This window comes from Oryx dammah, unplaced genomic scaffold, assembly GCF_014754425.2.
Source record: "Oryx dammah isolate SB20612 unplaced genomic scaffold, SCBI_Odam_1.1 HiC_scaffold_5, whole genome shotgun sequence".
NCBI classification, from domain to species: Eukaryota; Metazoa; Chordata; class Mammalia; order Artiodactyla; family Bovidae; genus Oryx; species Oryx dammah.
The window spans coordinates 76,715,593-76,787,681 of record NW_024070189.1 but is presented as its reverse complement, the minus strand read 5'-3'; the positions used below and the strand labels follow the sequence as shown (position 1 = coordinate 76,787,681).

The following is a 72,089-nucleotide window of genomic DNA, read 5'->3' as shown; positions in this document are numbered from 1 at the left end:
TGCAGCTGCATTCTACACAGTTATAGATGCTAAGAGAAATGGACAGCAAAAACCCTCGGCTCCCCACAAGGCATCACACCTGGTTCCCCAAAAGTCCTTTGGAACACAGAGCATCTAGGTCACATTTCATTTATCATCATGTTGCTCAAAAGAAAAAATGGCACCCAGTCCATTTTACATAATCATAAGAGAAAGGATGGATACTGCATGAAAAAGAAATGGTAATTATAGAAAGAAAGCAGGTTGCTTCTACTTATTTCAATGAAGTTGACCACTCTGCCTCACAAAAGCAACTCCTACACCAGATTTCCATGACACAGTCCTTCCACAACTCAGTATCCTTTAAAAACTGAGTCTATCAAAATAAAGGCAAGCATCAAGCTCTATCCATTAAAAACTAAAATTTAATAAGTGGATGAAGAAAATGAATACAAGTTATATATTCTGAAGATCTATTACAGAATTTCTATGATGTGATCTTGGTCTTTTAAAATATAATAAGTTCACACCACTTGAAATCCAAATTTTCAATGAGCCTGATATCTTTCACACTGATTGTACCACAAAAAGTGACATTTCCTTAGCAAAGAGCACATTTAGCACACACAACGAATTTCTAACCTATTAGTCTCTAAGCTCTAATTTTTCTTTTTTGGCACTGATAGGTAGAATAGGAAAAAGGAGTCCAGAATGGTGGTGGCTAAAAGACAAAGAGGGGAAAAGCCCACAAAAATTGAACAAAGGGATGTTTGAGGACCGGAGTAGGACCTCGGGTAAAACAAACAGCCTCCTTGCTAGCCCAATTTACAGAGGGCAGGCTCATGGGGAAGAGAAAAAACATGTAAAAAGAGGAGCCAAAATTGAGCTGGGGGCCTCTCTTCTCTTCGTGTCTTTTGGGTCGGCATGCCCTCACGCCTCGAAGATGTTTTTTCCTTTATTTTTTAAATAAAACTAAGTTGTAACACAGAGTCATAACATTGGTCCATCCAAGGTCTGTCACGCTGGTCCTTCTGAGGGTTGTAACGCTGGTCTGTCCATCGCTTCAAATTTTTGTTGCAACGAGACAGAACCGAGGAAATTACAAACTCCCCCAACAGCATCACAACATATCCTGAATCCATTCACCTCCTTTGCAACCCTCCTACCAGAATTCCAGTCTCACCATTTTTCATTAGAGCTGTCAAAGTAAGTCCCTAAACTATCTACCTTCTTCCAGTCTTACTCTCCTTCAAATCACCTTCCAAAGTAAGATTAGTGTGGTGTTCCAGAAAGCGAAACTGTTCATAAACTTCTCGTTAACCACCAGATATGATGCAAGTGATTCGTCATGACATCTATGGTCCTTTACCATTCTAGCTTTGCCAACTTTTCAACCTCTCATCCTACTCCTCAGCCTGTACTCTGCACTGAAATTATCCAAAATCACTTCTACTTTCTTGAAAAAACGAGGTAGTCTAAAACCTCATAAACTGACTCCTTTCTCCTCACTTTTTCAGCTTCTCCCTACCCACAGACATAAACACTGAACTGTTTCCACTGAGCAATGCCCTGTGGGACTCTCCAGATACTATTCAATACATTCTGTTTGTTCTCCTAATTCATTTCGTTAATAAACCCTGCAACAAGTCTTTGATTTTCACCCTTCTTTTGCTTCTCTACCCTCTTTCTCCAAACCAGAACCTGCCTTGTTCCCCAATTCTGTCCAAGTTACAGCATGATTTAGGTAAAAGAGACAGCAAGATTCCCCAAAGAAAACTTTTATTGACAGTTTCAATAATTCCCACCCCTTTCCACCATTATCATAAGCTATAGAAACTCAAAGTCTCAAATTAGGTATCATCTTCTTTGAGAAGTTTTCCTTAATATCTCCCATGGAGCAAAACCTTGATTCTCGCTGCTTCCAAAGCACGGCTTTTATACTTTTATAATTTAGGTATGTTTTTTCTTGTCTGTCTTTGCTAGACTGCAAACACCAAGAGGGCAAAAACCCTCTTTTATGTTTGATGCCTAGGCAAGGAGTGAAATAAAAGTGGTGTTTTCAAGTATTTCTGGGATTAACTTGAAAAAAAATTATGATCACCTTTACTCACCATTCTCTTTCTTATTCTCTTCACCTCAAGTCTGGTGCTATGAGTGACTTTGGTTCCAACATAAAGAACTATATTTAAATAAAAAATGAAAAAATATATATTCAAGAAACCTCTCTGGACTCAGAGGAAGTCAAAGATGGGTCAATATTTGTTTTATAAATAACATTAAAGGTATTACTTCACTACTTTCTATCATTATAAAAATACATTAGTATATACAAAGTTTCCCACTCTGTCTCATATGACAGAAGCTCTCCAAAACATGGGAATTAACAATATGAAAATATACAAAGCATTACCTGTAATGACACACAGCTAACTAGCCTTGGGTGATGAAGCCTTAGAGTATTTTCACAAAAGCTGGTGGCTGTTGTTGCATGTACACACCTCTCCTCCTTAAAATATATACACTGGCAATGTGAGAAACTAATATTTACACAGTTGGCAGTTTTTAAATTGCTAGACTCCAGCTGAAGAATGTTTTTCATCTGTGGCCTCTATATTAGAGCCTGATTCTCCACCAAAAGGAAAACAGTTAAGAAAGAAACATATTATAGCAGTAGATACTATGGAAACTGAAAGTGTTAAAGGCCTATTAATAATAACTTTACCACTTTGTTTCTAGTCAATCTATATTCCAAACAGAGTAACATAAAACTTATTAACCTGCTGTCAAATAAAGGGTTTAACTTTGAATTCAAACATTGGTTTGAAATTTTGTATAATTAAGACTTTTAAATTTCCAAAAGCCAAGCTAGTAGACTAAAATATTCAAGTTTCCTTAGGTTAAATGATCTCTCCTTTTTATTCACTGATGTGCTTTTTCCATTCTAAGCAAAACTGTTACCTACTTCTTGAACTCTTGGGAAATGGGAGCTGTATACACTCAAATTGACAATAATGGGTTTTGATCTCCTGACAAAACAGGCCAACTGAAAATGTGCTCTGGAAGCAAAACACTCCCACATGTGAGGATCACCTTTATCGGGGTTAGAGAGGTAGGCTGGACCCAGACAGACGGAAGCATTTCTTTTCACTATATATTCCCGATTTTCTTCTGCTCTGATAAACCTGCTCATGCTATTATTTCTACTAGTTCCACTTCTGTGATTCCTGGGTTCTTAAGTCTCATCAGTTCTACAAAAAGCATCACAAATGACACATTAATGGGTATGCCACTTCAACACCCTGGAGTACAAATGTTTCACACTTCCACAGGATTTGTATCTAAATTTATCAAATATGATCAAAGTACTCATAGTGAAAATTATACTTAAAGTACCTCAGGAGAGCTCCATTTTCAGATTATCTTTCAAAAATCTTCTCCTGCTCAGAAAGATTGCTACTTTTGAGCTGAACAAGAGTAAAGAGATTCCTAGAACCCCATCCCAATATATGTCACTACTCACATGTGATTACTCAGCATTCAAAATGAGGCAAGTGCCAAAGGCTGAAATGAAAATTTTCTTCAATATATTTGACTCAATGAAATAAACTATTAAAATTAATTGTACCACCTCCAGTTTCTGGCCTAGGATATAAGGAGCCTAGAAGTCACCAATCAGTGCCAATAACAGGTAAAAATCTGAAATATTAAAATATCAATAAATCTTCTTAGACTTGTCAGAGATGTGAGGTCACAGAACAAACCACTAGCCCTCACTTTGGAGAGACAAACAACAAATAGAAAGAATCCTAATCTACTTGAAGGAAAGCCCTGAGCAGTAACATTTGCAGGAATCAGCACCAGGTAGGAATATGCTGGATGGTCAGCATGGATAAGGACAGAGTTAAAAGTTTCAGGAGGGCTAGTCATGGGGAGATGCCCACAGTTTTGTGAGTTTGACCCTCAGAACTCAACCAAGTTCTCACAATGAATATCTGAGAAAAATTCAACAAAATGTGCAAGGCATGCTAAAAGGTGAAAACACAGTTTGAAGAGACTGAAAAAGCATATGAACCAAAGTCAAGTAAGGCAGGGATGCTGGAATTAACAAACCAGAAACTTTAAAAATGTATTATCAATGCACTCAGCATTTTAGTGGGAAAACTAGTTAACGTTCTAGATACATGATGTAACCGGAGAGACGGGAATTCTAAGATTCAGAAATGTTGGAGATCAAAAACACAATAGAGCCATGAAGGATACTTTTGAGGTGCTCTGTAACAGCATGGGCATGCCTGAAGAGAGAATCTCTGAACTTCTGGATATAACAACAGAAACTTCCAAAACTGTAAAGCACATTAATCACAGGTTTTTGTGTTTTTTTTTTTTTTTTAATATAGTTTCCTGGTTTAGAATAGCTATTATCAAAAAACACAAGAGATAAAAAATGCTGGAAAGGATGTAGAGAAAAGGGAGTCCTTGTGTACTATTGGTGAGAATGTAAATTGGTATAGCCAGTATGGAAAACATTAAAGAGGTTTCCAAACAAATTAAAAATAGAATTACTATATGATCCAGCAATCCTATTTCTGGATCAAAGGAAATGAAATCACTATCTCAAAGAGATAGTTAACTCCCAAACACCCCCATGTTTGTTGCAATATTATTCAAAATAGTCAAAACACGGCTATCAAGTTAGAATGGATAGAATAATACATATACACCATTTATTATTCAGGTATAAAAAAGGAAATTCTGCCATTTGCAATAACATGAATGGAACTTTAGGACATTATTCTAGGTGAAAGAAGTCAGACAAAAATAAGTACTGTATAATATCATTTTATATGTGGAATCCAAAATTGTCAAGTCCATAGAAACAAGGAGTAGTTTGATGATTACCAGAGACTGGAAGATAGGGGAAAATGTGGAGATTTTGATCAAAACATACAAATTTCCAATTATAAGATGAATAAGTTCTGAGGATCTAACATACAGCATGGTGACTACAGTTAAAAATATTTCATTATATATTTGAAAGTTGCCAAGAAAGTAGATCTTAAATTTTCTCCCCCAACACAAGCAAAGATAATTATGCTAGGTGAGGAAGTTTAATTACCCCATGGAATGTAGCTCACCAGGCTCCTCTGTCCATGGTGATTCCCCAGGCAAGAATACTGGATTCGGCTGCCATGCCTTCATCCAGGGGATCTTCCCAACCCAGGGATCAAACCCAGGTCTCTTGCATTGCAGGCAGATTCTTTACCATCTGAGCCACCAGGGAAGCGCAATAAAAGATTACTGATTATATAAAGTAAAACTCAAATGGATGAAAACACCAAGGGGAAAAAATTCCAAAGATTCAAAGGTGATCCAGGTATTAAACCTCTTACACATGAATTTTAAAATAATAGTGATCAGTATATTTTAAAAGATTAGAAGACTGAAATTTAGTACACAGACTATGTTTACTTTAAATAAGAACCTCATGGAAAATTTTTTTTAAATAAAATATTATACTTAAATATAATATATTGAAAAAATTGCTAATAGGAGATTAAGTACAATAGAAGAGAGGTGACAGAGAAGACAGGTAAATAATAAATATTCAGACGGATGGAGAGTACTGAAGGATGGAAAATACATGATGTAGCTGATATGGGCTAATAAAAATGATTAGTTGAAGATCCAGTAAGAAAGAAGTTGGGGGCGAGTGAGGAAAAAAGAAATAGAGGTATAGGTACAAAAAAGTTTTAAATAATAAGATATTTAAGTCACAAATGTAAAACTCTCAAGAAACAAGAAGGCTTTCTTCTCTCTCATTATTCTTTGAAATTCTGCATTCAGTTGGTTATATCTTTCCGTTTCTCCTTTGCTTTTCGCTTCTGTTCTTTTCTCAGCTATTTGCAAGGCCTCCTCAGACAACCATTTTGCCTTCTTGCATTTCTTTTTCTTGGGAATGATGTTGGTCACTGCCTTCTGCACAGTGTTATGAACCTCCATCCATAGTTCTTCAGGCACTCTGTCAAATGAACCTCTTGCATCTATTTGCTACTTCCAGTAGAAACAAAGCAGGGTAAATATAAAGCAAGCAACACCTAGACACAACACAGTAAAACTTTTGAAATCCAAATACCAAGAGAGAATCTTAAAAACAACCAGAAAAAAACTTACATCCTACTGTCAAAGGTGCAACAAATAAGACTGACAAATAAGACTCCAGTTTTTCAACAGAAACAATGGAAGCCAGAGACAATTAAAAGACATTTTTTTTGTGTTGAAAAGAAAAAATTGTCAGTTTAGAAATATATATTTAGCAACATTAAGTGGTGAAATAAAGACATTTTCAGGCAAAAAAAAAATTAGACTTACCACTAACAGATTAAAACTAAAAGAAATACTTAAAAGAGATTTTTAAGCAGAAAGAACCTACTTCAGCAAAAAAACAAAACAAAAAAGTGCAGAAAGTAATGAACAGTATACAAAGCACACCCTTGTCTAAAATGATGAAGGTAATGATGATGATATTGGTTTGGGAGTTTAAAGTGTATAATTATAATTCATGTCAAGAATAATACAAAAGAGTGGCTAAAAGGAGACAAAATGTCGTTCTGTATAGGAAGTGGTAAAAGTACTAATTTGTCTTAGATTCTATTAAGCCAAGATTTCAAACTGTAATCTCCCGGGTAATCATTAAAGATGAGTTTATTTTACAAAATTAAAAGGCTAATAAAGGACAAAATGAAATGATTAAAAACAACTTAAACTCTGTATTGACCCAAAGGTAAAGGAAAAAACAAAACAAAACAAAAAACAGAGCATCAAGGAATTCAAGGGGAAATTTTAGATGGTAGATCTAACCCAAATATAAGAGCACTTTATTCACTCAAGGCCAAAGATTTCCAATTATTTGGCAGTCAGTTCAGTTCAGTTCGGTTCAGTCATGTCCGACTCTTTGTGACCCATGAATCGCAGCACACCAGGCCTCCCTGTCCATCACCAACTCCCAGAGTTCACTCAGATTCACGTACATCAAGTCGGTGATGCCATCCAACCATCTCATCCTCTGTCGTCCCCTTCTCCTCCTACCCCCAATCCCTCCCAGCATCAGAGTCTTTTCCAATGAGTCAACTCTTCGCATGAGGTGGCCAAAGTACCGGAGTTTCAGCTTTAGCATCATTCCTTCCAAGGAAATCCCAGGGCTGATCTCCTTCCCTGCTAAAGTTGAACATAAGGATATTCTATGAACTAGTAATTATTCTCATAGTCACAGTCACACATATCCCACAGAAATGTAAATGCACCTTTGTCAAAAGACACACAAACAAGGAAGCTTTATTATTTGCAATAATAATAGCATTATTTGCAAATAATCCAAATATTCATCAACAATGAAATAAACTGTGTATAAAAATCTATTAAATTAATTACTCTGCTGCAGATAAAATAAACAAACTACTGCTAGAGGAATCACATAGCAAAATTTCATAAATAAAGTGCTAATTTAAACAAGCCAGACACAAAAGAGTACATAATGTACAACTACACTTGCTTCAGGAAAAAGTCAAAACAAAGACATTTAAAATGGATAGTGGTTAATTTGAAGAGGATGTAGCAGGACTAATGGGGAAAGGTATCAAGAAGTTTCTGGTGTGCTGGTAATGTTCTTTGTTGATCTGGATGGTGACCATGTGGGATCTCTTTATGAAAATATAAATGACTTCTATTCTTTTCTGCATGATGTTATACTTGAATATACGAATTCATCTTTCAATGTAAATAGGTCATGAGAGGCTCTAAATGTAAAGCAAATTTCAATCTGTGGAATTTTAGAAATTAAACAAAATGAACTTAAAACTTTTAGCCAGTTTGTAAACTTCCTTATTCCTAAAATAGCATTGTCTTGCATGTTATCAAAACAAACAAAATTACTCAGGTCTAGATTTCCAATATTGATGTTTTCTAACAAAATGGTTGTGTATCTTTCTTTTAATCTATTTCTTTAGCAACTATTCATTACATTTTCTGTGGGAAACTTCAGTGGCTTCACAGAAAACAAATGTGTAAATAGCATAATAACACTCCATGTTATATGAAATAAAGTGAAGATTGAAAATTGAAAATTTTTCAATTTTGAAAAATTGAAAATTGAAAATTTCAATTTTGATTCAAATGAAGATTTTAAATTATGATATTTTTTAAATTGAAGAAAGTAGGGAAAACCACTAGACCATTCAGGTATGACCTAAATCAAATCCCTTATGACTATACAGCAGAAGTGACAAATAGATTCAATGGATTAGATCTCATAGACAGAGTGCCTGAAGAACTATGGACAGAGGTTCATTATATTGTACAGGAGGCAGGGATCAAGACCATCCCCAAGAAAAAGAAATGCAAAATGGTTGTCTGAGGACGCCTTACAAAGGCCTTCTCTTCTAGCTGTGAATAGAAAAGAAGTGAAAGGCAAAGGAGAAAAGGAAAGATATACCATTGAATGCAGTTTCAAAGAATAGCAAGGAGAGATAAGAAAGCCTTTCCTAGTGATCAATGCAACTAAATAAAAGAAAACAATAGAATGGGAAAGACGAGAGATCTCTTCAAGATAATTAGTGATACCAAGGAAAATTTTCATGCAAATATGGGCACAATAAAGGAAAGAAATTGTATGGATCTAATAGAAGCAGAAGATATTAAGAAGAGGCAAGAATACACAGAACAACCATACAAAAAAGATCATGACCCAGATAACCACGATGGTATGAACACCAACCTAAAGCCAGACATCCTGGAATGCGAAGTCAAGTGGACGTTAGAAAGCATCACTACAAACAAAGCTAGTAGAAGTGATGGAATCCAGTTAAGCTATTTCAAACCCTAAAAGATACGCTGTAAAAGTGCTACACTCAATAATCCAGAAAAGTCAGCAGTGGCCACAGGACTGGAAAAGGTCAGTTTTCATTCCAATCCCAAAGAAGAGTTACGCCAAAGAATGTTCAAACTACCACAAAATTTCACTCATCTCACATGCTAGCAAAGTAATGCTCAAAATTTTCCAAGCCAGGCTTTAACAGTACATGAACCATGAGCTTTTAGATGTTCAAGCTGTATTTAGAAAAGGCAGAGGAACCAGAGGTCAAATTGACAACATCTGTTGGATCATCAAAAAGCCAGAGAGTTCCAGAAAAACACTTACTTCTGCTTCATTGATTACACCAAAGCCTTTGACTCCGAAGATCACAACAAACTGTTGGAAATTCTTTAAGACATGGGAATACCAGACCATTACCTGCCTCCTGAGAAATCTGTATGCAGGTCAAGAAGCAACAGTTAGAACCAGACATGGAACAACAGACTGATTCCAAATAGGGAAAGGAGCACATCAAGGCTGTATATTGTCACCCTGCTTATTTAACTTATATGCAGAGTATATCATGCAAAATGCTGGGCTGGATGAATCACAAGCTGGAATCAAGACTGCCAGGAGAAATAGCAATAAACTCAGATATGTAGATGACACTACTCTTAGGGCAGAAATTGAAGAAGAACTAAAGAGCCTCTCAATGAAAGTGAAAGAGGAGAGTGAACAACTTGGCTTTATGTTCAACATTCAGAAAACTAAGATCATGGCATCTGGTCCCATAACTTCATGGCAAATAGATGGAGAGACAGTGGAAACAGTGACAGACTTTATTTTGGGGGGCTCCAAAATCACTGCAGATGGAGACTGCAGCCAAGAAATTAAAAGATGCTTACTCCTTGGAAGAAAAGCTATGACCAACCTAGACAGCATATTAAAAAGCAGACATTACTTGGCCGACAAAGGTCCATCCAATCAAAGCTATGGTTTTTCTAGTAGTCATGTACAGATGTAAAGAATTGATGGTTTTGAACTGTGGTATTGGAAAAGACTCTTGGGAGTCCCTTGAACTTCAAGGAGATCAAACTAATCAATCCTAAAGGAAATCAGTCCTGAATATTCACTTGAAGGACTGATGCTAAAGCAGAAACTCCAACACTTTGGAAACCTGATGTGAAGAACTGACTCATTGGAAAAGACCCTGATGTTGGGAAAGATTGAATGCAGGAGGAGAAGGGGACAACAGAGGATGAGATGGTTGAATGGGATCACTGCCTTGAAAGACATGAGTTTGAGTAACCTCCAGGAGTTGGTGATGGAATGGGATGCCTGCCATGTTGCAGTCCATGGGGTTGCAAAGTGTTGGACATGACTGTGCGACTGAACTAAACTGGACTTATATGAAATGGACGTGAGAGGAAAATGTGCTTCCAGGTTTTCTGTTCTGCTCTTTTCTGATGCTGTATCAAGCATTTCTTCCAAGGATGATACCTCCTGTCCATTTAAGAAATTATATTCAAACTGGTTAGCAAATTTTATGTTAGTTGTTATTGAGTTACAGAATCACTTTTGGAGGTATAAAAAAATTGTAAAATTCAAAATTATTTTGTTTTTTAAATGAATTTATTGAAATAAATCTATTATGTCTTCCTGCTAATAACATTTGAGGAGAAATAAAACAGAAAGCATATGGTGAAGAGTTCACATGTCAGGAAAACAATCCATAACATTCTTCATGAACTGCTTAGCCAGACTTCATCGGCAGTACACATTTGAGTTCAAGACTAACACCTGGATGACTATTTAATAGCATCCTGAAGGGTCTCCTGAGATGGGACAGAAGAAGTCAGGTTGCGTTTCCACTGCACCATCTTTCACAGCATATGTTAAATCCAAAATATCTTAGGGAAACATTAAGCCACTTGTTCTACAATTGGAAAAGGGAAAAGGTGTATGCTCCATCTCATGACAATACCCTCCCCAAAGCTCAAGTTCAACTTATAACCCTTGCTAAGTGTTAAAGTACAGCTACATCATCTTTCAAATCCCCTAAATCACATAATGTGTCTTTTTATGGAGTGGGAAAAGCACTATGGGTCTGTGGAAGAGAAAATGTGCTGGATTGAGATGTGAAATCTATCTGAAATTGATTTGAAACTCTCAGCAAATGATTCCTGAAGTGAATGAAATCTGAAAAGGCATATTTATGAAAATTTGAGGATTCATTTAGAAAAGAGATTCTGTTATACTTAGAAAAGCACATGCCCTCACATTCTACACTATACTCTGCAGTAGCTTTTACATTTCATATCTAAACTTACTATCTTGTTTTCAATAAGTCAATTGAACAACATTATTTGAGGGCTAGTCTTCTGGCTGTTATCAATTAAGGAGCTGACAAAATTTGTGGATGTTATAAAATAATAAAGGCACTAAAGCACTCTAATATCATAGTCAATATAGAACATTACAAGGAAATCTTTGTTAATGTAAATTATAGGCAGGATAAAGAGTATACCCAAAGATCAAAAAATAAAAATCTATCTGTAGTATTTGGGAGATAGTGATGCAAAAGCCTATTGGAAGTGAAAGCTATATGCTTCAGAACTAAGTTATAAAGTATAATGAAACATTAGAGTGCAAGGTATGGCAAAACTTGAATGTCAGAATAAGCATTATGAACTGACTCTGCACTCATTTCTTTGGACAAGGTTGGCTTCAAAGTGTTAAACAGACTAAAAAGAGTTGAAAGAAGCCAAAAAATGTATGAGCCAGCTGGAACATTTGTTGAGTTGATTCAGGCGTGTGGTCTAGAATACTATTAATAAAAATGAAGAAAAAGAGACCTGTGGAAAATTTAAGACAAAATGCTTAGCAGCTGAAAGGAAAGACAGGGATCAGAACCAAATTTACTAACCATGCATAATATAGTCTTCATTTGTGCTCAATATTATGAATATAGTTAATAATACCACAAAGGTGATTTTTACTAGATATGACTAACTAAAAGCACTTAACTAAAAAGACGAGTTGTGCATATTCATGTCTCTATGCATGGACATTTCAAATTACACAGATCAAGGAAATCTTAAGGTGGACAGGAAAGTAGAGAAAAGCTTAATGTCTTCATTTCAGTTCTTTCATTGAGATAAATGATTTTTAAAGGCACATACTGAAATTTTAGAATGTTCTGATGACATAATAATAAACAATAATAAATAATATTTGTGCTGTCCTTACCATATACCAATAACTATGTTAAGCATTTGAATAAATAATTTCATCTATTCCTCAAAAAATCCCTTTGGGGGAATATCTATACTTAACTTCATATTACAGGAAGCAAAATTGATACTGAGAGAATCAAGAAAACTTCCATGGTTATAGAGTTGCTAAGAAGGAAAACCTGAAGAGACAGACATAGGTCTATCTGTTGACAAACTCTGCCCTTAAATATAGGCATTGTCCTAAAGCAATCTTTTGTCAACCTTTCACAGCACTCTTTGTATTGTATCATACTATGCTAAATTGCTTCAGTAATGCCCGACTCTTTGAAACGTCCAGGACTGTACCTGCCAGGCTCCTCTGCCCATGATATTCTCCAGGCGAGAATACTGGAGTGGGTTGTCATGCACTCCTAGGGGTGATCTTCCAAATTCAGGGGCTGAATTGTGTCTCTTATGTCTCCTGCACTGGCAGATGGGCTCTTTACCGCTAGCACCACCATGGAACATTTCAAAAACCATATGACAGGAGCTAAGATAACTGAATATTTAACTTTGGTCTGTTACTACCGGCTCTGTGACTTTGGGCAAGTCAATTAATTCATCTTTATGATTCACAATTTCTCTTTATAAAAAAATGAGAAGACTGGGGGACTCAGATTCCTTTAAAAATAACATTATAAGATTAAATAATGTGTAATGCAGCAGTGTTGGAGAAGACTCTTGAGTGCTGGAGAAGACTCTTGAGAGCCCCTTGGACTGCAAGGAGATCAAACCAGTCCATCCTAAAGGAAGTCAGTCCTGAATATTCATTGGAAGGACTCATGCTGAAGCTGAAACTCCAATACTTTGGCCACCTGATACAAAGAACTGACTTATTGGAAAAGACCCTGATGCTGGGAAAGATTGAAGACAGGAGGAGAAGGGGATGATGGAGGATGAGATGGTGGGATGGCATCACTGACTCAATGGACATGAGTGTGAGTAAGGTTCAGGAACTGGTGATGGACAGGGAGGCCTGGCGTGCTGCAGTCCATGGGGTTGCAAACAGTCAGAAATGACTCAGTGACTGAACTGATATGATTAGATGATATTTATCATATAATTAAGTTTTCAGAACTGCAAGGATTTATAATTTTTACTTATTCTGATTTTAGGATTTGATCAATTATAATTCCTCATTTCCATTTATAGTCAGAGAGTTGGGATGCTTGTTGCTTGTTAGCAGCCTAAATTAAAATTACTCAGATTTGTAGCTGTTGATAAATACTTATTTGCATTTAGAGCACTTTATTTTGCCCTGCTCATTCTGTCTGTTGTATATCTTATTCTTGATAGCACTATACAGAAGAGCTTAGCATCTTTACTCTCAGCATTAATACTCAATCATGAGCTTTCATTGAAGCTTCTACTATTACAACAGTAAATCCATTTCGTACATAAACACATTTAGAAAGAACATATTTAGCATGGATTACACTTGCACTCTACAATTAAGATTCAATCCCTTCCAGAAAATTATAACTATGAGAAAACTGCATGGTGAGATTGGACAAAGTTAAATTATGGTTTTTAATTTTAAAATCACAGATATGGATACATACACACATATAAAAGATATTTTTGCCACTCCACATCTGGTAGTAATCTGAGTCACAACTTGAACTTGCTTGAATTTGGCAGCAACTGTTTCTTAAAATGTTATGCATAAGCTCTCTGGATATATTCTAAAAGATAATATCAAATACACTTAGGTAATTAACGTGTAAATAAATTACTGGGCTTCCTTGGTGGCTCATTGATAAAGAATTTGCCTGCCAATGCATGAGAAGCAGTTTGATCTCTGGGTAGGAAGACACCCTGGAGAAGGAAATGGCAACCCACTCCAATATTCTTGCCTGGAAAAATCCCATGGACAGAGAAGCCTGGCGGCTATAGTCCATGGGGTCACAAAAAAACTAGGACAAAACTTAGCTACTAAATAACAACAACAAATAACTTACTAAGATTAAAGCAAATTTCATGACATTTAGTAATTATAATAAAAGAACTGGACTTCCCAGGTGGCTAGTGGTAAAGAATCTACCTGACAATGTAGGAAACATAAGAGATTCAGGAAGATTCCCCTGGAGGAGGAAATGGCAACCAACTCCAGTATTCTTGCCTGGAGAATCCAATGGACAGAGGAGCCTGGTGGGCTATGGTCCATAGGGTCACAAAGAGCTGGACACGGCTGAAGTGATTTAGCACATAAAAGAACTAATATATTTTCAGTTCAGTTCAGTTACTCAGTAGTGTACGACTCTTTGAGACCCCATGGACTGCAATACACCAGCCCTCCCTGTCCATCACCAAATCCCGGAGTTTACTCAAATTCATGTCCATCACGTTGGTGATGCCATCCAACCATCTCATCCTCTGTTGTCCCCTTCTTCTCCTGCCCTCAATCTTTCCCAGAATCAAGGTCTTTTCCAAGGATTCAGTACTTCGTATCAGGTGGCCAAAGTACTGGAGTTTCAGCTTCAGCATGAGTCCTTCCAATGAATATTCAGGACTGATGTCCTTTAGGATGGACTGTTTGGATCTCCTTGCAGTCCAAGGGACCCTCAAGAGTCTACTCTAACACCACAGTTCAAAAGCATCAATTCCTCACTGGTCAGCTTTCTTTACAGTCCAACTCTCACATCCATACATGACTACTGGAAAAACCATAGCTTTGACTAGATGGACCTCTGTTGGCAAAATAATGTCTCTGCTTTTTAATATGCTGTCTAGGTTGGTCAAAACTTTTCTTCCAAAAACAAGCATCTTTTAATTGCCTGGAGCAGTCACCATCTGCAGTGATTTTGGAGCCCAAAAAACTTAAGTCTGCCACTGTTTCCACAGTCTCCCCATCTATTTGCCATGAAGTGATGGGACTGGATGCCATGATCTTCATGTTCTGAATGTTGAGCTTTAAGCCAACTTTTTCACTCCCCTCTTTCACTTTCATCAAGAGTCTCTTTAGTTCTTCTTCACTTTCTGTCATAAGGGTGGTGTCATCTGCATATCTGAGGTTATTGATATTTCTCCCAGCAATCTTGATTCCAGCTTGTACTTCATCCAGCCCAGTGTTTCTCATGATGTACTCTGCTTATAAGTTAAATAAGTAGGGTGACAATATACAGCCTTGACGTACTCCTTTTCCTATTTGGAACCAGTCTGTTGTTCTGTGTCCATTCTAATGGTTGCTTCCTGACCTGCATACAGGTTTCTCAAGAGGCAGGTCAGGTGGTCTGGTATGACCATACATTTAAGAATTTTCCTCAGTTTGTTGTGATCCACACAGTCAAAGGCTTTGGTATAGTCAATAAAGTAGAAATAGATGTTTTTTTGGAACTCTCTTGCTTTTTCTGTGATCCAGTAGATTTTGGCAACTTGATATCTGGTGCCTCTGCCTTTTCTAAATCCAGATTGAACATCTAGAAGTACAAAGTTCACATACTGTTGAAGCCTGGCTTGGAGAATTTTAAGCATCACTTTACTAGCGTGTGGGATGAGTGCAACTGTGCAGTAGTTTGAGCATTCTTTGGCATTGCCTTTCTTTGGGATTGGAATGAAAAGTGACCTTTTCCAGTCCTGTGGCCACTGCTGAGTTTTCCAAATTTGCTGGCATACTGAGTACAGCACTTTCACTGCATCATCTTTCAGCATTTAAAATAGCTCAACTGGAATTCCATCACCTCCACTAGCTTTGTTCATAGTGATGCTTCCTAAGGCCCACTTGACTTCACATTCCAGGATGTCTGGCTTTAGGTGAGTGATCACACCATCATGATTATCTGAGTTGTGAAGATCTTTTTTGTACAGTTCTTCCGTGTATTCTTGCCACCTCTTCTTAATATCGTCTGCTTCTGTTAGGTCCATACCATTTCTGTCCTTTATCGAGCCCATCTTTGCATGAAATGTTCCCTTGGTATCTCTAATTTTCTTGAAGAGATCTCTAGTCTTTCCCATTCTGTTCTTTTTTTTTTTTAATTAATTTATTTATTTATTTTTAATTTTTACTTTACAATTCTGTATTGGTTTTGGCATAGATTGACATGAATCCACCACAGGTGTACATGCGTTCTCTATTTCTTTGCATTGATCACTGAGGAAGGCTTTCTTATCTCTCCTTGCTGTTCTTTGGAACTCTTCATTTAAATGGGTATATCTTTCCTTTTCTCCTTTGCTTTTCACTTCTCTTCTTTTCACAGCTATTTGTAAGGCATCCCCAGACAGCCATTTTGCCTTTTTTGCATTTCTTTTTCTGAGGGATGGTCTTGATCCCTGTCTCCTGTACAATATCATGAACCTCCATCCATAGTTCAATCAGGCACTCTGTCTATAAGATCTAGTCCCTTAAATCTATATCACTTCCACTGTATAGTCATTCGGGATTTGATTTAGGTCATACCTGAATGGTCTAGTGGTTTTCTCCACTTTCTTCAATTTCAGTCTGTAATTGGCTATAAGAAGTTCAAGATCTGAGCTACGGTCAACTCCTGGTCTTGTTTTGGCTGACTGTATACAGCATCTCCATCTTTGGCTGCAAAAGATCCTAGTTAGCTAAAAATACCAATTTAAATAGTTGGAACAACGTATGTCTCTTTACCTAAGCTTAGGCATGAGATGGAAGACAGAGGTTTTCTGGTGTCTCCTGAGTTTTCATTTCATTGTGCATATCAGCAGAAGCGCTCACTGGATTATATGTAATGTGAATGTACAAAAGTATATATTATATAACATGTGCTCAGATAGTAGCTTAATACTTATATTAAATATATATAATACTTAATACAGTGTCAACCAACATAGAAATCAGCAGAGTAATAGTGTTCTGTTGCCAAGATGCCTATTGAAATTTATAAGGAAATCCAGGAAACATGTGAGTGAGAATAGGTCTGTAGAGAGTATTTTGACCTGGAAGGATCAAGAGATGCTTTCAGGTTTCCAATGAGGTAAAAACTTGATGTAATGACACTAAGATATTGACCTCTTTTAGCATTCTCAAGTAAAAGTGGAAAGCAGATGCCCATAATAATTTACACATCTTAATAAAGAGACTCATGTTGGTTTCTAATGTATTCACAAATTATAATAAGGATGAATTTATATACTTAAAAAAGTAAAATCTAGACCTTTACACAGACTTTTCATTTTGTCAGTATAAAGGTATTTTTGTTGAGAAAAACAAAACTCTTTAACAGTTTACTAGCTAGACCTGTAATTTTTAAATATTTAGATTTTGAAATGTGGGCCTCTGTTTGTATTCTTGTAAAACAGAACTTACAAATTACGGGGGCAGGCACGTTTTTCTCGTGCCATTTTTCAATCGAAAGCTACTCAGAGGAAGGAAAAATGTATGTGTTTTACACATGTATTTAAACTGAACTAAAGAGCCTCTTGAGGAAAGTGAAAGAGGAGAGTGAAAAAGTTGGCTTACAACTCGACATTCAGAAAACTAAGATCATGGCATCTGGTCCCATCACTTCATGGCAAATAGATGGGAAAACAGCAGAAACAGTGACATACTTTTTCTGGGGGGCTTAAAAATCACTGCAGATGGTGATTGCAGTCATGAAATTAAAAGACTCTTGCTCCTTGAAAGAAAATTTATGACCAACCTAGACAGCATATTAAAAAATAGAGATATTACTTTGCCAACAAAGGTCCATCAAGTCAAGGCTATTGCTTTTCCAGTAGTCATGTATGGATGTGAGAGCTGGACTATAAAGAAACTGAGCACCAAAGAATTGATATTTTTGAATTGTGGTGTTGGAGAAGACTCTTGAGAGTCCCTTGGACTGCAAGGAGATCCAACCAGTCCATCCTAAAGGATACCTAAAAGGTGTTCTTTGGAAGGACAGATGTTGAAGCTGAAACTTCAATACTTTGGCCACCTGATGTGAAGAACTGACTCATTTGAAAAGACCCTGATGCTGGGAAAGATTGAACATGAGAGCAGAAGGGGATGACACATGATGAGATATGGCATAACTGACTCAATGGATATGAGTTTGAGTAAACTCCGGAAATTGGTGATGGACAGGGAGGTCTGGCATACTGCAGGGCGAGTCCATGGGGTCTCAAAGAGTCAGACAAGACTGAATGAGTGAATTGAACTGAACTGAAGAATATTTTTGACCCACCACCATTACTAGAACACAACTCAGGAACACAAAGTCAGTAACAGATATAATAATAAAGACAGCAGAAATCAGTATTTGATCTTTACTTTCATTTAACTATTTTTAGAATTTGTTCACATTCATTGGCATTCACCTATGAATGCAGAAGGAATATTTTAAATTTAAATATATATTTCTTCAAAAGAGAATTTATATAAATGAAACCTTATATTGGCAAGTGAGCCTATTCAACATAGACTTCTAAAATGAGATACTAATGCTTCTGCTAAATCGCTTCAGTCGTGTCCGGCTCTGTGTGACCCCATAGATGGCAGCCCATCAGGCTGCCCTGTCCCTGGGATTCTCCAGGCAAGAACATACTAATGCTATGTAAAAATAATTTTACATCTACAAATAGTGTTTAGAGATGCAGTTGTTATAACTGTGTAGTACTTTTACAGTAATTATGGTGCTGGTAACTTATTAGGAAGCTGAAGGCACACTAAAAAACTTTATAATGCTGTGAAAAAGCGAGTGATAGATCCCCTTGATATATGATTAAATGTCTATAAAAATAAAGTATAAAACTTCTACTTCTTTAAAATCAGAACAGACCCTTTTGCCAGAATAGTGATGCTTTTCTAAGCCACATGTAGACATAGTATCTGCCCCACATACTGGTTCACGTTTTGTAAGACACTGAAAATTGCTGATGGGAAGGATTTCAGTACACCAGCACCCATGTCCACCAGAGAACAATTCAAAAGTAGTAGTGATCAAGCAATATTAGATATTCTACAATTTTGCTCATAGAAATACTTACTAAACTCATAACTTGAGAAAAATTAAATCAATTTGTATAATTCAGCTATTAATAGATATAATGATATTTGGTTGCTTCTAATTATCACTTACTTGAAAAGTAGTAATTTGGCTCAGAATTAAATAACATGATGAATCTCAAATATTAGTTCAAGTATTTGCCTAATCACAGATTCCTTTGTGGAACACAAACATTACTGTAGGATTTGGGCCATAAAAGGATGGAATTTTTTTTAATGGCTACTTCATAAATAATGCTTTTTTCTTTCAAGTGTTTTGGTCAGACTGGAAGCTGGATTGTTTTGCTATGTGGTACCTTCATAATAGCATAAGGTCATGAAAACACAGTATGCCTGGCACACTAAACAGTAACTTTCTGTTTGTGCATTTAGAGAGAGATCTCTACAGTCACTCCTTGTGAAAAATAGTTTGGAAGATATTAATAAATAATGGATACTTGCTTTGGAACAAATGACTTTCCAGCAATACATTTATATGAAACTCTATAAAATGAAAGTGGCCAATTTCTAATTACATCCACATAGCAATTGGAAAGAACTATAAGTAAAGCCACATAGAGGTACATACTTCTTAATGAAATAGTGAAAAGCAACGTGAAGTCCAATGTAAACATCCCATACTTGTGGAGAATATGATTCAATTTAACTTTTAATACCTTGAAGGTGTTTGTTCTCTTCTCCACCAGTTTCGTAAAGGCTGCAAAAAGATGAGTGCTGTGCTCGAATAACGGCTTCACTGGTGGCTCGATGGTAAAGAATCTGCCTGTCAGTGCAGGAGACATTAGAGACTCGGGTTCATTCCCTGGCTCTGGAAGATCCCCTGGAGGAGGGCATGGCTACCCACTCCAGTATTCTTGCCTGGGAAATCCCGTGGACAGAGGAGCCTGGAGGGCTGTAGTCTCTAGAGTTACAAGAATCGGACATGACTTAGTGACTAAACAACAAACGCTCATGTAAGTGTGCACACAGCTCATTTTGTCTTCCCTAAGTTCATTCTTACATTTCTGTAAGTGGCTCGTAGTGTCTTTATTCTTGGTATATTTTAATTAAGGGAATAACAGATGGTTAGTTTTATGTGCGCCATTGTTGCTGGTTATAGCACTGCATTGCACTTCATCTTAAAAAAAAAAAAAAGAATATACTTGGATCCTTGGATGTAAGTGAACAAATATTTAAACACAGAACAAAAGAAACCTTGATTTGAATTCATTTTTTTGATGTAACAGAAATAAAGCAGACAAGTATTACATAGAAGTGATAGTTCTGGCGACCCTCAAGATTCTGCCTGAAGAGAGGCTGTGGGTCTGGCAGGAGGGATGTAGCTGCACAGTGAAAGGCTCGGTTAGATTAACTGTCCTGCCACAGACAACCTGCCAGACCCAGGAATACAGTGAAACCAGGACAGGATGCTGACTGTGAAGCCACAGTCAACCCTGTGAGACTTTCCATGAGAGGAAAATATTGGCAAGAATGACAGAAACTGTTCAAAAATAACTAGTGATAACAGAAAAAGAAAACCCAGTGAGCTGAAAAAATTGTAGTATGGTTGAATGGTAGGTAGTATTTGCATGGGGTGTGGCGCACATATGTGTGTTTGGGGCTGTGTCTATGTTTACGGGCATGCTGTGTGAGTTAGCCTGTCAGATGTATGTCTTCTGTGAATTTTCTACTCTACTATTATACATATATTGGGAATATGTGGCCATTCTGCTTTTGGTCTTTTGGTAATACCAAATTAGCCTTAATGTTTAAGCACATATCTTTGAAGTTATTCTTTATGACTGTATGCTACCTGGAAATGAATTTCTTTCAGAAAGTATTTAGAAAGAAGATAAAAATTTTATTTCATAATGTCTGATATTTTCTCTATTATAGCCAATAAGATCATGCATGCTCTCTTCAAATATATAGGATACTTTTTTCCCTTCAGCTGGTTCCATTTCAAGAGGAAAAATACACTAAAACTACTGTGTCTAGGATTTTCTTTTTTAGATCTGGCATTTTCCTAGAAGAGAAATAAGTCTTATTTAACTAAACTTCGTGCAATTAAAATATTTTCACAGAGAGACCTGAACCAATGCACTTCCAGAGTCAAACTAAAAGGGAAAGAGAAATGGAACTTTGTGTGGTTATGTAATTTGAAAGATGGAAATTAGATCAGAGTAGCCTAATAAAAAAAGGTTGGAAAGGCATTCTGGGAAGAACTGGAGACAGACCATGTGTCTGGGCACTGTGTAGAAATTGAGCTAAGATAAGGAAATGTCTGGGGATGGCAGAGGCAAAAGGGATACACAGAAAGTAAAATGATTCATACAATTTTTAAGTTGATACATATATTTTTCCCCAATTTCCTCTGTGAAATGAGTAACACCTACACTTCACTCTGATGATTTTAGAGTGAACTCACTGGGGAAAACTTAAATTGGTCCTAAATTTGAAATATGAGTTTGTAGAGGATGAAAGGCAGAAGGACAAGCAAATAGCAAATATCTAGAATACATATGTTCTGCAATGTTTTTTTCCAGTTTTATTGAGGTATAATTGACTTAAAATAGTAAGTTTAAGGTGTACAATGAGATTATTTCATATATATAAGCATGTGTGAATTTACTTTGTGTGTGCGTGTGTGTGTGTGTGTGTGTGTATGTATATATATCAGAATGTTACCACAATAAGGTTAGTTAGCATATCCTTCAGCTTGTAAGATTTTGTGGTTGCAATTGTTATGGTGAGAAAATTTAAGTTTTACTCTCATAGCAACTGTCAAACATATTACCAGAAAACTACTAGAGCTCATCAATGAATTTGGTAAACTTGCAGGATACAAAATTAATACACAGAAATCTCTTGGATTCCTATACACTGAAAGGTCAGATCAAAAAATTAAGGAAACAGTCCCATTTACCACCACATCAAAAATAATAAAATACCTAGGAAACTAAGGCAAAAGACTTGTACTCAGAAAACTCCTGTGGTGTGTTACGTGTATGTGTGTGTGCACTCAGGTACGCACCACTCTTTGCAACCCCATGGCCTGTAGCCTGCCAGGCTCCTCTGTCCATGGAATTTCCCAGGCAAGAATACCAGAGCAGGTTGCATTTCCTATGCCAGTGGTTCTTCCTGACCCAGGGACCAAACCCACATCTCCTGTGTCTCCTGCACTGGCAGGCTGATTCTTCACCACTGAGCCATCTGGGAAGCCCACTCAGAAAACCATGATATTAATGAAAGAAATCAAAGATGACACAAACTGATGGAGAGATATACCATATTCTTGGATTGGAAGACTCAATAACATGAAAATGATTATACCAACCAATGCAATCTACAGATTCAATACAATTCCTATCAAATTACTAAGGACATTTTTCACAGAAATAGAATAAAAATTTTACAATTTGTAAGGAAATAAAAAAGGCTTCAAATAGCCAAACCAACCAGGTTCAATATCAGATCAGAGGAGATTAGAAATAGATATAGAATGAAATCATTTGTAGCATGGAGACTGGATAAATAACTTTTGGTATAGTCATATGATACAATATATTTATACTATGGAAATAATAAAGCATAAATAAATAAATCATACCCACTCATAAAAGTGGGTGAATCTTAGGAAAAGAATGATGAGAGAAAAAGCAAGTTAGACGATACAATACAATTCCATTTTTGTGAACTTCAATACCACACAAACCGAATAATATTCTGTTTAGAGATATAACAATATATGGCAAATATTTTTAAAAGTATTAGTTAAGACATTTAGTGTGACTGGAATCAAGATTGCCAGGAAAAATATCAATAACCTCAGATATGCAGATGACACCACCCTTATGGCAGAAAGTGAAGAAGAACTAAACAGCCTCTTGATGAAAGGGAAAGAGGAGAGTGAAAAAGTTGGCTTAAAGCTCAACATTTAGAAAACGAAGATCATGGCATCTGGTCCCATCACTTCATGGCAAATAGATGGGAAACAGTAGAAACAGTGTCAGACTTTATTTTGGGGGGCTCCAAAATCACTGCAGATGGTGACTGCAGCCATGAAATTAAAAGACGCTTACTCCTTAGAAGGAAAGTTATGACCAACCTAGGCAGCATATTCAAAAGCAGAGACATTACTTTGCCAACAAAGGTCCGTCTAGTCAAGGCTATGGTTTTTCCAGTAGTCAAGTATGGATGTGAGAGTTGGACTATAAAGAAAGCTAAGTGCCGAAGAATTGATGCTTTTGAACTGTGGTGTTGGAGAAGACTCTTGAGAGTCCCTTGGACTGCAAGGAGATCCAACCAGTCCGTCCTAAAGGAGATCAGTCCTGGGTGTTCATTGGAAGGACTGATGTTGAAGCTGAAACTCCAAAACTTTGGCCACCTGATGCAAAGAGCTGACTCATTTGAAAAGCCCCTGATTCTGGGAAAGATTGAAGGCGGGAAGAGAAGGGGACGACAGAGGATGAGATGGTTGGGTGGCATCACCGATTCGATGGGCGTGAGTTTGGGTGAACCCCAGGAGTCTGTGATGGACAAGGAGGCCTGGCCTGCTGCAGTTCATGGGGTCACAAAGAATTGGACACGACTGAGCGACTGAACTGAACTGACTGACTGTAACTGGATCAATACCCTGGCTCTATAACTCGAGGCATTTCTTCTGCATTTTAAATTGTTGCAGTCTAAAATGTTTACTGTAGTAAACAAACATTGTTGATGTCTTTCCTCAGAAAGCTCAAAGGAAAAAAAAATTAAGATGGAGAAACCAAACAAAATCCAGGTAAGAAAAGAAAAAAGAGTGAGGAATAGATATCCCAGTCAAAACAGCAAGGGACTGGGAACTAGAAAACAGAGCTCAGAGAGGTTAACCTTTGCTGCCTTCAGTTTCCTTACCTACAAAAAGAGAAGTTCATCTAGATGACCCCAAGTCCCTCCAGAAAAATAAATGGATGATTTATTCTGTGATAGCATGGCTCTATTATGCAATATGATTCTACTAAAAAGGTGCAAAATCATTCATGGAGAGCTTTCCTTGAGTTCAAGATACCAAAGTAAGTATTAAAACAATGTGACAAGTACACTATACAATTGTATATGTATATTGTATGAATTTCAAATTTAGCTTGATAGTTCTGTATTTTTCAGGGATTTAATCTTGATCAGGAACAACAGGAAACATTAATATTTGCCCCAACCTCTTGGGAAGTTATTATTTTGTGATAGAGAGCAACAGGAGGAATGCAATGATTTACCCAGCACTGCTCATCATCACGTGTTGTTTCTGAGACTAGAATTCAGGAATATTTTTCCCCTTGGCTGTATGAAAATGACTGCATTTTTCTTAAAACATACAGGGTTTTTAATACTGTAAAGATTAGCCTATTTAAGGTACCAACTATTTCAAAAAGAACAGTCATTCTCAAAAGCAACAGAGTAACTGGAAGATTTTTATGTGTAAAAAAAATATAAATCAATCAAAATGAATACCATTAATAAAATGATAATAGAAAGAATTACTAGTATAGTCATCACAATTATAAAGGATTATGGAGTAAAAAGGCTATATTTGGGAAGTATTATTTAATATAAGCTATATTTGGGAAGTATTATTCAATAAAAAAATATTTTTATTCTTTCTTTTCAACTCTAAAGCAGAAAAATATTTGTTGACTGACAGTGTGTTTTGTTTTTATATTTTATGTACACTTACTGTGCTAAAAGGAAGATTCCCTGGAGTAAGAAATGGCAATTTGCTCCAGTATTCTTGCCTGAAAAATTCCATTGACAGAGGAGCCTGGAGGGCTACAGTCCATGGGGTTGCAAAGAGTTGAACATGACTGAGCACACTCTGTAGTAAAGTCCTCTTTTGTTACAGTGTCTTGCTAATAAAATTAAAATTTTAAATTGCTTTTAAATTAAATATTAATTGCTTATAATTGCAAAAACTCTTAAAACTGTAAAGCAAAACTTAATTGCTAATAAAGTAAAAATCACAAGTGTGATTTAAAATAGCTAATATTTCAGATAGCTTATTTGTATCAGACATTTAGATACATTATTGTGCTTAATGGGCTTCCCTTGTAGCTCAGTCAGTAAAGAATTTGCCTGAAATGCAGGAGACCTGAGTTCAGTTCCTGGATGGGGAAGATCCCCTGGAGAAGGAAATAGCAACCCACTCCAGTGTTTCTGCCTGGAGAATCCCCATGGACAGAGGAGCCTGGCAGGCTACAGTCCGTAGGGTCGCAAGAGTCAGACATGACTTAGTGACTAAACCACCACATTGTGATTAATGCAAATAGTCTCCCTTTGAACAAACTTTAGCTCAATTCCTCTGACTCCTTGTCAACTAGGGCTAAACATTGATCTATAAAGACTTGACAACCAACAAAGTTTCTATCAGCTCATGGACACATCCCTAGGATGACCTAGTTTCACTAATAATGTGTGCCTGCAAAAACTACAAAAAAAAAACCAAAAAAACTACCAACAAAATTTACTGTTTGTTCCAGTCAATATCTGAAGCTAGAGCCCCTGTCTCCCAGTCTCCATGGGAAGATAGATGCATACCTTCTGTAAGCTATGTTAGCAAAACCATATTGGTTTCATATAGACCAATTTTTGCTCCCTGAGTTTTTCAATTTTTCACTTCCCTGACTCTACTGAACCCTGCCCACCTCCCTCCTACAGCCTCCTTCTCCATTTAAAATGCTGGGTCACCTCTGCACAAATCAAAGTTGACTTCAATTCACACTAGACTCTTTGTCCTATTTCCCTATTGCTGATTAAAATTTGTCCTTACTACTTTAACTTGTATCTAACATTGTTTATTTTTGACCCTAATAATTTCTTACTTGTTGATGAAGAAATTAAGCCAGATAAGTAACTTGCTTGGCAAGACAGCAAAATTAGGATGTGATAATGCCATAATTTCAGTCTAGGCCTGTGTGATAATCACTGTTTGCTAACTACCTTGCTTCTCATTTGGACAAATATGTGCAACTTTTCTTAAAAACTGAGAATATATCTTATCTTAAAGGTTAATCAATGATATAACACTTTAAAATATGAGATATCAGCTTCTGAAAGTACATTTGCCATTAGAATTCACAACTGAGAAGCCAACTGTTAAAAATTGCATTGAAATAATTCATAAAGGAAATTTTAAAAGACTAAAAATGGATCTATATAAAATATTTAAAAGACAGTATGTTAAATAAAAAGAATATTGACATGTTTTATTTCTGAATTAATGGAATTGGCAACTAAAGGAAATGTTTCTTTATAGAATTTCAGTTGGATGTTTATAAATTCCTTCAGCAAAAGCTACAAACAGAAACAATATAGACTTGGGAATCAAGGAGACTAAAGTTCTAATCATAGTCCTGCATTTATTAATTATGTAACTTGAGCAAATTATTTAATTCTCTGAGTCTCAGTTTCTTCAGATACATAGTAAACACATCATTGTGATAGACAAAATTCTAAGATATTCCCCAAGATTTCTGGTCCTTTTTGTACATGCCCTATATGATAGTTTTGTTGTTGAATGTGTGAGTGATCTATAATTCATTTCCATGATTAGGTTCCATTAGATGTTAAAATGATATTATATAGATGTAATTAAGTAAGGAATGATGCTAAAGCTGAAACTCCAGTACTTTGGCCGCCTGATGTGAAGAGTTGACTCACTGGAAAAGACTCTGATGCTGGGAGGGATTGGGGGTAGAAGGAAAAGAGGATGATAGAGGATGAGATGGCTGGGTGGCATCACTGACTCAATGGACGTGAGTTTGAGTGAACTCTGGGAGATGGTGATGGACAGGGAGGCCTGGCGTGCTGCGATTCATGGAATCGCAAAGAGCTGGACATGACTGAGCTACTGAACTGAACTGACTGAAGTTCCCCAATGAGTTGATTTTGACTTAATCAAAGGGAATATTATGCTAAGTCAGCACAGTTGTTCTTAAAAGAGGGTATAGATGTCATAAAGATGTAGTTCTGTTGGCTTTTTAAAAATAGTAAATTGTTATGTTGTGCAAGAATAATAAGTAGGTGACCTCTTGGAGTTGATTTGCAATCTCCAACTGTCAGCCAGGAAGAAACCTCAGCCCTACAACCACAAGGAACTAAATTCTGCCAGTATCTGAATAAGCTTGTAAGAGGACCTCTAGCTTCCAAAGAGACCATTTCACTGGCTCCAACTTGATGTTATTCTAGTGATACACTAAGCACCAGTCCCAGCTAACTCATACCCATTCTCCTTTGGATTGTCGAATCACTCTTTTGGTAGAAAAGGAATCCCAGATTATAAAGTCTAAGTTACTTTAAAATGTCTCAGCTCTTTCTCTTATAACAAAGGAAAGGTGGTCATAAGATACCACATTATAAGGTACCATATTTTTTTTATTTCATTTACTTGTTTATTTCTGGTTGCGCTAGGTCTTCATTGCTGTGTGGGCTTTCCTCTAGTTGCCAAGAGCGCGGGCTACTCTCTAGTTGTGGTGTGCAGGCTTCTCATCGCAGTGGCTTCTCCTGGTGCTGAGCACAGGCTGTAGGGCTCACAGGCTGCAGGTAGTTGTGGCACAGGGGCTCAGTAGTTGCAGCTCCTGGGCTCTGGAGCACAGAATCAACAGCTGTGGCATATTGGCTTACTCGCTCCACAGCATGTGGGGTCTTCCCAGATCATGGATGAAAGTTAACGTCTTCTGCATTGGCAGGCAGATTCTTTACTGCTGAGCCCCCAGGGAAGCCCACAACCATCAGATTTTTAATGACACACCAACCTTTCTTCTATTCATAAGATAAACCTTTAAAAAAAAGCATTCCAAAAAGACTTCTTTCTAGCTACCATTGGGTTCCATGACTGTTACCAAAGGAGCATGGGATGCCTATTGTTGGCACAGACCAATACAACTCATTCCATGGTGATGGATACACTGACATCCAAGCACTAGTGTTTCAATTCATGTTAGAAGTCTCTCAACATGGAAAACCAGAGAAATGGCTATTTAATGACTACCTTTCTAGGGGTCTTTTCTCAGGGTTGTGCAAGCTAAGGCTGCTTTTGGTGACCATTTGTCTTACCCTAGAGCTTGGGATAAATTCTGAATGTCCTGTGGTATGGATTAAGGAATGACTTAACTGAGAAATATCAATAGCCTCAGATGTGCAGATGACACCACCCTTATGGCAGAAAGTGAAGAGAAACTAAAAAGCCTCTTGATGAAAGGGAAAGAGGAGAGTGAAAAAGTTGGCTTAAAGCTCAACATTCAGAAAAAGAAGATTATGGCATCTGGTCCCATCACTTCATGGCAGATAGATGGGGAAACAGTGGAAACAGTGTCAGACTTTATTTTTCTGGGCTCCAAAATCACTGCAGATGGTGACTGCAGCCATGAAATTAAAAGACACTTACTCCTTGGAAGGAAAGTTATGACCAACCTAGATAGCATGTTGAAAAGCAGAGACATTACTTTGCCGGCTAAAGTCCGTCTAGTCAAGGCTATGGTTTTTCCAGTGGTCATGTATGGATGTGAGAGTTGGACTGTGAAGAAAGCTGAGTGCCGAAGAGTTGATGCTTTTGAACTGTGGTGTTGGAGAAGACTCTTGAGAGTCCCTTGGACTGCAAGGAGATCCAACCAGTCCATCCTAAAGGAGATCAGTCCTGGGTGTTCATTGGAAGGACTGATGTTGAAGCTGAAACTCCAATATTTTGGCCACCTCATGCAAAGAGTTGACTCATTGGAAAAGACCCTGATGCTGGGAGGGATTGGGGGCAGGAGGAGAAGGGGACGACAGAGGATGAGATGGCTGGATGGCATCACTGACTCGATGGACGTGAGTTTGAGTGAACTCCGGTAGTTGGTGATGGACAGGAAGGCCTGGCATGCTGCGATTCATGGGGTCACAAAGAGTCGGACACGACTGAGCGACTGAAATGAACTGAACTGAACTAATTGAGAAAAGGGGAAATGTATAAAGCTATGTGCTTATAAGAAGGAAATTACCCTCCATCTTCCAATCATTCCCAAAGAACAATGCTGAGGCCTGGAAGATTTGCTGGAACAAAGTACAGGTTTCTGTTTCAGTGAAGGAACCTCATTCCTCCAATACTTTTCTTATCAGTTAAAGGATACAGAAACTCCATGGACAGTGAGATTTTGGTGCTTGGTTTTTATAGGACCTTTATGGAAATGATAGCTGCCCAGCACCTCACAGAGCTCTATAAAAAGTTGCAATCTTTCTGCATAAAAGAGAAGGTCACCATTACCATAGAAACTTTTTGGATACAGCACTTCCACTAGAAAGAGTTGAATGGATTTGTTCCAGCTGGCTTATTTCCCAGGCAATCCAGAATAAAATGCAATCATTTTCTGAAAATTCTTCCCCAAGGTTTCATCAAGTATAATTTTCTATCTACCAGCCTGTCCGCATGTTGACTAGGAATAGAGCTCTATTATTTGTCATTCCTTCATTCTAACCTCCTATTCCCTGTTTGACTTTGGCATCCAAACTGAAGTTATCATTCTCCATGGGGGTGTGTCAAAACTGTCTTTTCTTTAAACATTTTGTTCTGGTATGACTAATAACTCTGTGAGGACAGAAGAGTTGTATTGTCATCACCACTGACCTCTCTAAGAACAGGGGAAGATGAGTGGAAAGCCACCCAATGCAAAGCCAATTTCTACTCAGGTCCATTCAGATACAACCTATCATTTTCTTGGCTACCCTGGTGGCTCAGCCGTAAAGAATCCACATGCCAATCCGCATGGAAAATCCCACGGACAGAGGAGCCTGGCAGGCTACAGTCCAAGGGGTTGCAAAAGAGTCAGACACGACTTAGTGACTAAATAACAATAGCAAATCATTTTCTCTTTTAGGTGAAAGTAATGAAGAAATTTATTGTCTCTTTTTATCCCTTACTCATAGATTTCCAAGTATCTGGGAAGACAGTTTTATTTGCTCCCTCAATGGGCCCTTCTTTCAATATACCAACTGAGAAATCTTTAATTTGATCTGTCTCAAAGTTTCACCTGTTGGTGATCACTAAAGCCAGTGATGCAGGGAATGATTTTCTGAAGTCACAATTAGCTCTGATAGTTTCAAACGCTGATGACAGTGCTTTCTGTGTAGGTACGGATCACTCCTACCCTCCTCAAGTGTTGTGAGTGCAGATGGCAATGATCCCAGTTCCTGAGATGCAGATGGCCACACTGCAGCCACACACGTCAAGGCTCAGGTGTTGATTTCTACACAAAAGCCAACAACTTTATTTGCAACTGCATTTCCTCGCACAAATTCTTAAAAATTCACAGACACCGTAAACTCTAAGTCTTTTTAGTTCTTGGTCCCCCCCCCCCTACAATTTCACAACATTATGATTTTGTCATGTTGGGCAGGAAGCTATTACTTGACTCTAACTTAATATTTTCTCCATATCAATGATCTGTCTTTTTCAGTTAGCTTCCCTTAAAATTAATTCTTTATTAGAAGTCTCCTCATTCCCCCACATAAATTGATAAATACCTGCCCTAAATCACTAGTTTTCCAGGTATGCCTGAATGCTGGGATGAAAGCAGCATTGGCTGAAGTTAGTGATCCCCCTTCTTCCCACTCGCAAGATTAGAATCTTCAATATCCCTTTCCAATATGTACTATTTTCCACCTGTTTCCCTACATTGATTGTTAGTAAATTTTCTGAAGAATAAATATGACCAAGTGACTATTTTTAAGACTATCAATCAAAGAAGAATACTCTCCCATATGTATTTCTGCATTGCTGAAAAGTTTAAGAGTATACCATATTTCTGTCCTTTCAAAAAATATAAAACAATAAATGACAAATGATAGAATACTTTGTAATAGGAAAGAAATGCAGCTTCAGGATATAGGCAGACTGATGACAGATGCTGAGTGAAAAGAGGAAGCTGAACTTTGGTACTGAATATGTAGTTTCCTATGATTCTGAGTGGAAATCTACAACTGATCAACAGAGATGAGCCTACACCTTCCCCCCTCCTCCATCTCCTTCCCCACCCCCACAACTTCCTCATATTCTTTTCAGATCAAAATCTCTATATTCTTCATCTAGAAGGACTATTTCCTTCTTTCCTCTTCAAACAAAAGGCCTGCAACTGTGCGAATCCTGTAACCATATTTATGATGAAGAGAATGTAGTGCTCTAACCTCCCATGAGACTGTCCTTTAGTAGCGCCTTCTGGAACACATATATTCAGGGAACAGCGAGATTTACCAAAAAATAAAAATAAAAACACAGAATGGCAAACTGACCTGAGTTTTCTGCCCTTCCATGAAATTGTTTCTCCTAGGCAACTGGAAAAACATTAAGAAAATGAGGACAGAGACTACCAATCACATGTAAACTGGAGGAAAAGCACGTGGTAGAGCTAAAAGCAATCTGAGCCGTTGAAGTCCATGGCATTAATGTCCCTTAATTCTTTACCCTTCCCTTATCCATATCCTTCACATGACTTGGCAATACTCTCTCCCATGAAGGACACAGAAGATATATCACCAGCCCTGGCTATTGGGCTTGGCACATGATCTGCTTGGGTTGATGGAATATTAATAGAAAATACATTTCTGCTGTTGTACCCACTCTCTTTCACATCTGCCAGAGCAGAGGAACCAGGTGGGGCTAGCTAAGGAGAAGATTAGGGCATGCATGGAACTGAGCCATCCATGGATATATAAGCCTAGAACAGGAGACCCTCAGGTGACGAATAGATTGTGAACTAGGTAAGTGCGTATTGCTGTGGAATACTGAGCTAATGGGGTTGATTTGGGCATTATATTAGTTGATACCATGTCCAAAAACTTCAACTCCTTCCATTAATAAAGGAGAAAACTGGAATCCAAAAGTGGAAGCAGATGAAGAGTAGTGTCAGGGCTGGAAAATAGGCCCTGAAACAGAACCTTGAAGATCTGAGTATTTACTCCAGGCTCGAGTAATTGGATAGGCAATTAGTTTCTCTGAATCTCAATGTTCTGTTTGAAACTGAAGGTAAAATGTATCTGAAATAAAAACTAGAAATTGTCTGTTTTAAATAAGGTATTTGATATGAAAGAAGCTCAAAGTTAGTGCTTATGCCAAGTACACGATGAAAACTGTTTACATGATGCCACTTTATCTCATTTAATCTTAGATACCTGCCTATTAATAAGATAGGTGTGCACTCATTTGTTTAAAAAAAAAAAACAAAAACAAAAAAACAGGTGATTACTGTGTACTTACAGAGCCAGGCTCTATGGACATTTAATGAATAAACAAATTCTGGCTAAGGGAACTTTAGTAGCCTACCCAAGTAACTTAACCTCAAAGAACTTGGCATGTTTTTATTAATCAGTAGGGAGCCTGCTGATTGTAGCTCAGGAAAACTGTTAACTATTATAAAATAACTTTCTGCTACTGGTCACCCAGAAACATGCTACAAAGTTATTCAAATTAGAGTGTCTGCCTAGAGCTTTGATGTGAAAATTTTTATTAGAAACACCTTTGTTTTTACTATCCAAGATGCCACCTGCCATTAATAGTTACTCTTCTCTCTAATGACAACAACATTCCATCTGCTCTGGAAGATGACTACCCTTCTCTCGGGGCACTACCAAGGGTATAAGCTGCCTTTCAAATGTGCCACATGACCTGTATTTTGATTCAAATTACACCCAACATACCTTTAAAACTCAGTAATATGCAGCTTTAGGTTCAACTTCTCAGCATAAGAAGGACTGACTCCTTTTTAAGGTATCGCATAACACTTCTCAAAATTGAACACATCAATATAAGCCTGTGCAAATCTGGGGAAACACTCATAAGAGAAAAACACATTTATTTGCACCAACAAATATTATTTGGGAAAACATGAGGTCAGTGCCCTAAATTACTAGGAAAGCTTATCAGCAACAGAGAATCTTGCTCTGAGTGAGACTTATACCATGAAAAAATTGAAAATTGTGTGAAAGCAAATAATTTCTCAGCTTCAAGAGTATTGAGTTAAAATGCCATTCCTGGCTTTCTAATTGCATCATTGTTGGGGTTGTTCAATTGCTAAGTTGCGACCACATGGACTGCAGCACACCAGGCTTCCCTGTCCCTCACTATCTCCCAGAGTTTGCTCAAACTTATGTCTGCTGAGTCAGTGATTCCATCTAACCATCTCATCCTATGTCACCCCCTTTTCCTCTTGCCCTCAAATCTTCCGAGCATCAGGGTCTTTTCCAATAAGTTGCCTCTTCACATCAGGTGGCCAAAGTATTGGAACTTCAATATCAGTGCCTCCAATGAATATTCAGGACTGATTTCTTTAGGATGGACTGATTGGATCTCCTTGTAGTCCAAGGGACTCTCAAGAGTCTTCTCCAACACCACAGCTCAAAAGCATCAATTCTTCAGGCATCAGCCATCCTTAAGGTCCAGGTCTCAAATCCGTACTATAATTGCATTATGGTTATATATATGAGAAGCATGTTCTCTGAGATGAAATCTCATGTAATTTCTTAGGGTCTCCACAAATTTTAATCAAGATTAAAGTAAATCAATCAGATCATGAAAGGATTAAGATAATTTGCTTTTATTCCACCTCAAAATCTCTTTCCCAGTAAAATATATTTGATACAGATTCTACTGTGCCTGCTAAGTCACTTCAGTTGTGTCCAATTCTTTGAAATCCTATGGTCTGTAGCTCACCAGGCTCCTCTGTCCATGGGATTCTCCAGGCAAGAGTGCTGGAGTGGGCTGTCATTCCCTTCTCCAGGGGATCTTCCTGACCCAGGGACTGAAACCAAATCACTTATGTCTTCTGCATTGGCAGGCAGATTCTTTATCACTAGCACCACCTGGGAAGCCCATAGATTCTACTGGCATGTCTTAAAATTTACAATATTCCAAAGATATTGGAGGATGATGCTGGAGGAAGGTAGTAGAACCCTACCAGCATCTGAGATGACTTCCCTCTGGGCAAGGTTTCATTCTGTTTATTTTCATCACACAGAGTTACAAATTCAGGACACAAAGAAACGAAGAGCAAGGAGTAAGGACTTCCTCTTCAACTTCCTCTAAAGTTTTGTAGGTGTATGTGTTCTTGTTTTTGAAGAAAAGCCCGTAAGTCATAATTTCTGAACAAAAATGGGTTGTAGACAAGAACTTTGCGCACATTTCATATTCTTTTCCTTGTTGAAATATTTAAAATGTGTACTGTGGAAAGAAGCATACACTTGGAAAGAATCTCTTTGATAATTTGCTTGTTCTAGTTAAATAGTTTAATAGTATATATTATACATATATATTTATATAAATTTAATAGTATATATAATTATATATATAAAAGTATGTTAATAGTAGTATATGTGTGTGTTTATATACTATATATATACATGTATATAAATAATATATATGGACAGGGCAGTATACCAGTTCACAAAGGAAATTTGAACTTAAAATGTCATTAACAGACAAAATACAAAAAATACATTTTCTTACTGAAAATATTAATACTATGAAAGACAACTGTGGCTTTGCAGTAGTATCTGAGGCAGGACACAGATGGGCCCCAGGCTGAGCAGCTGGAGTTCATCCCCTGTGGACAAATACTCCAAACTAGCAGGAGCAAGAGAAGAACTGAGCCCTGCCCAGATGAAAGACCACATATTCATTATTCTCCACGCCAAGAAGACCTTCCCAACTACATATATGCAGAAAGGCTCCTTGGAGGTCAAAAAAGGGGGGAGCATTAGCCCATAGTAGTTATGTCAATCAACCCATAGGCCTCTTAGCTAGAATTCATCTTGGCTAAGAGAGGCACACTCACAAATGGGAGGACCCTGAGAAAAACAAAATCCATCTGGTTCTGGACTCAGAATCAGGTAAAGCAAAATGACTGGCCAAAGAAACCCAGGAGATACATCCTACAAAAGTGATTCAAACCACAAGTGTGCAACTCTCTCTGAGTCTGGCTGTAAGTCTATCCACATGTACACACTTTCCTCCTAATAAAGGTTTTACTACTTTTGTCTTGATGTGAAAATTCATTTCTACACAGCTGAAGGGCCAGACTCTTGTCCCTGGTCCCTAGGATTCACTGTTCTCACTGCCGCGGTCTGACTTCAATCTCTGGCCAGGAACCAATACCCTGTTTCAAGGGGCTGCAGGCTGAGGCCACTAATTTGGATTTTGTAAACTCTAGGAAGTATTTTCTAATCCTCTGGCTTTATTTCAAACAACCCGAAACAGTCATTGGGCCCAGATTAAGTAATAATTTATATTCACAAATAAAAAAGTGTTCCTGAAGAAATGTATTTTTCAGCATTATTGAGAAATAATTGAGAGATGAAACCATAAGATATTTCAAGTGTATAATGGGATGATTTGATAAAAATATTTGAAATGGAATTATTTTATGGGTAGGAAAGTGTTTACTAGGTTTAATCTCCACTCAAATCAACTTCCCTTTTATTTGAGGTTCAGTTCAGTACAGTCGCTCAATCGTGTCTGAGTCTTTGAGAACCCATGGACTGCAGCATGCCAGGCCTCCTTGTCCATCACCAACTCCTGGAGTTTACTCAAACTCATGTCCATTGAGTTGGTGATGCCATCCAACCATCTCATCCTCTGTTGTCCCCTTCTCCTCCCTTCTTCAAACTATCCCAGCATCAGGGTCTTTTCAAATGAGTCAGTTCTTTGCATCAGGTGGCCAAAGTACTAGAGTTTCAGCTTCAACATCAATCTTTCCAATGAATATTCAGGACTGATTTTCTTTAGGATGGACTGGCTGGGTCTCCTTGCAGTCCAAGGGACTCTCAAGAGTCTTCTCCAACACCACAGTTCAAAAGTATCAATTTTTCGGCACTGTATAAAACCATATGCTTAACGTTTTATGTTCCTTAACCTCAAAAACGATCTCCATGACCCAGATAATCACGATGATATGATCACTCACCTAGAGCCAGACATACTGGAATGCGAAGTCAAGTGGGCCTTAGGAAACATCACTATGAACAAAGCTAGTGGAGGTGATGGAATTCCAGTTGAGCTATTTCAAGAACTAAAATATGATGCTGTGAAAGTGCTGCATTCAATATGCCAGCAAATTTGGAAAACTCAGCAGTGGCCACAGGACTGGAAAAGGTCCGTTTTCATTCCAATCCCAAAGAAAGGCAATGCCAAAGAATGCTCAAACTACTGCACAATTGCACTCATCTCTTTACTTTACTTGCTAGTAAAGTAATGCTCAAAATTCTCCAAGCCAGGCTTCAACAGTGCATGAACTGTGAACTTCCAGATGTTCAAGCTGGTTTTAGAAAAGGCAGAGGAACCAGAGATCAAATTGCCAACATCCACTGGATCACTGAAAAAGCAAGAGAGTACCAGAGAAATATCTATTTCTGCTTTATGGACTGTGCCAAAGACTTTGACTGTGTGGATCACCACAAACTATGGAAAATTCTGAAAGAGATGAGAATACCAGACCACCTGACCTGCCTCTTGAGAAACCTATATGCAGATCAGGAAGCAACAGTTAGAGCTGGACATGGAACAACAGACTGGTTCCAAATCAGGAAAAGAGTACATCCAGGCTGTATATTGTCACCCTGCTTATTTAACTTATATGCAGAGTACATCATGAGAAACACTGGGCTAAATGAAACACAAGCTGGAATCAAGACTGCCAGGAGAAATATCAATAACCTCAGATACACAGATGACACCACCCTTATGGCAGAAAGTGAAGAGGAACTAAAAAGCCTCTTGATGAGAGTGAAAGTGGAGAGTGAAAAAGTTGACTTAAAGCTCAACATTCCAAAAACACCTCAAAGCATCCTGTCCTATCACTTTATGGCAAATAGATAGGGAAACAGTGGAAACAGTGATAGACTTTATTTTTTTTGAGCTCCAAAATCACTGCAGATTGTGATTGCATCCATGCAATTAAAAGACTCTTGCTCCTTGGAAGAAAAGTTATGACCAAGCTAGACAGCATATTAAAAAGCAGAGACATTACTTTGCCAACAAAGGTCCATCTAGTCAAGGCTGTGGTTTTTCCAGTAGTCATGTATGGATGTGAGAGTTGGACTATAAAGAAAGCTGAGTGCCAAAAAATTGATGCTTTTGAACTGTGTTGAAGATTCTTGAGAGTCCCTTGGACTGCAGGAGATCCAACCAGTCCGTCCTAAAGTAAATCAATCCTGAATATTCATTGGAAGGACTGATGTTGAAGCGGAAACTCTAACACTTTGGCCACCTGATTACTGGAAGAGACCCTGATGCTGAGAAAGATTGAAGGAGGGAGGTTAAGGGGACAACAGAGGATGAGATGGTTGGATGGCATCACTGAGTCTATGGACATGAGCGAGCAAGCTCTGCGAGTTGCTGATGGACAGGGAAGCCTGGCATGCTGCAGTCTGTGGGATTGCAAAGGGTTGGACACGACTAAGCAACTGAACTGAACTGATTCTGTTGTTTGGGAAAAGAAGAAAGGGGTTTTTCTCTCAATCTCTGCCCTGACTATTTGCACTGGTGTGCTAGTTAAAAGTCATTTTTTTTTTCCAGAAGAAAGCAAAGTCTCAATTTGTACTGTTTGTTAATTTATATGCTATGAAATTTCCCACTATGACCTATTTCAAACTATTGCTTTAATGACACTGCAGTGTGAATGTGGGAAGAAATGCTCACAATCAGATCTTCAGAGGTACAATCAGCCAACTCCAAACACTTCTCACTACTTTTTAGCCATACACACTGGCAAAAAACAAGTATCTAGAAATAATAATATATGCTAAGGATACAACTCTCCATTAATAAGACTTTAGCAAGTACATAAAGAGAAGAAGCTTATGGCGTAAATAGCCTGAGAATTACAACACAGACTTATTAACTGATAACACCTTACACATTGTGTCTGCCTTAATCCCCATTACCGAATTCAGATGAATAAACTGAGGGTCTCAGCTTCATATAATTAGTAAATAGCCAAGTGGGGAACCAACCAAGGAACTGTTTCTCAAACTGTCTCTCTCCATGAGCTCAACTCTGCACACATTCACAAACCCTTTTCTTAAGACCTATATCCTTAAAAAAAAAAAAAAAAGATTCTTAGCTAGAGCACACAATTCTTCCGGGTTGATACATTTTTTAAGGGTAAAACACAACCCAGGATGACGAAAATATGAAAATCTGTCTGTGAAGGACAAACTTATTCCATTAACATCCTTTGCCCATAAATATGAGATATTTCTAATATGATCCAATAGAAAAAGAAATGAGTAACTTTTTTCATTTAGAAGAAGAAAAGTTACAGAAATTTCAATAGTTTGAAGCTCTATTGTGATAGATGGGGAAGCAAATGTTACTCTAAACTGAGGAGAGAGGCAAAAATAAAGACCCCTTGGAAACAATAATTGGCTGACTTATTTTCTTTTTATCCCTCTGGTTTAGGATGTGGCTGAACTCAGAGTAGGTGGTAGATACTACTTTGAAGAATGGAAAGAGAATTGGAAGGAAAGCCAGATGGAAGGAAAAACAAAAGGGAAAGAAAAAATTCAGAAGGCAGCAAGGGGTACCCAGTGGGCATTCTTTTAGAACTGTGAAGAGTGTCCAAAAGTGGAGTGAAAAGGCTGTCACTGCTGTGAAATATGGTCTGACTTTGACATTCACCTGAACACTGACTTCTACTGGACTACAACTGAGCAAACATTTTATGTAAGCTTCACCTTGCCCACCTTGCCACAACATGGAATTCTCCTGGTCATATTCATTTATAGGACATAGTTATTAACTACTGTGCAGGACAACGTAGGTTCTCATGTCATGTCTTTATATTTGTATATTTAACAGCAATTAAAATTAAATCAATGAAATTTATATTTTAAATTGCATAGGCAATGTACGTGCTTTTTATTTTTCTATGAAAAATAAAGGAGATTATCGTATTCAAAGCATATTGCAACAAAGAGTGAAATAAAAATGCTAGAAATCCTCCCTTTCTATGCAGTGAAATAAATGAAATTTCTACCTGGAAAATGATGATCTCATTAGCATCACTGTCATAGATTAATGGTAGTTTTTTGTATGTACCCATTGATAAAAGACTCTTTCTGGCTTTTAATAAAGTACTGTTTGTTCCATAGAGGATTTTATAATCTCCCAACCTGATTCTTTTTAGAGTGGTTCAGTTGTTTTTTCCACTAGAGTAATTTTCATTCATTCTCCAAACAATAATAATCTAAAGTACACTCTGGGTAGCACTGTAGACTTAGATTATTAATGGACTTTTAACTATCCAAGTTTTTTTTTAACATAGCAATTATCAAGCATTAACTATTTCTCCATTAAGTATTCCTGGACCAGAGAGAAACATTTATGTTATGAACACTTTTATTATAAAAGAATGTAGTACCTCCCAATACCCTGTATAACAATGCTATTGGTTGAATACTTTTCCAAACCTTCAGTACAACTGAAATTATCATGATCAGCTATTTATCAAGTTTGAGATACTTATTTTTAAAAGCAGAAGCTATTCTGATTGTACAACATGGACAATGTCATTTGTTCTTCAGTTTAAAAATCAGTAAAAAAAAAAAAAGTATTTTTCATGTCTTTTTTGCCTTCTTTATCTCTCTTTATCTGTTCAGAAGAAAAATTAGTATTGTCAATAGGCACTATGTACATCAGGAAAAGTAGAATCCCTTGACAGAGGTGTTGCTGCCAGATAAGGGGAGATGATGGACGAAAGTCACTTTACAGAAAGAATTTTCCAAAATAAGACAGAGGAAGACATCCAGGATCTATTGGATGAGCTGCTGAGAAGATAAGGCCACAGCCCTGTGCCTTAAAGGAATGAGACCTGGGAACAGCAGGCAGTTGGCAAGCAGATTTAATGAATTTAATCACCTCCTACTTCAGGAACTCTAAATTCACTGAAAGGACACTAAAATGGATTTATTCTATTAAAATTTAATTTAATAAAATGTCTGAGGCTTTTGCTGCTTACAGGGAGAAACTCTGTTTAAACACTCATGCATATCAGAGGTGACAATCAGTATGACACTCATCAATCAGGAAGAACATTAGTGACTGCATGAATTCAGAATCCTTGAGGTGCCCTGAATTATACCAGGTACTAATCCTTCAGAGAGTGAATCATGGAGACTTGGGGATCTCTGATATAATAGATTAGTGAATATCTACCAGGTTCAGTATGCATTATCAGTGCCTTCTAAATGAATATAAGCCCCATACAGCTTTTGATTTTGAACAAACTATTCTTTCTAATTGGAGAAGGCGATGGCATCCCACTCCAGTACTCTTGCCTGGAAAATCCCATGGATGGAGGAGCCTGGTGGGCTGCAGTCCACGGGGTCACTAGGAGTCGGACACGACTGAGCAACTTCACTTTCACTTTTCACTTTTATGCATTAGAGAAGGAAATGGCAACCCACTCCAGTGTTCTTGCCTGGAGAATCCCAGGGATGGGAAAGCCTGGTGGGCTGCCATCTATGGGGTCGCACAGAGTCGGACACGACTGAAGCGACTTAGCAGTAGCAGTAGCAGCATTCTTTCTAACAGATAATGTTCAGGTTCTTTTTGACTAATTTCTATTTCTTCCTATCCTCCTAACCCTGATGCATTTTTAAACAGGCAATAGTTCATCTTGCTATCCAATTGCAGTGCTTAGATACTATACCCTTATGTTTTCCTCTCACTTCATATTTTGAGATTAACTTCCACAATGACACCACCGTCAAGGAATATGAAGTGATCCCACTGTAGGTTGCATTTTCATCACTGGTACCACTTTTTCTCACCATGGAGTTTGCAGATCACCCCCATTCTCCCTCCTGCAAATGGTTGATTATTAAACTCACAAGAAATGTTTAATCAACTTACTTCACAAGCCCAAAATTAAATCTTATGTAGAAAGATATATAATAATCAAAAATCAATATAAACATCTATACTCCCATCATCTTTCCACACTCGCCTTCATCTTACCTGGGGTAAGATTTTACTTAGAATATTTCTCCCTTCATCTGCTTAATATGTTAATAAAATGAATGAGGACAGTATTTTGGGCAGGGAAGAGAACCAGAATGTGAATACTCATATGCCATAATTCCTCTTACACACATACATCTTGAAAATGATTATCTAAACTGACTGAGATACTAATATTTGAAGGGGCCTTGCATGCCGCAGATGTTGAACGTGGATTTGTGAGGGGAAAAAAAAAAAAAAGAACAGAAAATAGTTCTGTCTAGGAAGAGCTCTCCATCCACTAGATACCTCTGCCCTTCTCAAGCTATCAGTGCTATGTCACACCGTGTAGTCAGCCACAGGTATGGCCAACTATCAGAACCAGAAAAGAAATATAAATGAACTAAATTCCTTTAGACTTGCAGATGACTTTGCATACATTCTAGAAATGGTACTATTCTTTCCTCTTTTAACTGAATCACCTAGGCTGATAGAGTGAGCACAAAGCTAGAGGAAAAAAAAGAGCATTATTGAATTTGTTCAATAAATGCTTTTCAGTACCTACTATGGGCTGACACTAAATCACTTGAAATCCCTTTGAGAAGTAGGTAAAGAAGGATACACCAGGTACTGGCTAGCCATTAGAGACACTAGACAGACAAAGATGATTATAATACAGAATAATACAGTATTGATAAGTACCAAGATGGGGATAAACAGTTGGGCTATTAGCTATCAGAGTAACACAGGAACACAGCGCATGCAAGGAGAGGGGATAATTTTGGAAGTTTTCTGGAGTTACTGTTGCTGAGCTGAGTGACGATCAGTGAGATCCTCAAAGGGAAGGTGGAAAGGATGGTCCAGTCAGTGGAGGTTTGAACTGTTTAAAGGAAACAGGCTATAAAGTTGTAAAGGGCAAAGGAGGATCTGAGTCTGAACTCCCTGGTTTAGTACCTATTGGGCCTGGGCAGATGACTTTCTTCTAAGTATTTATCTACCCATTGGCAGCCTTAGAGAGAATGAGAGAGTGAAAAAGAGGGGGGAAAAAAAAAAGAACAATGCTTAGCAGCACTTAGGTACTTACACTCAGGAACTCTATACATCTGGAGCAAAAAATATCCAAGTTAGGTAATGATTATTGAGGTAGAAAAGAAAGCTGAGCATTAAAGGACTTTCTGCTAGGAATTACTAGTTGTCGCAGGTTGTAATTTACAGAAGCAAATATCAAGCGGAGTATGGGATACAAGATGTTCATGAGGGATCAAAACATATGAAAGAAATGGTGAAATAGGATAAATCAGAGGAAGAAGTCAAACTGCAAGGCAAGCAAAAGAAAGCTCTGGCCAGCCCAGCAGAGAATTTGCGAGTGAGCAGTGCCTTTCAGAGTTATATACATGGGCCAAAATGGCCATGTCTTTATCTCTTTGCCTCACTCAGTTACAAGTGGACTGTCCCAGGAAAGACATGACGTCAGACAAGGCAGCTCCCAGCTCCCATTTGCTGAGACATGAATTCTCTGCAGTTGGACAGCAAGTATTTCCTTAAAGGGGGACCTAGGAGGCACATCTCTGCATCTATTGCAACAGTGTTCCCTAAAAGCATGTTCTCCCCCTGTTCAGGGTGCAAGCAAGATGGCACTTCTCAGACCCTGACAGATGGGCTGGGCACCTGACTATTTGTGGACAATGGAGACCCTATTTGCAAGTCTTCTATTTTTCTCCTGCCCCAAGGGGACTGTATGTTCCATATGGCAGAACCAAAAGGCAGAGGAGCCACCCTCCACCTGCACTGAAGACCAACTACATGGACATGATTCCAAAGAGTTCAACCTTCAGATGCAATACAATGAGGAATTGTGATAAGCTCTTAAGGACAATGGCGACATGATTAGATCTTCCTTTAGAAAGATCAGTTTGGCTACAATATGCAAAATTTTGGAAAATCAGTGAGGCAGACAACTCATTAACTACTACTGCTGGAGTGAGACAAACAGGGTAACAAAAGATTTCCAAAGAAAGAAAGTAAAGCCAGCTAGGGCTAACTATACTACTGAGGACAGGTTGGATGAAGGTCAGAAAATGCAGTTTGTGAGGCTGGGGTCTCCTACTGTATTTCCCATAAGATCAGCTTGATAAAACAGTAAGAACATTTAATATTAACTAAATACCTTTGTGCACTAGTCACTCTGCTACTCATGCATTGCCCCCTTAGCCATCACAGTCATCCTATCTGCTTTGCTGGCAGAAACCCAGCTTATGAAGGAGCAAATTTTTTTGTGAATCTTTAAGGGCCTTGCCTATCTCCAGGGACAGATATTCATCAGTCTATGCCAGTCACGATAATTTCATTTCCCTTATCATGTCTCAGAGAAAGAAGACAAAGAGGAAAATCTAGTGAGAGGCTTCTGGGATTGTTTTTCTCATAACTAACAAAAGGGAAATGAAACAGGGATTCACTTGGTCCTACCTTTGCCACTTCCATGTGATATGTCTATGTTGGGAGCTATTTGTATTCTTTCTGGGCTGAAAGAGGGAAAGTCTAGAGACTCCCAGAGAGAGTGACCAGGAACACTCACACCATGGAGCCAAGAAGGTAACCAACTCTGATAGAGCTGATCTTGGGACTTCCAATTATGCAATACCTCACATTCACATTATTCTCGTTGTTTAAGCCACTTTTAGTTTATTCTGTGATTTCCACCTAAAGGATCCTAACTGAAACACCTGTTTTAGTGTTAACAATGTTTGGTGGGGGTAGGAGAAGGAGCAAGGGAATGACCCAAGTTTCCCAAACCTACCAGAAAGAATAGGATATCCTTTCACAATTTTGGTAGTCACCCCAGAGGAAGGACTAAAAGTTTATTTATTTTTTTTTAATTTTTTTATTTTTCTTTTTTAGGACTAAAAGTTTAAATGCAAGTATTTGAGAAAATAATTTTCTTTTTTCACTTTATTTTTTCCTGAGACTTGACATCAAGCTTTCACAACCTCATGTTTACTTCTCATATGTAAGTCACCCTTTGTTTCATGGGATTTTAAAGTCACTTCATGCTCTCGTCCTTAAATATTTCACTGGCTCCATTCACCACACCATGTGAAGAGTTGTCCTTAGCTCCAAATGTCAAGAACTGACTACAGAAATTCAATCTTTCACTAATGACTGGTGTGTAATTCTGTAACATCTAATAGTCATGCTCTATAGATCACAGGACTGGGAATGGCAGTTTCTGTGGCTGCAGATTTTTGAAGGACTATGTTCTTTTGAACAGAAGACCCTGCAACCAAATTCTCATATTCTGTCTTTTGTTTCCACAGCCTCATCTGCTGTTCAGTCTCATCTGTTTTTCCATCAGGATAAAATTGTTTTTTTTCCTTCAGTAAATACAACCACAAATAGTATGACCTTTAGAAAATGCATTCTTTTTATTTTCACTTTATAGTATTTAAGGCAAGATATTCCTGAAGAATATATAGAACTGGGAAAATTATGTGTTCCAAACCAGAAAATAAATCAGAGAATGTTAACCAAATATTAACTCGAGCCCAATGTTATTTTGCTGATTTTCTTTTGGTTCTAAATTAGGCACAAAGATATCAATACATTCTTTTAGCATGATGTTATGTATCTCAAAATGAAATACTGTATAAATTATATATTAAATTCCTCTACTTGGGGTTTACATCCCATGGCTTCTCAAAGACTTTCCTCAAACACTCCCTCTCCTGCATCAATCACTTCTCATTTCTTGGTGGAATATTACCACCAGCATACAACTAAGCACTAATATTGGGTTTTTATGCATGTACACCCGTGGGGATTCATGTCAATGTATGGCAAAACCAATACAGAATTGTAAAGTAAAATAAAAAATAAATAAATTTAAAAAAAAATAAAAAATAAAAATAAAAACTAATTAAATAAAATCTCCCATGACCCTGACCTGAATTATCTTCCTATCACTGTTCCATTCCTTCTCAATTCATTGTAAATTTTTTTGATAAAGAGTCATGTCATAAGATCTTTCATATCCAATTCAATCAAGTTTTCATCCCTTCTATTCCAGAGGAAAAACCTTGTCAGGGTCACAAAAACAAAGGTCCAGTGGTTACCGTTCATTAGTTAACCAGACATTTCCACTGCTTTCTACATAGCTGCTCACCTTTCTTACTAAAACTCTCTCATCTCTCAACGTCTAGGACTCTATGTGCTTGTAACTGAGCATCTGAACTGTTAGCTGTTTCATCTCTTCTTTGCTGCTTCCTCTTCTCTTAATGTCCTAGGCTCTCTAGGAACTTGTTTACTGTGACTTCCACATCTGTACCTTAATATCCAAATATGTCCTACAACTCCAGAATCATATATCCAACATCCACTGAATATTTGTCCACAGGCATTTTAAAAAGCATCTTAAGATTAACACAGTCAAGATAGAACTCTTGATTCCCCATAGAACTCAACTACCAAACTAGCCATTTTCTCAGATTAACATTTTTGAAGAAATAACTCCATCCAATTTAAGCCAAATTTTCAGGGATTTTCTTTATTTCTCATTATCCATCAGAATCCTCACTGTTGAATGTACACATATAAACTATCAAGATATCATGTACAATTTGCCTTTAAAATATATCCTAAATCTGTCTTGTTTTCCATTTCTATTATGTAAACCATCGTTGTTCAGATTATTTGCAGCACTCTAGCTAATCCGTCTGCCTCCATTCTTCTTTCAACACAATAGCTTTTTGTTTTTGTTTTGTTTTTACTCATTAAATTTACTGAAATGTGATCTCCATTCGATAAGAAAGCACATATTTTAAGTTTACAATTTGGTGAGTTTGTCAAATGTATACACTCATATATTCATCAACCCTATCAAGATATGGAATATTTCCATGATAATCCCCTGCCAGTTTTCCTTGTTTGCATTTTATCCACCCTCGCCTCTGGCTTAGGCAATAATAACTCACGTGCTACTACTATGGATTAGGTTTCCCTATTCTGTAATAGAATATACATGGGTTCATATAGAGTGTGTTCTTTTGTGCCCTAGATAGCTCAGCACATTTTTTGATATTTGTAAATGCTGTGTGCCTAGTAGTTTCAATTTATTGTTTGGATATGCCACAATTATTTTAAGAAAACGTCAAACAAAATTTTTGTTTTCTTAAAGGATAAAACTACTAAATAGGCTATAAAAATAAAAACATCATCACATGAACTGCCCAAAATAAATGCAACTTAAGAGCCCAGGGAGAGGATGCTAGGGAATATACCAAACAAAGCATTCATTATAAAAATCACATAATCAAAAGACTGTATACTTCTAAGCCCATTCTTCAGTATGGAAGTACTAAGAGTAATTAAACATAATTAATAGATAAATAGTGAATTTGAGGGGAAAGAGATTGTTTTCTAGGATAATCACATATAAGTAACAAGCTAAAAATTGCATAAAATCCCTTGAAATTTTTTATGTAACATTACAAAGTATCTGAGGTATCCACATTGGAAGAAAATATGCCCTACCAGTTAAGGAATAGAAAGTTAGTCATAGGGCATTTCCAACTAATGTAGTCAATACTACCATAATATTAAGCAGACAGAAAGCCCTGCTTTCAAAATGAAATTGCTCCTGCTGCTGCTGCTGCTGCTGCTACTAAGTCGCTTCAGTCATGTCCGACTCTGTGCGACCCCATAGACGGCAGCCCACCAGGCTCCCCCATCCCTGGGATTCTTCAGGCAAGAACACTGGAGTGTGTTGCCATTGCCTTCTCCAATGCATGAGAGTGAAAAGTGAAAGTGAAGTCACATAGTCGTGTCCAACTAGTAGCAACCCCGTGGACTGCAGCCTACCAGGCTCTTCCATCCATGGGATTTTCCAGGCAAGAGTACTGGAGTGGGGTGCCATTGCCTTCTCCGGAAATTGCTCCTATAATCTTTAATAAATTATGTGTGTACTTCAAATTCTGGATAACCCTAAAGGAGTCATTCCCATAACATGCTTCCATTTAATGTGAAATCAGATGAAAGATGTCCCAAACAACTGCTCAATATCATTTTTTCAGTTAAACATTAATCAATTTTATGCTCCACTTGTTTAATGTGCTCTTTGAAAACACTTTGTTCCATTGTTGGGTGAATTATTCTATAAATTTCAATATGACCTATTGAGTGACAATTTATTCAAGTTTTTTATATCCTTGTAATTTTCTGCAGAAATTTCAACCATAATTGTGGATTTGCCTAATTTTGTTTATAGACTTTTTCAATTTTTGCGTCATAAGTTTATGAATCTCTTTTATTATTAGAGTTTCAGAATTATTATATTTTCATGTTGAGCTGACATTTTTTTATATGAAATGCTCCTTCTCATCTTTATTAATACTCTTAGTTTTGACGACTTCTCTGTATATTTTTCCATCCTTCTCTTAGACAATCTGTAACTTCATATTTAAAATTCATTTTCTCTAAACAACATACAATTGGATTTAGTTTTAGAATGCAGTATAATACTCTTTGGATTTATTTGAAAAGTTTAGCACATTTATAATTAATCTAATAATTTATATGGCTGTTTTTAAGTATGATCTGGCTATTTGTTTTCAATTTATCCCATATATATATATATTTTAGTTTTATGGTTTTAACACAAATACAATGTGCACACAAGCTCTCTATTCATTTTCTTTGCTGTGCAGACTGGCATTGGGATTGGTGACTCTGATGGCCAGCCAGGTTGCCCTTTCCACAATGGCTCTGAGTTTCTTGGAGGAGACGATGTGAGCAATCGCAGCAATGTGTGTTGCACATCAGCGGCATTTCAAGTTCCTTGACGCTGTGGATGAGGAACTGCCAGAAGCCACTGGGCAGCATGTGCTTTGCTTTCTTGTTTCTGCAATAACCAATGTTGGGCATCAAGATCTGGCCCCTGAATCTTCTGTGCACCTTACTGTCGATTCCACTGGGTTTCTGCCAATTCCATTTAATTCTGACATAATCTGACTGGTACTTGATGAATTTCTTGCTCCTCTTTTTGGTAATCTTTGACTTCATGAGAGGTCTGAGGGTGGCCATGATGCCAAAGAAATGGCTACCACCTCCACAGGCAGCACCAAGGAAAAGAGTGTGCCATGTTTTTTGTTATTTGTCTCTGAATTCTTTCTCTTTAAATATTTTCATTATTCATTTTTCTCTACCATGGTCTTATCTTACTAGCTTAGTTATAATTTTTAAGTTTATACAGTACAAGCTCCAGAATTTGCAATATGCATCTTATCACAGTCTTTCTTCAAGTAATATTATGTCTCTTCAGTTTAAAAGGAATATTACTATTATTCCCACATCTACTTTTTACTTTTATTGTGAAACAATCTACATCTACCTATGTCATAAGCCCCACAAATTTTTTTTAAATTTAAACAATAACATATTTTAAAGAAATGGATGTTCTGGGATTTGTGCTACTATTATCTTAGCTCACGTTTCCTGAAAATGTGATTTTTTTTTTTTTTTTTGATGATTGGATTTTCTGATTTTTTATTTTTATTTTTACTTTATTTAGCTTTACAATACTGTATTGGTTTTGCCATACATTGACATGAATTAGCCACGGGTGTACATGAGTTCCCGATCCTGAACCCCCCTCCCACCTCCCACCCCATGTCATTTTTCTGGATCATCCCCGTGCACCAGCCCCAAGCATCTTGTATCTTGTATCGAACATAGACTGGCGATTCGTTTCTTACATGATAGCATACATGTTTCAATGCCATTCTCCCAAATCATCCCACCCTCTCCCTCTCCCACAGAGTCCAAAAGTCCGTTCTTTACATCTGTGTCTCTTTTGCTGTCTCGCATACAGGGTTATCATTACCATCTTTCTAAATTCCATATATATGTGTTAGTATACTGTATTTGTATTTTTCTTTCTGGCTTACTTCACTCTGTATAATCAGCTCCAGTTTTACCCACCTCATTAGAACTGATTCAAATGTAGTCTTTTTAATGGCTGAGTAATACTCCATTGTGTATATGTACCACAGCTTTCTTATCCATTCGTCTGCTGATGGACATCTAGGTTGTTTCCATGCCCTGGCTATTATAAACAGTGCTGCGATGAACATTGGGGTACATGTGTCTCTTTCAATTCTGGTTTCCTTGGTGTGTATGCCCAGCAGTGGGATTGCTGGGTCATAAGGCAGTTCTATTTGCAATTTTTTAAGGAATCTCCACACTGTTCTCCATAATGACTGTACTAGTTTGCATTCCCACCAACAGTGTAAGAGGGTTCCCTTTTGAAAATGTGAATTTTTAACAGAAAATTTGCTAGACAGTGTTCTTGGGAAGTTCACCTGTAAGAATGCAAAAAAGGCAAAATCTGGTAGAAGGAGAAGCTGAAACACAATGTACAGTTGACCCTTGAACAATGAGAGAGTTGTTAAACAACCCTCCACACAGTTGAAAATTGGAGTCTAATTACAAATGGCCTTCACTCTATGTGGTTCCTTCTTATATACTGTTCTGCATCCATAGATTCAACAACCTGAATACTATAGTATTTATGACTGAAACATATTCAAATAGAAGTATGTGCATGCTCAGTCACTTCAGTCGTGTCTCTTTGTGACCCTATGGACTCTAGCTCACCAGGCTCTTCTGTCCGTGGGATTTCCCATGCAAGAATACTGGAGTGGGTTGCCATTTTCTCCTCCAAGGGATCTTCTTGACCCAGGGATTGAACCTGCATCTCTTGCATTGGCAAGCATATTCTCTACCACTGAACTACCTGGGAAGCCCAGTGTATATGTATAGCGAGTGACAATCACTTAGTCGTGTCTGACTCTTTGCAAACCCATGGACTATAGTCCTCCAGGCTCCTCTGTCCATGGAATTCTCCAGGCAAAAATATTGAAGTGGGTTGCCATTTTCTTCTCCAGAGGGTCTTCTTGACCCAGGGATCGAACCCAGGTCTCCTGCATTTCTGGCAGACTTTTTATAGTCTGAGCCACGAGGGCATTTGTATATCTATAACTTCTCTTTATACCATGAATTTCTAAAAAGCAGGAACAATCTCATTTCCTTTTGATCTTTAGTGACTAGTTAAGGGACAGTTATCAGGTTATGTTTAAGGCTTATTTTCTGACTTTGATAAATCTGTCTTATTCATATGTCACCCTTAATATAAAATGACAAAGCTAGGTTTCCAATCTTATGTTTTTATATGCTGGTAGCTTGCCAGTATCAAGATTCTGGTAGTGATGAATTAGTCATGTTAAGTGGCAATCCTAGTTTACACTTGTAGAACACTATATTTGAACTTTATAGCATGTTTCACAAATGTAATGAATTGGATATATATTTAGCTCTTTACTATTTTTTGCTCTAGTTCTACAAGGATAGAGTCTATGTATGTTCTATTGATGACCACAAATCTTATACCTAGTACAATGCCTTGCCTTAAGAAGACACTCAATTTTGACTTCCCTGGTGGCTCAGATGGTAAAGGGTCTGTCTACAATGCAGTAGACCTGGGTTCGATCCCTGGGTTGTGAAGATCCCCTGGAAAAGGAAATGGCAGTCCACTACAGGACTGTTGCCTGGAAAATCCCATGGACAGAGGAGCCTGGTAGGCTACAATCCATGGGGTCTCAAAGAATCGGACACGACTGAGCAACTTCACTTTCACACATATGAAAATGTTGCATTTGCAGATCTATAAAACACTGTTATAGAAAAAAATACAACACTTTGAAGAATCTAAGCTACTTCATTTTGTAAGGTTCCAGGAAAAGAGCCTTTGGAAATCCAAGAGCCTTTGGAAATCCCCTGGCCTGACCCCACCACCTGTGAACCAATCAGAACCCTTGGCCAGCCCAGGAAATTTGAATCAAGCCTGGGAAATGGGAACCAATCAGCACCCGTGGCCAGCCCAAGAAACGAGAACCAATCAGAACTCAACACCTAACCCTTCACCAGAAGGTGACCAATCAGACTGGGAGACTCCCGGTTTTCAAATTTTTCGCGCAATAATACCCTATATAAGCAATGTAACCCAGAGCTCAGGGCTCCTCCCTATTGCTGCTGTGTCAGTATCAGTGGGAGCCCCACCTCGAGCTTGGTAATAAAAACTCTCTTGCTTTTGCATCGGATAATGGCTCCCTAGTGGTCATTGGGAGATTTCGCGACTTGGGCATAACAACGTCATATATTCATCACAGAAGATAAATTTTTGGCAGATTACTTTGGGTATTAACTGCCAATTAAAGAAAAAATCAGTGATTTACATTGAAGTAGCACTTTACTCTTGCCTGGAAAATCCCATGGATGGAGGAGCCTGGTAGGCTGCAGTCCATGGGGTTGCTACAGGTCGGACATGACTGAGCGACTTCACTTTCACTTTTCACTTTCATGCACTGGAGAAGGAAATGGCAACCCACTCCAGTGTTCTTGCCTGGAAAATCCCAGGGACGGGGGAGCCTGGTGGGCTGCCGTCTCTGGAGTCGCACAGAGTCCGACACAACTGAGGCGACTTAGCAGCAGCAGCACTTTAAAAAGAAAGAACCAGGCTTCTCTGAGAAAAAAGCATGTAGATTTTGAGGCTAAGATTCTGAGCTAAAAGAACAGTCTTTGTTGAGGACTAGGTGTAGTTACTGATCAGTTATTAAAATTTGTAAATTTTCTAAATATTTAAAGTCCTGAATGCCTTCAGTCAGAATTTAGTCACAAACAACCACATACTTAGAAAACATAGATCCCAAGGAAATAAATGTGACTATGATAAACACAGTTATTTTCTGAAACAAATACCAACACTATCCACACAGAAGGAAAAAGGCAAAGCTCTGTGGAGGATTTTTAAGGTAATACATTTGGTAAAAGGAAAACAAGAGTTGCATACTAATTTAGATAGTAAATGATAAGAGTACTAACTAAAATGTTAGTGGATAAGAAAGTGGTAAGGATTATTACCCGTATTAATATGCTATGTTAAATGTATTATATTTACTTTTTTCAGAAATGCAAAAGAAAAATTTCAAATGAATTAATTTCAGACTTAGTCAATTTCTTGTTGTTAATCATGAAAATCAGCTGCACTCAGAATTGTCCATTCATTCCATCTCTGTTCATTCCTGGATTGAGTCTCTCCTTCAGTTAACAACAAATGAAGCTATGTAATACTGGTTCCTACTAAGAGTATATTTGATGGAGGAAACTGGGTCTTATAAACTAAAATCAACGTTTGGCTTACATTATGATAGGAACTCAAACCTCCATTGGCCAAAGGACACATAAATACAATGAACCCATCAGGGCCTCTGATAATTGATGACTCAATATGGTGAATTAAATAGGGATGACTCACATTCCAGTAAATCATCATTACTGTGAGCAAACCAGGCTGTAACCTTTCAGTGTTCTTAGAAGAAATTGCTTATTGATCATAAACAAAAATCACAGAATTTGATATAAACATAATGAAATGAGGAGGGAAGTATTCTTCATGTTAAAGGCAGTTGACACTGCCATGGACCTTCTTTTGAAGTAATTCATATCTACTTTAATGGGATTCTCTCCCACAAGAAACATTTTCTAAATCCTGAAATTTACTGTGTTCATTCCCTGTGATGTGTGGCAGGATTTATTTTCTAGAATAATGGCTTTAGGCCCATAGAGTCTTCTTCCATTTCAGACTTATAACCTCCTTGTTATTATTTCTTTCTTAGCTTATGATTAAATGGAATAGCACATATAAATCTCCACAATTAATCAATTTATTTTAGGCATTTTCCCTGTGCAGCTTCAAAGTAATTTTCAAACATGTAATTAATATTAAGTATAACAATTTGCCTTTCAAAAATACTAAGCAAAATATGTCCATTGCTCTATCTCTAAACATCTAGATTATAGTTTTTTTTCCATGAAATTTCTTTTTACATTAGAATTTCATATCAAGTAACAATAGATGTTTTAATACTAAAACAAGGAGTTGAAAAAAAGGTTTAATAAAAACTATGTTTTTAATAATGACTCTGCATGCATGGCTCAGTATAGGCTGAGATATGAATGGAAGTCTTCCCTTTACTATCTTAAAACACAAAAACTGAATAAAATAAAAATGCTTTGTAGGAAAAGATAATTAGCTTATTAATGAATTGCCTTCTACATAAGGTTTAATTACAAACTACATCAACTTAAAAAATAATTTATATTTTAGGCAGAAATATATCCATATGAATATGTAATGTGAGCTCAAGTTTTTGTGTTAAATTGTAGAAATATCATTTGTAGAAATGACTATCATTTGTTAATGTAGAAATGTAGAAATATTATCATTTGTTAATAAATATTAACACTGTAAGGAAGACATCTGTTTAAACTTATAAATTCTAAAAATGACTCAACAATTATTATTTTTAAAATCTTGAGCAAGAACCATATTATCATAATTAGCTTTTTCTTTTTGCCATGACATATAGTATATTTGATTTAGCCTTAGGTATAACTGTAGAATAAATATAATACTGGAAGGTTTAAATATAGTATTATAAAATATAATTAGAAATAGTATGGAGAATATTTGATGAGAATGAAATAAACACAGTCACCCTTATAAACCAATCAGGGAAAATGATAGAAAGATACAATTATCAAAATTCAGAATGTAAGAAGAATAGTTTTATAGATTCTTTGGACTTAAACTAAGAGACTGTTAGGATCAACTTTATATCAGTAAACTAGATTACACAGATAAAATGGAAAAATTCTGTAGAAAGCCTACTTATCAAAAATGACATAAGTTGATACAGAAGCTTTTAGTATCATTGTACATACTACAGAACTTGAATTAATTAAAAAATCTTTCCACAAACTCCATAGCAGTCCACTGGTGAATTCTATCAAACTTGCAAAAAACAAATACTGCAACTTCATACAAAAAACATGTTTAAAGATTGTAGAGAAAGAAACACTTCACAATTTAGGTGGCCATCAAAACCCTATACAAAAATTTGATAAATACATTTCAATAAAACATTAAGCAGATTGAAAAAAAAAATCTAAGATGCATATTGAGTTCTAAATTTTTAAAAAAAGTATGTAATGACCAAACTGGGTTTATTTCTAGATTTCAAATTTAGTTTAACATTTTAATATCATATAATACAAGATATTAATGGAATGAAGGAGAAAATTTACATTTATCTCAATAGCCACAAAAAACCCCTCTCAACTCACATTCATGATGAAAAAGAGAACTAAAAAATAATTCATTCACTCTGCAAAAACTTATTTAAAAATGCAGCTAAGACCATATATCATGGTGAAGTATTGAATTTTCCCTCCTAAAGATCAGTAACACTGTATACATGTCACATATACTGTGAGTTCTAGGCAATGAAATGAGATGATAAAAAATAAAAGATCAGAAAGGAAGAAGGAAAACTGTCTCCATATTTGAAACTGACATAACTGCCATTTAATTCTGTGCAGATAATTCTTCTAATTTCCAAATCAATTACCTCAACTAATAAGTAAGATAGAAAATTTCCAAGTATAGTCATTATACAAAAAAATCATTTATATAATTGCAGAAAACTGGAAAATTTTTGAGTTGTATTTACAACATTGTCATATAATACACTTGGATAATTTACTTTCAAAAATATAAAAACTTTTCACTGAACATACTGCTAAGACAAAAAAAAAGTAGAGAGGTATCTTTTTTATGTATTAGAAGGCTCACTAATCCAATCCCAAAGAAAGGCAATGCCAAAGAATGCTCAAACTACCACACAATGGCACTCATCTCACATGCTAGTAAAGTAATGCTCAAAATTCTCCAAGCCAGGCTTCAGCAATACGTGAACAGTGAACTTCCTGATGTTCACGCTGGTTTTAGAAAAGGCAGAGGAACCAGAGATCAAATTGCCAACATCTGCTGGATCATGGAAAAAGCAAGAGAGTTCCAGAAAAACATCTATTTCTGCTTTGTTGACTATGCCAAAGCCTTTGACTGTGTGGATCACAATAAACTGTGGAAAATTCTGAAAGAGATGGGAATACCAGACCTCCTGACCTGCCTCTTGAGAAAACTGTATGCAGGCCAGGAAGCAACAGTTAGAACTGGACATGGAACAACAGACTGGTTCCAAATAGGAAAAAGAGTATGTCAAGGCTGTATATTTTCACCCTGCTTATTTAACTTCTATGCAGAGTACATCATGAGAAACGCTGGACTGGAAGAAACACAAGCTGGAATCAAGATTGCCGGGAGAAATATCAATCACCTCAGATATGCAGATGACACCACCCTTATGGCAGAAAGGGAAGAGGAACTAAAAAGCCTCTTGATGAGAGTGAAAGAGGAGAGTGAAAAAATTGGCTTAAAGCTCAACATTCAGAAAACGAAGATCATGGCATCTGGTCCCATCACTTCATGGGAAATAGATGGGGAAACAGTGGAAACAGTGTCAGACTTTATTTTGGGGGGCTCCAAAATCACTGCAGATGGTGATTGCAGCCATGAAATTAAAAGACATTTACTCATTGGAAGAAAAGTTATGACCAACATAGATAGTATATTCAAAGGCAGAGACATTACTTTGCCAACAAAGGTCCGTCTAGTCAAGGCTATGGTTTTTCCTGTGGTCATGTATGGATGCGAGAGTTGGACTGTGAACAAAGCTGAGCGCCAAAGAATTGATGCTTTTGAACTGTGGTGTTGGAGAAGACTCTTGAGAGTCCCTTGGACTGCAAGGAGATCCAACCAGTCCATTCTAAAGGAGATCAGTCCTGGGAGTTCTTTGGAAGGAGTGATTCTAAAGCTGCAACTCCAGTACTTTGGCCACCTCATGTGAAGAGTTGACTCATTGGTAAAGACTCTGATGCTGGGAGGGATTCAGGGCAGGAGGAGAAGGGGATGACAGAGGATGAGATGGCTGGATGGCATCACCGACTGGGATGGACGTGAGTTTGAGTAAACTCTGGGAGTTGATGATGGACAGGGAGGCCTGGCGTGCTGCGATTCATGTGGTCGCAAAGAGTCGGACACGACTGAGCAACTGAATTGAACTGAAGTTAAAAACACAAATTGTGCCAAAATGCAATACAAATCCAATGAATAATCCCAGCTGTTTTGTAAAACTTGGCAAGCTAAATATATTTTTTCTTCAATAATTATTTATTTATTTTTAATATAAATGTATTTAATTGGAGGCTAATTACTTTAAATATGGTATTGGTTTCACCATACATCAACACTGATCTGCCACAGGTGTACGTGTGTTCCTGTCCTTAACCACCCTCCCACCTTCCTCCCCATCTCATCCCTCTGGTCATCCAAGTGCACCATCCCCAAGGATCCTGTATCATGCATTGAACCTGGACTGGCGATTCACTTCACATATGATAATATACATGTTTCAATGCCATTCTCCCAAATCAACCCACCCTCGCCTTCTCCCACAGAGTCTGAAAGACTGTTCTACACATCTGTGTCTCTTTTGCTGTCTTGCATACAGGGTTATCATTACCATCTTTCTAAATTCCATACATATGCATTAGTATACTGTATTGGTGTTTTTCTTTCTGGCTTACTTCACTCTGTAAAATAGGCTCCAGTTTCATCCACCTCATTAGAACTGATTCAAATGTAGTCTTTTTAATGGCTGAGTAATACTCCATTGTGTATATGTATCACAGCTTTCTTATCTATTCATCTGCTCATGGACATCTAGGTTGTTTCCATGTCCTGGCTATTATAAACAGTGCTGCGATAAATACTGGAGGACACGTGTCTCTTTCAATTCTGGTTTCCTCAGTGTTTGTGCTCAGCAGTGGGATTGCTGGGTCGTATGGCAGTTCTATTTGCAATTTTTTAAGGAATCTCCACACTGTTCTCCATAGTGGCTGTACTAGTTTGCATTCCCACCAACAGTGTAAGAGGGTTCCCTTTTCTCCACATCCTCTCCAGCATTTATTGCTTGCAGACTTTTAGATAGCAGCTATTCTGACTGGTATGAAATGGTACCTCATTGTGGTTTTGATTTGCATTTCTCTGATAATGAGTGGTGTTGAACATCTTTTCACGTGTTTGTAAGCCATCTGTATGTCTTCTTTGGAGAAATGTCTGTTTAGTTCTTTGGCCCATTTTTGATTGGGTCAGAGAAGAAGAAAGAAAAATGAATTAAAAGAAATGAGTACAAGCTCAGAGACCTCTGGGACAATGTTAAATGCACCAACATTTGAATCATAGGAGTCCCAGAAGAAGAAGACAAAAAGAAAGACCATGAGAAAATACTTGAGGAGACAATATTTGAAAACTTCCCTAAAATGGGGAAGGAAACAGTCACCCAAGTCCAAGAAACCCAGAGAGTCCCAAACAGGATAAACCAAAGGAGAAACACCCCAAGACACATATTAATCAAATTAACAAAGATCAAACACAAAGAACAGATATTAAAAGCAGCAAGGGAAAGACAACAAATAACACACAAGGGGATTCCCATAAGGATAACAGCTGATCTCTCAATAGAAACTCTTCAGGCCAGGAGGGAATGGCAGGACATACTTAAAGTGATGAAAGAAAATAACTTACAGCCCAGATAGCAAGGATCTCATTCAAATATGAAGGAGAAATCAGAAGCTTTACAGACAAGCAAAAGCTGAGAGAATTCAGCACCACCAAACCAGCTCTCCAACAAATGCTAAAGGATCTTCTCTAGACAGGAAACACAGAAAGGTTATATAAACTCAAACCCAAAACAATAAAGTAAATGGCAATGGGATCATACTTATCAATAATTACCTTAAATGCAAATGGGTTGAATGCCCCAACCAAAAGACTGGCTGAATGGATACAAAAACGAGACCCCTATATATGTTGTCTACAAGAGATTCACCTCGAAACTAGGGACACATACGGACTAAAAGTGAAGGGCTGGAAAAAGATATTCCATGCAAATAGAGACCAAAAGAAAGCAGGAGTAGCAATACTCATATCATATAAAATAGACTTTAAAACAAAGGCTGTGAAAAGAGACAAATAAGGACACTACATAATAATCAAAGGATCAATCCAAAAAGAAGATATAACAATTATAAATATATATGCACCCAACATAGGAGCACCACGATATGTAAGACAAATGCTAACAAGTAGGAAAGGGAAAATTAACAGTAACACAATAATAGTGGAAGACTTTTTAATACCCCACTTACACCTATGGATAGATCAACTAAACAGGAAATTAACAAGGAAACACAAACTTTAAATGATATAATAGACCAGTTAGTCCTAATCGATATCTATAGGACATTTCACCCCAAAACAATGCATTTCACCTTTTTCTCAAGCACACACAGAACTTTCTCCAGGATAGATCACATCCTGGGCCATAAATCTAGCCTTGGTACATTCAAAAAAATTGAAGTCATTCCAAGCATCTTTTCTGACCACAATGCAGTAAGATTAGATCTCAATTACAGGAGGAAAACTATTAAAAAATTCCAACATATGGAGGCGGAACAACACGCTGCTAATTCTAAAATTTACATGAAAACATGAAGGGCTTACAATTACCTAAACAATTTCGGAAAAGAAAATAAAAGGCAAAGTTAGAGGACTAATGACATGGATTTAAAGTTTCGTGTAGCACTATAATAAGCAAGACAAAGGCATTGGCTTAAAGAGAGGCAAATAGATCAATGGAACAGAAAAGTGACCAGAAATTGACCTATATTTAAAATTCCAATTGAATAATATAATTTAGCAGTGTGTGGATGCAAAATCTTTAAATCAAATGATGCTGAAGCAACTAGATATCAGTATTTGGGGAGAGTAGACAAAGATCTTGACTCAACTCACATCAAATTCAGAAACATAAATTTAAGGTGTACTACAGGCATTTTTCCAGACAGTCTAGTGATTAAGACTTTGCCTTCAAATGCAGCTGGTGGGGAGGTTCGATGTCTGGTCAGGGAGCTAAGATCCACATGACTTGAGGCCTAACAGTCAAAATATACAAAATAGAAACAATGGCTTCCCTGGCAGCTAAGTGGTAAAGAATCTGCCTGTGAATGCAGGAGACAGGTTCGATCCCTATTTCCAGAAAATCACACATGTCACAGAGCAACTAAGCCAGTGTGCCAAAACTACTCAGCCTGCACTCTAGAGCCTGTGGTCTGTGACAACAGAAGCCACTGCAATGAGAAGCCCCCACACTGTAACTGGTGAGTAGCCCCAGCTTGCCACCACTGGAGAAAAGCCTAAGGAGCAACAAAGACCCAGCATAGCCAAAAATAAACAATTAAAGAAAAGAAAAACAGAAACAATATTGTAACAAATTCAATAAAAACTAAAAATGATTCACATCAAAAAAAAAAAAAACAGATATACTACAGTTCTAAACATAAAAGCTAAAATTATAATGCCCTAGATGAAATGATGTGGAAACATATTTATGACATGAGAGTAGGTAGATATATCTTTAATAGGACACAGGAAAAGAATAATTTGAAAAGGAAGAGAATAAACTAACCATCAAAATTCTTTAAAAACTGTTAATCATAGGATACTATACCAATTGAAGTAACAACTGCAGACGAGGAAAAAACATGGCAAACGTATATCTGATAAAATTGTTATATCCAAAATGCACAAAATAATTCTACAATGTGATGTTTAAAGCAAATAATCCAATAAAAAGCAGGAAAACTATTATAGATACTTTACAAGGGAAGGTATATGAATGCTAAATAATCCTATGAAAAAATGTTCAGTGCTTTTAATCACAGAAATTTAAATTAAATATACTATACACCCACTAAAATGGTAATTCACTTCAGTCAGTTGTGTCTGATTCTTTGATCCCATGAACCACAGCTTGCCAGTTCTCCCTGTCCATCACCAACTCCCAGAGTTCACCCAAACTCATGTCCATTGAGTCAGTGATGCCATCCAACCATCTCATCCTCTGTCATCCCCTTCTCCTCCTGCCCTCAATCTTTCCCAGCATCAGGAACTTTTCAAATGAGTCAGCTCTTCGCATCAGGTGGCCAAAGTATTGAAGTCTCAGCTTCAACATCAGTCCTTCCAATGAACACCCAGGACTGATCTCCTTTAGGATGGACTGGTTTGATCTCCTTGCAGTCCAAGGGACTAAGGCTAACTTTATTTTAAAAATTTTAACAGAAAAACAACTCAAGAATTGTCAAGAATGAGAAGTACACAAACTCTCACACATTTCTGGTGAAAGTAAAATAATTAAAAAGTCTTTGAAAAACTGCAGTTTCTTTAAAAGTTAAACATATACCTACTTTATGACCCAGAAATTCTAATCCTATTTATCCAAAAGAAATGAAGATGTATGTTTACAAAAAAAAAAAAAAAACTTGTACAAAATATGCATAGAAATGTCCATAGCCAAAACCTAATAAAAACAACCCCAATGACCATCAACAGAAAAATACATGAACAAATTGACTGTGGTATGATTATATTATGGAATACTATCCAGCAACAAAAATGAACAAATTACTTACACATAAAACAACATGACTGTATAAGTAATCTCAAAGACATGTTGAGGAAAAGATGTTGAATACAGAAGAGTACATTCTTGATTCTATTTATATTAAATTCTAGAAGACTCAAAACTAATCTATAGTGAAAAAAGTCAGAGAAATGAGTGGATATTGAGTCTCAGGGACTTGAAAATTTCTTCCTTAATTTCTTTTTCTATTTTCTCATTATTAGTGTATAGGAATGCAAGGGATTTCTGTGTGCTGATTTTATATCCTGCAACTTTACTATATTCATTGATTAGCTCTAGTAATTTTCTGGTGGAGTCTTTAGGGTTTTCTAGGTAGAGGATCATGTCATCTGCAAACAGTGAGAGTTTTACTTCTTTTCCAATTTGGATTCCTTTTATTTCTTTTTCTGCTCTGATTCCTGTGGCCAAAACTTCCAGAACTATGTCGAATAGTAGTGGTGAATGAAAAGAATAAAATACTTAGGAATATATCTACCTAAAGAAACTAAAGACCTATATATAGAAAACTATAAAACACTGGTGAAAGAAATCAAAGAGGACACTAACAGATGGAGAAATATACCATGTTCATGGATCAGAAGAATCAATAAAATGAAAATGAGTATACTACCCAAAGCAATCTATAGTTTAAATGCAATCCCTATCAAGCTACCAACAGTATTTTTCACAGAGCTAGAACAAATAATTTCACAATTTGTATGGAAATACAAAAAAAACTTGAATAGCCAAAGCAATCTTGAGAGAGAAGAATGGAACTGGAGGAATCAACCTGCCTGACTTCAGGCTCTACTACAAAGCCACAGTTATCAAGACAGTATGGTACTGGCACAAAGACAGAAATATAGATCAATGGAACAAAATAGAAAGCTCAGAGATAAATCCACACACCTATGGACACCTTATCTTCGACAAAGGAGGCAAGAATATACAATGGATTAAAGACAATCTCTTTAACAAGTGGTGCTGGGAAAATTGGTCAACCACTCGTAAAAGAATGAAACTAGAACACTTTCTAATACCATACATAAAAATAAACTAAAAAACGATTAAAGATCTAAACGTAAGACCAGAAACTATAAAACTCCTAGAGGAGAACATAGGCAAAACACTCTCCGACATAAATCACAGCAGGATCCTCTATGACCCACCTCCAAGAATACTGGAAATAAAAGCAAAAATAAACAAATGGGATCTAATTAAAATTAAAACCTTCTGCACAACAAAGGAAACTATAAGCAAGGTGAAAAGACAGCCTTCCGAATGGGAGAAAATAATAGCAAATGAAGCAACTGACAAACAACTAATCTCAAAAATATACAAGCAACTCCTGCAGCTCAATTCCAGAAAAATAAATGACCCAATCAAAAAATGGGCCAAAGAACTAAATAGACATTTCTCCAAAAAAGACATACGGATGGCTAACAAACACATGAAAAGATGCTCAACATCACTCTTTATCAGAGAAATGCAAATCAAAACCACAATGAGGTACCATTTCATGCCAGTCAGAATGGCTGCAATCCAAAAGTCTCCAAGCAATAAATGCTGGAGAGGGTGTGGAGAAAAGGGAATCCTCTTACACTGTTGGTGGGAATGCAAACTAGTACAGCCACTACGGAGAACAGTGCGGCAATTCCTTAAAAAACTGGAAATAGAACTGCCTTATGACCCAGCAATCCCACTGCTGGGCATACACACCGAGGAAACCAGAACTGAAAGAGACACGTGTACCCCAATGTTCATTGCAGCACTGTTTATAATAGCCAGGACATGGAAACAACCTAGATGTCCATCAGCAGATGAATGGATAAGAAAGCTGTGGTACATATACACAATGGAGTTTTACTCAGCCATTAAAAAGACTACATTTGAATCAGTTCTAATGAGGTGGATGAAACTGGAGCCGATTATACAGAGTGAAGTAAGCCAGAAAGAAAAACATCAATAAAGTATACTAACACATATATATGGAATTTAGAAAGATGGTAATGATAACCCCATATGCGAGACAGCAAAAAGAGACATAGATGTATAGAACAGTCTTTTGGACTCTGTGGGAGAGAGAGAGGGTGGGTTGATTTGGGAGAATGGCATTGAAACATGTATACTATCATGTAAGAAATGAATCGCCAGTCTAGGTTCGATGCAAGATGCAGGATGCATGGGGCTGGTGCACTGGGATGACCCAGAGGGATGGTGTGGAGTGGGGGATGGGGGTGTGGGAGGGGGTTTCAGGATTGGGAACATGTGTACACCTGTGGCAGATTCATGTTGATGTGTGGCAAAACCAATAAAGTAAAAAATAATAATAATAAACTTTTTTAAAAAAGAAAATTTTCTGAAATGGAAATGTCATGTATCTTGACAAGGTTGTACATTTATCAAACTCACCAAATTATTGATAAACACTAAGATTTGTGCATTTTCTATGATTGATGAACCTATAATGACACATCACAATCACCCAAAGTTCATCAGAGTTCACTCATGTAGATTCTATGGGTTTAGACAAATGTATAATTATGTGCATCCATCATTAAAGTATCATACAGAATATTTTTTACTGCCTGAAAAATTTCCTGTGTTCCATGTAGTCATCTCTACTCCAAATCCTTAACAACCACAAATCCTTTTACTATCTCTATAGCTGTGCCTTTTTTAAATTTATTTTTTATTTTACTTTACAATTCTGTATTGGTTTTGCCATACATTGACATGAATCCACCACGGGTGTACATGCGTTCCCAAACATGAAAGGAGTAATAGAAAATTTTGTGCTTATGGGAATTATTCAATAAATAAGAAAAACAAAATAATGATATAAGGCAGAGTTGGAGACAGCTACTGGAGTGATATCCTTAAGCAGATAAGGCAAGATGTACTCTAGCTCACAAGTAGAAGAATTTCCTTTGGACATAAATAAGTACTCATGGATCATCTGTCGTAACAGATGGAAAGGCAGACTATGTAGGTGTATATACCTGTAGATGGCAAGACTAGGAGTGGGAGTCTGTGGAAGTTTTCTCCTGACAGCTTCAGTCGGCACAGTGAAGTAGTAATCAAAGTCAACCTCTGAGAATGAGTTGAGAGGACACGTACTAATGATATGAAGAGAAAGGAGAATATATGAGTGGAAGAGTGAAATAAAGAAAGAGTTTTAGAAAGCATTAAAGGCTTATTTGCTCTTCTTGTTCTTGTTTATAGTGGGATGAAGGTGTGTAGTTATGTGTTCTTTCCAATCATATCCAATTTCATTCTCAGTGTGTATGTGTGTGTGTGTGTAAACTTGAAGAGTTAGATTTAGTCATAGATGTAGTTAAGCCCAAGATTTTCCAGGTGGCTCAGCAGTCAAGAACCCACCTGGCAATGCAGAAGACGAGAGACAGTTTCAATTCCTGGAAAAGATCTCCAGGAGGAGGAAATGGCAACCAGCTCCAGTATTCTTGCCTGGAAAATTTCATGGACAGAGGAGCCTGGCAGTCTATAGTCCATGGGGTCACAAAGAGTCAGACATGACTGAGCAACTAACACTTCACTTTTCATATTTTTAACTAATATATATTAAGCATTTATTAGATGCCAAGCAATGTAAATGTGTTATCACTTCAGTCACTCTGTCGTGTCTGACTCTTTGCGACCCCATGAATCGCAGTACACCAGGCCTCCCTGTCCATCACCAATTCCCGGAGTTCACTCAAACTCATGTCCATCGAGTCGGTGATGCCATCCAGCCATCTCCTCCTCTGTTGTCCCCTTCTCCTCCTGCCCCCAATCCCTCCCAGCATCAGAGTCTTTTCCAATGAGTCAACTCTTCGTAGGAGGTGGCCAAGTATATATATATATATGTTTTAACTCAGGTAATTCAAACATTATGAAGTACATGTGATTTTCATCCCTATTTTACAAATGACAAAACTGAAAGACAAGGTTAAATACTCTTAGCTAAGATCACAACACTAGTAAGTGTTTAAATTTAGGATTTCATGCCAGAGAATCTGGCTCTGTAGACCTTGTATTTACCTATAAGCCAATGACAGCAATGACAAAGAGCAATTTTTCATTTATGTATGTGTGGTCTGTCTTAATAGAGTTTCATTTTCATAAATTAAACGTTGACCTAAAATAAATGAAAAACAAACAAAGAATTTAACTGAAAAAGAAAAAGATGCTCACTTAGGGGATTTCTACAACAGTGCACAGAATGAGAAAATTATGTTGTTCTACTTTAATTCTCAGTTTTTAACTGAACACCTGGATTTATCACTTTACATTTTTGAGGATGAAAATGATGTATTTAATGAATTCAGTTATTTCCTCTTGGCAGATTTTAACTATTGAACGATTAAAAAAACATTCATTTTTTACCTGCTAATTACACCTATTAGGCAGAATAGAAACACCACTTCAGAAACACAAATAAGGAATATTTTGACAACAATAATGCTCCCAAACCCATTCTGAAGGTTCCCAAAAAACATCTATTTCTGCTTTATTGACTATGCCAAAGCCTTTGATTCTGTGGATCACAATAAACTGTGGAAAATTCTGAAAGAGATGGGAATACCAGACCACCTGACCTCCTCTTGAGAAACCTATATGCAGGTCAGGAAGCAACAGTTAGAACTGGACATGGAGCAACAAAGTGGTTCCAAATAGGAAAAGGAGTAAGTCAAGGCTGTTTATTGTCACCCCGCTTATTTAACTTATATGCAGAGTACATCATGAGAAATGCTGGGCCGGAAGAAGCACAAGCTGGAATTAAGACTGCTGGGAGAAATATCAATAACCTCAGATATGCAGATGACACCACCCTAATGGCAGACAGTGAAGAACTAAAAAAGCCTCTTGATGAAAGTGAAAGAGAAGAGTGAAAAAGTTGGCTTAAAGCTCAACATTCAGAAAACGAAGATCATGGCATCCAATTCCATCACTTCATGACAAGTAGATGGAGAAATAGTGGAAACAGTGGTTGACTTTATTTTTCTCGACTCCAAAATCAGTGCAGATGGTGATTGCAGCCATGAAATTAAAAGATGCTTACTCCTTAGAAGGAAAGTTATGACCAACCTAGACAGCATATTAAAAAGCAGAGACATTACTTTGTCAACAAAGGTCCGTCTAGTCAAGGCCGTGGTTTTTCCAGTGGTCATGTATGGATGTGAGAGTTGGACTATAAAGAAAGCTGACTGCTGAAGAATTTATGCTTTTGAACTATGGTGTTGGAGAAGACTCTTGAGAGTCCCTTGGACTGCAAGGAGATCCAACCAGTCCATTCTAAAGGAGATCAGTCCTGGGTGTTCATTGGAAGGACTGATGTTGAAGCTGAAACTCCAACACTTCGGCCACCTGATATGAAGAGCTGACTCATTTGAAAAGTTCCTGATGCTGGGAAAGATTGCAGGCAGGAGGAGAAGGGGACAACAGAAGATGAGATGGTTTAATGGCATCTCTGACTCGATGGTCATGGGTATGGGTTAACTCTAGGAGCTGGTGATGGACAGGGAGGCCTGGCATACTGTGGTCATGGAGTTGCAAAGAGTCAGACACGACTGAGCGACTGAACTGAACTTACTCAGAATAAAGTCCAAAGTGCTAAAATCACTACAAAATTCCACACAACCTGACATAACCCTTACAACAATGAGCCCCATCTCCCATTACTCTTCCCTTACTTACTCTAAGCCAAACAACTTGTCCACACTTGACACAGGGTCCTCAGCCATATACTTTCCTTTCCTTTCCTGAAATCATCTTCTCACAGATCACACAAATCTGGCTCCACAAATTCCTTTGGATATGTTCAAATGTCACCTTATCAAGTGCTCAATAAAATAGCATCTTTACAACCCTGGCTTTCCAACCTTCGTCATTTCCTGTTTCCCATATACCACTGTATTTTTCTCCAGATATTTTATTAAGATAATATTTTGCCATTTGCAACAACCTGGATGGACCTGGAGGGCACTGTGTTGAGTGAAATATGTTGGACAGAGAAAGACAAATACTGTATGATATCACTTATATGTGGAATCTAAAATAGACAACAGCTAATGCCTCACAGACACGGAGGACAAACTAGTGGTTACTACTGGGGACAGAAAAGCACACAGGGGCAACATAGGCGTAGGGGAGTAAACAGTACAGACATGTATAAAATATGCCACAAGCATAAACTGTACAATATATATCCAATATAGCCAATATTTTATAGTAACTGTGAGTACAATATAACATTTAAAAATTCTGAATCTCTATATTATACATCTGTAACTTGTAACCCCTCACTCTGAAAAAAAGACATTCTATAGTTGATATTAAATTTGTATTTATTTGATCTATTTCCATCAGAATGCAAACACTGTTTTTTCCTACGTATTATTATATCCCAGTTCTAAGAATAGTACCTTGGCCTTGTAGACAGTGATTAAATATTTTTTTGAATCCATTAATTAATGTTATAGAGCTGATAGCCTGTCTTCTTGAAATTCTAACAGATTTTTTTCTTCTAAAATTAATATACTTTTCAAGTAATCAAGCATACTATATTCTCTCAGATTTCTTCTACTCATCTAACTGTGTAAACATTTGGTTACTGTGTCTTTGTTACTCCTAGTAAACGTTGGAATTTTAGCCATTAATATGGACAGAACAACAGATATTCAAATATACTGTTTTCTCAAATAAAACACAGGAATTAAAAATAAAAAACCAGGTTAATGTGCAGGTTAATCATCTTACCATAAGAGGTCACACATTCCTTTATAAAAATATATCTGAGTGCTGATGTAATTGGAAGAAAACACACAAATGAAAGAGAACAGTAGCAACAAAACCATTACTCCCAGTTCCACAACTCCTGAGGAGTTATTCTGAACACATAAAAAATATTTCTGCTGCGATCCAACCAGGTTCCTAAAAATCTCTTTGGGTTAATGAGTACTCTCTTAACTTCTACGTTTTAGTAGAAAGCTTGGTAGTGATGGGTCTTTATTGAAGAAAATATCTCAAAAAGGGTCTTAATGGTCAACTGCTGTATATCATAAAGTCACAATAATGGGGTTGAAGGCAGCTAGAAGGGGAGAATAAAGGTCCTAAACAGAGTTGGCTGAGAAGCTAGCTGTAATTTGGATAAGGAAGGAAAAACAAAAGTGGGATCTAATCAAAGAGAAATCTCCCCTTGTGCATTATCAAATGTGAAAATTTAGGTTACTATCATATAAATTATAAAGTAAAGTGCGTGCTGGCACGTGAGCCAGACTAAACTCCTCCACCATCTCTCCTTAGTTTTCGTAAAACATGGTAGACTTCAGAAGTCTTGTGCTGCTTGTGCTTTGGCAAGAACGGAATAGGTGCCGTGTTCAGTCTGAGGAGAAAAGCTGTAAAGAGCACCAGATCCAAGGACAAGATGCAGACAGATCATGGGCAAGGGGAGCAGCTGAAGTGAGGAGAAACACACACTTCACAGAGGCTCTGCAAAGAAGCTGGCTTTTCCCACAATGTGAAGGAGATTCGAGTGAGGTTATTCAGGGTGACAAAACAAATCCAGAGGATCTGGGAACTCCGAAGCAACCTAAGTTTGGCTTATACAGAAGACGGGCTTACACACTGAGTCCTCCAGTTATTCCAATGTTTGGACTTGGAAAAAATAATAAACAGACTGCATTAGCCTACTAACTCACAAAACTCCTCTTACTGAAATGCACAGTTAATTCCTTGACAGTTTGTCTTCCTCTTTCTACAAAGTATGTGGCTCTCCTTTTCAGTTTTATCTGGACTTAACAGAAAGTTCCAAGTTAAATTTTACACTGAAGCAATGAAAATGTGGGACATAATATCCACTCAATATTAGTTGAACGAGTGAAGAAGATAACAGCAAGATATTAAACTGGATCTATTGTAAATTCAAGGATCATGGCTCTGTAGGAGAAAGTACAGATCACCTGAATGTTTTGGATTATAAGAAGACTCAAGGAAGTAATTTATCATAAGTTGGGATAACTGCTTCCAGAAGAGACTGAAAGGGAATACCTTAGGGTGTCTTTCAGTAATTTAATATCTAGGTTACCTCAGCCAGAATCTCTAGTTAAAGTGAAAAGTGAAAGTTACTCAGTCATGTCTGACTCTCTGCAACCTCCACAGACTGTACTGTCCATGGAATTCTCCAGGCCAGAATACTGGACTGGGTAGCCTTTCCCTTCTCCAGGGGATCCTCCCAACCCAGGGATCAAACCCAGGTCTCCCACACTGCAGGTGGATTCTTTACCAGCTGATCCACAATGGAAGCCCAGTATCTCTAGCAGGTAATGTAGGCAGATCTTTTCTACTGTTAAATATTTAAATCTCAAAGAGCCTCCTCACAAAAAAAAAGAGGCTGTTTTTCAAATTTTGTTTAAAAAAAAAAAAAAAACCCTTTTGTGGCTGCTTTCTTTTGCTTTTTGCTTGCTCCAGTTATTTTAATTTTCTCAGTAAAACTACATTGTTTTACTCAAGAATGCATTTGAGTGTCCAGATTATATCACACAGGCTGGAGAAAACAAGATATGCAAAGGAAAATCTATTGGCAAAGACCACATTTATTTCACTGTGCCTCTTTATCTACTCTCTAATGGCTTTCATCTTTGATGGAGGAGTTTAGGAATTTAGAAAAGAAACTTTCTTTTTCTTTTTGGTGGGGAAAGGGTGTTTAGGGTGCTTTTTAACTGAGAAAATTAGATGGTTTTATTCTCAACTATCTATTAATTGTTCATGATAATTTTAATACCTACCTACGGTGAACTTCCTGATGCTCAAGCTGGTTTTATAAAAGGCAGAGGAACCAGAGATCAAATTGCCAACATCTGCTGGATCATCGAAAAAGCAAGAGAGTTCTAGAAAAATATCTATTTCTGCTTTATTGACTATGCCAAAGCCTTTGACTGTGTGGATCACAATAAACTGTGGAAAATTCTGAAAGAGATGGGAATACCAGACCACCTGACCTGCCTCTTGAGAAATCTGTATGCAGGTTAGGAAGCAAGGTAGAACTGGACATGGAACAACAGACTGGTTCCAAATAGGAAAAGGAGCATGTCAAAGCTGTTTATTGTCACCCTGCTTATTTAACTTCTATGCAGAGTACATCATGAGAAACGCTGGACTGAAAGAAACACAAGCTGGTATCAAGACTGCCGGGAGAAATATCAATAACATCAGATATGCAGATGATACCACCCTTATGGCAGAAAGTGAAGAGGAACTAAAAAGCCTCTTAATGAAAGTGAAAGAGGAGAGTGAAAAAGTTGGCTTAAAGCTCAACATTCAGAAAACAAAGATCATGGCATCCAGTCCCATCACTTCATGGGAAATAGATGGGGAAACAGTGGAAACAGTGTCAGATTTTATTTGGCGGGCGGGGTGGGGGTGGGGGGCTCCAAAATCACTGCAGATGGTGACTGCAGCCATGAAATTAAAAGACGCTTACTCCTTGGAAGAAAAGTTATGACCAAACTAGATAGCATATTCAAAAGAAGAGACACTACTTTGCCGACTAAGGTCCGTCTAGTTAAGGCTATGGTTTTTCCTGTGGTCATGTGTGGATGTGAGAGTTGGACTGTGAAGAAGGCTGAGCACCGAAGAATTGATGCTTTTGAACTGTGGTGTTGGAGAAGACTCTTGAGCGTCCCTTGGACTGCAAGGAGATCCAACCATTCCTTTCTGAAGGAGATCAGCCCTGGGATTTCTTTGGAAGGAAAGATGCTAAAGCTGAAACTCCAGTACTCTGGCCACCTCATGCGAAGAGTTGACTCATTGGAAAAGACTCTGATGCTGGGAGGGATTGGGGGCAGGAGGAGAAGGGGACAACAGAGGATGAGATGGCTGGATGGCATCACTGACTTGATGGACGTGAATCTGAGTGAACTCCGGTAGTTGGTGATGGACAGGAAGGCCTGGCATGCTGTGATTCATGGGGTCACAAAGAGTCGGATGCAACTGAGCGACTGAACTGAACTAATGGTGTTATTATTTGGGAGGACACTAATGCAGAACATTAATAATGTAAATGTACAAATAGAATCTTCTGACATTTGAAGTTCAAATACATTATATATTTTCATTTAAAAGAAGTATTAGGCTACCTAAGTGGATATGTCAGTTTTGTACAAAACACACACACACACACACACACACACACAAAACCCTCAATTAAATACAGATGCCTCAATTAGGTACACTTGGGAGACCAAAGGGCTTCCCAAGTGGCTCAGTGGTAAAGAATCTGCCTGCCAACGCAGGAGATGTCTGTTCAATCCCTGGGTCAGGAAGATTCTCTGGAGAAGGAAATGGCAACCCAACCCAGTATTCTTGCCTGGAGAGTCCCATGGACAGAGACAATTCATGGGCTATAGTCCATAGGGTCTCAAAGAATTAGACATGACTGAGCATGTGTGCACAGGATACAAGGGGCAGGTCTCACAAGAGGAAGAAGAAAATATTTTCTTTTCTGGCAAGAACTTAACCAATAAAGAGACATGCAGCCTGTGTTCTACAGCCCTCACAACTCCCCCGTCCTCTCTAAGAAAGCATTCTTCTTCCCTTGCCATGAAGGGACCTGCACACGGCTCATGAAGTCTGCAGACCTCAAATTGAAATTCTCCTCTGAATCCAAATTAACTAATCTTTGCTGGAGGAATAACTGATAGTCAACTTGTTTTAGGTCAACTGTTTGGTCTTCCTTAATTACCACATGTACTCTCCTTCTATAAATGATGATTTCTAAAGGAGGCAATGCAAAGAAATAGAGGAAAACAACACAATGGGAAAGACTAGAGATCTCTTCAAGAAAATTAGAGATACCAAGGCAACATTTCATGCAAAGATGGGCTCGATAAAGGACAGAAATGGTATGGACCTAACAGAAGCAGAAGATATTAAGAAGAGGCAGCAAGAATACAAGGAAGAACTGTACAAAAAAGATCTTCATGACCCAGGTAGTCATGATGATGTGATCACTAATCTAGAGCCAGACATCTTGGAATGTGAAGTCAAGTGGGCCTTAGAAAGCATCACCATGAACAAAGCTAGTAGAGGTGTTGGAATTCCAGTTGAGCTGTTTCAAATCCTGAAAGATGATGCTGTGAAAGTGCTGCACTCAATATGCCAGCAAATTTGGAAAACTCAGCAGTGGCCACAGGACTGGAAAAGGTCAGTTTGCATTCCAATCCCAAACAAAGGCAATGCCAAAGAATGCTCAAACTACTGCACAATTGCACTCATCTCACATGCTAGTAAAGTAATGCTCAAAATTCTCTAAGCCAGGCTTCAGCAATACGTGAACCGTGAACTCCTTGATGTTCAAGCTGGTTTTAGAAAAGGCAGAGGAACCAGAGATCAAATTGCCAACATCTGCTGGATCATCAAAAAATCAAGAGAGTTCCAGAAAAACATCTATTTCTGCTTTGTTGACTATGCCAAAGCCTTTGACTGTGTGGATCACAATAAACTGTGGAAAATTCTGAAAGAGATGGGAATACCA

At 37.5% G+C, this 72,089-nt stretch overlaps 1 long non-coding RNA gene and 1 pseudogene across 1 annotated transcript; both read right to left on the bottom strand.

Annotated features, from left to right (window-relative positions):
* Positions 1-17,026: 17,026 nt before the first annotated feature.
* Positions 17,027-24,998, bottom strand: LOC120864677. Its single transcript, XR_005721207.1, has 3 exons — positions 24,983-24,998; positions 19,784-19,785; positions 17,027-17,090 (listed from the first exon to the last, which is right to left on the bottom strand). It is a non-coding gene; the product is annotated as an uncharacterized LOC120864677 (long non-coding RNA).
* A 22,703-nt stretch (positions 24,999-47,701) lies between these two features.
* On the bottom strand, positions 47,702-48,101 carry LOC120864676 (annotated as a pseudogene).
* Between the last annotated feature and the right edge of the window lie 23,988 nt (positions 48,102-72,089).